The following is a 68,914-nucleotide window of genomic DNA, read 5'->3' on the forward strand; positions in this document are numbered from 1 at the left end:
TTTCTGCTCCTCTGACGCCAGCCGAGGCACCCACACTGTGTGAAAGCTGCCGGAGAGCCGCCACGCAGTGGGAAGCCACACACTTCTTCACAGCTATAAAATGACCCCACATGGCTCCTGGCTTTACAAGATGCAACCACCCTTCCTGACACCCACCCCTCCTTTCAACTTTCCCAGCCCTCCATTTTGCTCCAGTAACATATTGCTAATGCTGGTGTACACTTATTTTCTTTTCAGAAGTAATAAGCCAGAGCTGAGGCATTTCCTGCTGAGGGTCTTAGAGGGTAGTTGCAGGCTGCAGCCATGTGGTAGCTTTAAGCGTTCTGCCAGGGGCAGCTAAAAATATCAGTAGCATGTGGCAATGGCGTCCAGTGACTAGCTGACTCCAGTATATTCATATCAGTTTATTCTGCATTAACACCAACCTAACACTCAGTAATACCTGCTCTTACCCCTGGTACTGAACATCAGAAGGAAAGAGCGTAGGCAAGAAAATGAAAAGCATTAGACACTGTTTTAAAAATATATATAGTATTTATTTGAAAGTTGCAGTCACTTCAGCCTAGAGCAGCTCTTCAAATGCGCTTCTGCTATAGGCACTGCGTAGGTCTTGACGCATTTGCGGATACAGCTGCTTGTGCTGTCAGACAGAACCATTACCTGTCCCAGTTCAGAGGCAAGAAGGGCACAGCCCCCACCTCTGGAGATCGGCTGCTCCATCAGGCCCATGCTCAACAGCTGTGTAACAGCACTTCTCTCACTGGTGGTAGTTTCACATATGCCAGTAGGATACGATGCAAAGCCCTCTTCAAGACAACCATCTCTGTTTTTTTTTTTTTTTTGTTAAATCAGTAACTGAACTCTGTTTGCAGTGTCCTTGAAAGCAGAACGAAGCCTGTAATAGCTGACTTCAGATATGACAAGGTTGAGAAGAGCCAACCATTCAGGGACCGTGTCCCATTGTTACCATGCTGGGGAGCAGTCCATGACGTATCCCGCTCAGCAGCTTCAGAGCCATGAAACATGACCTTCTCAGCTTCCATTAATTCAGGCTCGTTTCTGTGCTCGCTCGTTCTGTTCAAAATTAAAATTGAGAAGGTGACTGAAAACGCCCATCTCAGAGTCACACAGAAGGGACTTCAGGGAGCAATGGGACAATTTAGTAATCCTTTCTGCCCCAGTTCTCAAACATTCCCAGTCTACAACTCAAAATCATCATTTTTCAAGGACAGATGTTTATCAGGAGTCCTCAAATCAGAGAGCAGAACACTTCCATAAATCATACAGCACATGGATCCCCAGTCTACTCATCCAGCAAGTTAAATGCTACCCTGATTTGTCTGAAAGCTCTCAACCTTCCCACTGGCGTACAAAGAGGGGGTCTGCAGAAGAGGCTCTCCTGGCTTGGAATACCCAACTTCTAGTCAGCATAGCTGTAAATTACAGCCTTACAAACTCTGTAATGACATACAGCTTAATCTCTGCATTTTGTTTGCCTTCCTCTTGAGTAGTTGCTAAAATCCCAGCTCTAGAGGTAAAGGGAAAGACAGAATAGAAAAGGAAATACCACAAATCATAGAATCATTTAGGTTGGAAAAGACCCTCAAGATCATAAGGTCTAACCATTAACCTAACAGCACCAAGCCCACCAATAAACCATGTCCCTAAGCACCACGCCTACACATCTTTTAAACACCTCCAGGGATGGTGCTTACCTTTCTTTTAACAGAAAACCTCCTTCTCCCCTCCCCACCCTTTCTGAGTATTTCACAATGGTACACCCACAAACGCTGCCTTCACACGGAAATGGAAATGTCTCAGTTAAAGGAAAGGATCCTGGACATCAATACTTGTGTGAGTCATGAGTTGCAATAAACTGTGCAAATTGTATTTTGATTTTTTTAATTATCTTCCCCCTTTCAATTACCTTGACTGTCTTCTCAAGCTTACACAGAGCTTCCTCATATTGCTGCACCAACGGCTTTAGTGAGTTGCCCTTCACTGGGTTCTTCTTTATGTCTTGGATGCCGGCATCCTTCAACATCCGCAGAAACCTACGTTCCTGCATAACAAAACAGACACAAGAGATGAGATGTCCCACAGCCTATCAGCTAGAAAATGAGCACATTTTGGAACACATTGCCCAGTCAGGAAATAACTGAAGTTTCCAAGCGCAAAACTCAGCTGACTGGAAGAGGTGGGAAGTAGTATGAACCTCATCTTCCTTATGTCCCTGCATGCATCCTTATGAAACGAAACCCACACCAACGACATACCTGAATTCTGAGGACCAAGCTGAAAGCGACGCCCACTTTTCCTGCACGAGCTGTTCTTCCAACTCTGAAAATGGAAAAAGTAGCGTCAAGTCAGTTTAGCCACATAGTCACTGCCATTATCAGCTCCATGAATCCGATTCTGAAATTCTCCAGATTTAAGAAAGTCTCATTCCAAGTTTTTTGAGGTTAGTACAGCAGGAACTAGCCGTATGTTACATGGGATTAACATTCCCAGGGCTCACTCACAGCTGCTGAACTGCTGCAGTTTTCTGAACTTCTAGAAACCCAACACTCGATGCTGTCCAGGACAGCATTTCTAGCTCCTGTAAAATACATTTTCTATCATACGGTGCTAGTTCTCTGTTTCAATACTGCATTACTCTGGTGATGCTACGGGCTTAATTTTGATTAGAAAGCTATTTGCCTACTAAAGTAAAAAAAATCCGAAGCTAAAAACCCTTTTAAGTGCACGTCCCCTTTGCGAAACATTTCAGAGCACACCAAGCTCAGACGTACTTGTTTCTGGTTGTCTTACCGGTGAACGTAAGTCCTGATGAACTGCGGTGCATCATAGTTTATTACATAATTCACTCCTTTAACATCAATCCCTCGTGCAGTGGCATCTGTGCTGATTAACCTGGTTTTAAATGTATATATAGTCATTTTCAGGTGCCATTTCTTGTACTACATGCACAAGTGAAACACAAGGGAACACAGCACAACTCTTGCTAATCTCTGTGCAAAGTGGGCAGCCACCTGGGACCTCTGAGAGTGACAGCAGCATCGTAGGTCACTCCTTATTGTCACTGGTATTATTAGGTGCCCACAGACCTCCAAGCGTCACTACAGGCTTGTCATCTACTCTGGTGCATGAAAAGTTACTGGGTGTTTCCCGGTTTTCCAAGCATGTCAGACTAAGCCAGATGGCTCCCACCACACTGGAGGTTACAAACCTGTAAGATATCTGAACATTCATAAAGGCGCTGAACGCAGACAGTGAGCTGCGAAATCCCAGTAGTCAAAGAGGAATTTAAATACTGAGTTTGGATAAAAAGAAAATACAGAAAATAAATATTTACCTTCTTCTCAGAGACAATCCACAGATGCAATCCCATACAGCTACCGAAACCACAAAGCAAATCAAACACATGGATAGAAGTAAACCCATATGCCAGTCTGATCAGGGATTTCTTTGGTAGGAAGCACTAATACTATCTATAGTTCTAGCACCAACATCCATTGTCTTCCAACAAGCGCCAGGCACCAAGCACATACATTAAACTTCAGATTTTCAGAACTGTATGTGTTTTGGGCAACTACATGAACAAGCAGTTACATTCAGTGCTTGTTACAAAATAACACACAGAAATTCGGATTACAGCTAGATTAGAACAGGCCAAGTTACATGCAGGGTAAATAAGCCTCACATCCATTCTACAAGTTGGTTCCTGCATGGTCTCTTTTACAGAGAATCCCATTTAACTGCTCTTGGTTCTACCTAGCTTTGCACACTGGAAATAGCCTACGTTGAAAGACATACAGGAAACTCATAAAAGATGCTCACAGTTGTATTTTTCCTTGTTCAAATTCCTTCATGGTTCTCTGTCTCTCACTTGGAGGTAACCGAGAAGAAAATTCAGCCACAGTGACTCCACCAAAGGCTTTAACCAGCAGGAACAATCTGTAGGTAAATGAGATAGAAACAGTCACTTCATTATCTCTGTAACATTACTTGACAGATACCTACTACAGCGATCCCATTATGTATTCACCTGTGAGAAGCTTCCCTGGAGTTGGTAAAGCACAACACGCGGGTAAATTTCATTGTCAGCATGAAATGCAAGAGGAGCAAAGGCTTGGAATTCAGGTCACAAGGCACGTAACATTGCTGCAATTGACAGGGACGAAGTTCAGAAAGAAAAATTAATTCTTGCCAAGCCTATCTTCTCTGAAACCCATTACCTGTCCATGACCTGCACAGGCTTGGATGTTTTACAGGTGATTAATAGCAGCAAAATCAGACCCACGACACCACCCCCTTTAGAATAAGTCATAGTTACAGGCCAAGAGGATACAAGGCAAGACGGAGACAGCATATCTGTGTTGTTCCAATGTTCTCACTTCTTCATGGCAAGTAACAACACGTACTGCCTTCTTGTCTACAGTGACCTGTATCTACACGCCTTGAAATGCATAAGTATGGACAGTTGATAAGCAGTACTGCATTATCATTACTTCATATCTCCACTCCCCATTGCTGGTAAGCTTAATTCTCCATGAAGAGAGTTTAATAAAAAAAAAAAAATAAAATCCAGTCTTAATCAAATGAACACCAAGTAATGAAAAAACAAATGTGTGAAGGTAGAGCTGTCTGGGTCATAAATACTCCCAAAGCCCCTTTCACCCAGCACCTCTGTAATGCAAGGAACTGCATTAAACATATTAAACCCCTATATTTCACCCTATTGTTTATAGGGTAAAACATAACTAGATACTCCAGAGCTAAACAAATCTTCGAGTATAATTCGTTCAAGATAATTAATGTCATACCGATAGCCCCTCGGGAAGCGTGTATTTCTTATTAGTATCTTGTTCATTCTCTGTTCCATCTCCGAGTGCTTTTTTCTCAGAATAGACAGATGTGAAGAGGCGAGGCTGGAATAAGTCCAGCTGCTGCAGTTTCTCAGGGTCCTGGGTCAGCGTGGCTGAAAACAGCAGTTTCTGTAATGGTATCTGAGGGTAGCAGGAGCTGGAATAAATAGCACATGGAAACTGAGCTTTGAGGATGGGGCAAAGGAGTTCCTCCACAAGGGCCTTCAGATGATGTTATGAGGGAAGCAATTAACTCTTTCTGATGCTTTTTCCCTGCCCTGGGCCTTTCCTGCAGGTTCTTTTCCACCCTTGTTTTACGGCTGTGCTCACAGGCAGAATGGATCGGCGCTCTCAACCAACTGCACGATCTGTGACTGTTACCCCTGCACCCTGGTTACCCGACTCCTCATTCTAGTTGCTTCCTTCCTTGGTCGCTGGTCTCAGTTTCTGACACATCTCTACCATGCTGTATGAAAACAGCAGCTGCAGATAGATAATTCCAAGAGTTTTCCTTCAAACTCATTACTCAGCTTGCCAGAGGGCATTACTATAGTTACTGTACAAATGAATCACAGACTTGCAACACTTGTCCCCTCTTTTGCTGTTCCTTTAGTCTAGTTAAGGAGAGTCTGGAGAATACAATACTTAGACTTCAGTCTAAAAGACATTCTCTAGCATCAGCTGTTCACTGCCTGCTGTTTCAAGCCTTGAAAAAGCAGCTGCCTTACCTTGGCAGACATTTCTCAGAGTAAGCAAGCTTTCAGAGTGCCTGTGAGACAGTACTGTGAAGCAGGGCAGTGACATCTAAGCGCGGGTGTTCATGCCACAAGTTCAAAGAAATGTGTTGTGCAAGTTACCTGGCTGCTGTTACAGGCCCTGGTTTGGTCCTCTGAAAAAGCATGTTGAAGCCAGAGTCATTTTCTACTTGGAATGCAGCTTTCACAACTTGGTTCAGACAGTTCTGGTGCATGTCATCAATCATACGGTCAGCTTCATCTACGATCTGAATTCACAAGGACAAAAACCATTACTTGTTAAATACTGTCTCGTACTAGGGAGCTTTTATTTTCCTTTTGTATCTGTGACAAGTGAGTCAGAACGTAAGACAATGGAAGCTTCTAGTCAATAGAATTTCTTTGCCCATCCTTCCTCAAATGCAGGCTGAAGTTTCTACCCCTAAATCGAATTTTGCTTCTGTTTCAGTGGCTCAGTAGCCAGTCTGACACTCAAATACGCACAACTTCATTTGCACATAAATCCAAGCCATGTGTCCAAGTAAGAGATAAAAATCTCCAGATCCTAAATAAGATTGCAGCTATGCCTCTGCACAGACTCTCATGCAGTGGAAGCTACTACAGTCTGATAATTTACCCTGACCTCGACCAGTAAGGCTTTACTCTGAGTTTGTGTTTGCAAGAGACTAAGAGAGAAGGGGAAGTGGGTTGATGCGTGGGTGTCACGAGTTGGAATAAAACATCTCATCTTGATACCTCTCCCTGAGTGATCTGGAGTGCAGACCAGGCCCATGCAACAGTTCCAACAGAGATGCATTTATGTAGCACGCAAGAACAAAGCAGGAAATACAGCTGTAATGGACCCTGCACCAGGATGGGAGACCTGTGGAGTTGACTCACCAGGAAGCGAAGATGCGTCAGGCTGAACCCCGGGGTCTGGCTAATGTGATCTGTGAGCCGCCCTGGTGTAGCCACAATAATATCAGCCAGGCTGCAGTAGCCTGTCACTCTGAAAGAACAAGCAGTCCATCAGTAAGTTTCTCCCTACATCATAAAGCATGTAACAAACCCCTCGTCAGCAGATCTTAAGATTTTACTACTACTCACTTCACCGAGAAATAATAAAACTCAAACATGCACTTTGGATAGCACACAAAGGCAGTGCTGAACACTAAACCCTCATCGTAAACAAAAAATGTCAGTCTTCATTGCTCTTAAAAAAGTCTTAGTTGTAGCAAAATCCTGTAGCAATCATTTGTACCTGCGGGTAGAAGGTAAATGTTTGCATTCTACTCAGCTGGTGAAGAACCCCAAAAATCTTGTGAAACATAACAATCACAAAAAAGGAGTAGTAGCAGGCACTTTGACAAAGACAGAACAACCAGTGTCTAGCACATAGACCCACTATCCAAAATCATTATTGCACAATGATGTGATGAAACAGTCTATATTTTAACCTCTGCTTACTGAGATTAAGTAGTTTACAACCTCTTTAAACCTTATCAAAAGACTTTTTAACGTACTTCTTCTGGACAAGCATCTCCTGCTCCTTTGCAAAAGATTTCTGGCCAGTAATCAAAACAACCTTCAGACCTGTCCCGTCGGTGTAAATGTTGAACACTTTACTCACCTGCAAAGAGACAGGCTTTGTTACCCAGAACGAAATGGGTTCAAACAATATCTTCCATTGTGCTAACAACATCAAATCCCCTGACAGCCTGCTGCACAGAACAGCCAAGCAAAGCATTGACTGCACCAGCCTTTGTCTTGGTCCAGTTCTGCTCAGAGAGAAGGTGCAGAGCCACATACCTGTTGTGCCAGTTCTTTGGTGGGCAGAACAACCAGAGCTCGTACTTGGCAAACTACTCGATCCAGCAAAACCTGCCAAAACAAAGGCCAAATGAGTTCCCAAAGGCAGTGGGGAGAGAAGGGCATTCCTGTATCTAACCTAGTGGGAAGAGGTGGGCTTGATACATCCTCATGGAAGTTTATGTTTCCGTTTGACTCCCCTCCACCCTCCCAACTCCTCACACTACACCTGCTGTCTGAGAAAAGCAGCAGGATGCTGAGATGAAAGGGACTCACACAGCTCCCTCAGACAGCTCTGAGCTAAAAATCTGCTGCTTTGCAGCCACAAATTCTTTAGATTTTGATCTACTTCTAAGTTCAGGTTTCTCTTGAACAAAAGCAACCCCAGCATTTTCCCTACAGATATTTCCCTGGGAGTAAACTCACCTGTACTATGGGTATGACAAAAGACAGGGTTTTGCCACTGCCAGTAGGTGCTGAGACGCAGATGTCTTTGGGGCGGTATCCTCCCTGCCCCATCAAATACCCATTGGATGCACTCTGCAGAATAGCAGGAATCACCTCTGCCTGGACTGAACAAAACCAGAAACAAATATTAGCTACAGAGTTAACTGGGCTAAAACCAGTGCATCCAGAAAAGCAGTTACATACAATGAATCTGTTTCCACATCTGAGCTGTTGTTGCTACAGTCCTAAGAGAGGAAGAAATCAAAACCAGTTGTAACAGAGATGCTATCTAGCTTCACCTGATTCTTGTTGACTCATGGGAGCTTAGCACGGAATACACAGATCTCCCTCTCCAAGAATGCAGCTATTTCTAGTGCTCAGCTAAGACTTTACTGTGTTAAATATTGTTTCCAACTCATATCTGTCTTCTCGTTCTCATGTTAGGATGGCGCTGGGCAGATTTAGGACCTATGAATATTTGTTTGGAAGCATTCTTTCTTTGAAGTACAAACTACTCTTATGTAAACACAGAATATGCAACAAGGCAACGCAGCCTTATCTGCCAAGAAGCAAAATGCACAACTCCTACAGGCTCTGGAGTAAGTCGAGTTTGCTGCAGGAGAGTACAGAGAACTGAAGCAAACAGTTCAGTACAGACAACGCCTTTGGCTGTCATGCGTGAACTCCCTCCTTCCCCTGCCCCAAGAGAAGCCCTGACAAACTGGCCAACTTCAGTTTACCTACGAGGCTTGGCAGCCAGGGGATCCAGCTCCATGACAAGACCATACTCAGTGACACATACGACGTACGACTTCAGTGGACGCCGTCTCTGCCAGAGTATGATACCGCTTGATTTATCTACTACCAAGTGCCATAAGCTGAACTTGATTTAGGAGAAAACACAAGAAGTTGCTATCAGCAACCTGTGAAGATCTCCCAGAAGAAGACAAGCAATAGCATTTACATTAAAACATTATGTAACAGCACACTTATAAAGAGAAGACGCATGCTGGCTTTTCAGTGTAACCTCGATGAGTCTCTGATATGGTGTACATCTCCAGGCTCAGCTGGACCTAGCAATTGGATGAAGGCCAGAGATCCCACCTTCTTCCCTTCTCTCCCTCTCCTTATCTCTACTTCCAGCTGTGCTTTCTACTTACTCAGGAGCTGGCATTTATTGTACTTGTCTGCAAAACTGGTAAAATTAAGAAAAAAAAACCTGTTGATTTTCCATTAAGTTTTCTACTGCCTTAATGAGTTGAATAGTTTCCCAGAGAGGTCTGATTAAAAGCAGAGATGGTAGAAGGTAAGGACCTACAGCACATGCCTGGGCATAAGGAAGGAAAATGGGAGGACACAAGTGACCTCCCTCTTTTGGCAGCTGTGAGCCGTTACTTCAAGCCACCATATGTTGTGGAACTGCATTTATGACTAGATAACAGAATTCAACTACTGAATAATTACTAGATAAAGCTTTGAAAGCGAAGGGTTAAAACTTGTACGACCACTTTAATGCATTAAACTTGGTTTTGTTCTGTATTTTACTTCACTGACTGCATAAAATATACAGCAAGAGACTGCAGGAACTACATAGGTCAGTTTAGAAAGACACAAAAGCACTATGAAGGTACCTGGAAAAAAGGACTCTATCCCATTCATTTGCAGCTTTTTCAACAGCCTGGGATGAATTCCTGGGACATCTCCGATTGGAACTAGGTTATCTTTGATACGCCTTTGCACTAGTTTGGGTTGAGCAAGCCACTGTGGTAAGAAGGGCTGAACCTGAGGTGAAGGAAAGGAGAATAAACAAAGCGTTTCTACCATCAAACAGGCAATGCCCTACATAAAATAAGTTGGTAAGATCTACGTTCATTCCTGACCATCATCAAAATTCAGTCAAGCCAGTTGGTTACCTTATGCAGTGGCTTCCTGTCGTAGTCTCCAAGAACCATCAAACTGGAAGGTGGAAGATTTGCCTCTTCCTCTGAGGCTGCTAAGGACAGCTCCTCCTTTGTGCTTTGATTTCCTTCTGCTCTTCCACTGCTCTCTTTCTTCCTTGTTTCAACTCCCTCTGTTTCCTCATCTCTATTCTTTGTTTTAGAAGACTTACTGTTACTTTTGCTTCTGTTCTCCTGCTGTTTGATGTCTTCTTCAGAATCTGGCATGTGGATAACAGCAATAAAGCTACAGATCAGAATGTGGTACAGAAAAGGGATGTAGGGAACATTTTACAAAGTAGGACTTAAAAAACAATTTGCAAGCTCTGCTTTCTTCCTAAATCCAAGTGCAAAAGTCAAACATTTATTTCTTGGTACAGAGGTAACTGAAGACTGAGGTGACGTGCTTCCCTCCTTCCCTTACACTAAACCAATCCTCAAAGCTTGCAATGTGGGGTTTTTCCCCTAAAAAATGAATTACTTTGGGAACACATCAAGCAGAAGAGAATAAAATTTACCATCAGGTAAATTTGGCAAGTTACTGAAAGGATAACTTGTACCTACTTCTCTGTTGAGAGCTGTGGACCACAATGAACCAAAATCCTACAGCCTCAGTTTATCGTTACCTGTTTCCGTCCTCTCTTGCGGCACTTTGGATTTTCTCCGATTTTCCTTCTTCTTCTTCGACGGAGTGCTACCATCTACCGCCTCCTCAGTATCCGCCCGTTCCTCAGGAGAGCTGCGAGACTGTCGTCTCTTCTCTAGCTCCTCCTGTCCTTGCGTACAGGTCCGCTCTCCACTCTTCCCCTTCCTCTTCCTTTTTCCTTCCCCGGGGCTCAGCCCCGCGCCCCCCGGGCCGGCTCCTCCGCCGACCTCGCCTTCCCCTCCCTGGGGCCGTGCCTCCTGCTGCCTCTTCAGCTGCCGGGCCCTCGCCTGCTGGCGCAGCCGCTCCAGCAGCGCCCGAGCCCGGGCCCGGGCCTCCGCCTCGGCCGCCGCCGCCTCCTGCTCCTCTTCCCCCGCGTACCTGAAACAGCGCCGTCAAAACCCCCTCAGGCACGGCACAGGCCGCCCGCCCCCGCCGCGCCGAGCACCCCCCGCCCGAGCCCGTGCCGCGGGGGGACGCCGGGGCCGGGCTTACCTCTGGATACAGAACAGCGCCATGATGGCTGCGCGCCGCCTGGGCGCACGGAGATGACGTCAGCCGAGCCCGCGTGGCGCGCGGCGGAAGGCTCCAGAAGCCGCGGGGGCGGGCGCGCGCCGCCTGCCGGCAGGGGAAAGACAACGCCGCGCGCGCCCTGAGGGGAACGACAGCGGAGGCGGGAGGGCGGCTGAGGAGAAAGGGCGGGAAAACGCTGAGGGGAAGAAGGGCACCTCAGCCGCACCCGCCCGGCGGGAGCCCGGTCCCACACCGCGGCCCAGGAGAGCACAGCACCACCGCGGGGACAGGCTGGCAGGCGGCACGGGGGCTTGCCAGACCCCGGCACAGCAGGCCACCCTGGCAGCCCGAGGGTAGCCAGCTTAAGCAGCATGGATAGCAGCATTCCAACTCAGTGAGCAAAAGCACTCCTTCCTTGGCCCCACATGGCTGGCACACTGCTAGAGGAAAACCTCCCTGAAGCAACAGGCACAGGGCTGGCCCAAGGACTGCTTCTGCTGTGGCAATGGAGGGGACAGCCACCAAAAACCTCAGCAACAGGAAGCCCTGAAGGCACCTACAGCAAGGTAAAAATCACCCTGGAGTTCTGTCAGGCACCTGCAGCTCAGTTTAACTGTACTGTGAAACACAATGTCTGAGAACTGGAAACAAACCCGAAGTGTTCCTTTCAGTTGCTTCAGAAATCAGAGTGAAACATGTTGCTGACTGCCCAACTCCATAGCCCACCTGCCAAAGCATACACCAGACTGCTTACTTCTAAATCTTTATTTGTTTTCTACATAGAGAAAACAGAGGAATGTTGAAGCAGCAATATTTAAGCACACTAGCAAGGAGCCATCAATCTGTGAGAGTGCACAAAATGCAACACAGGGCCATTTGTGCAGTGGTCTCTGCTAAGGGGTAGGATGAGGACAGGTCCAGGAGCAGCCTCTTCAGACAGACGGAGAGCTCTACGCAAAGGTGGAACCATTCCAGCCCACATTGGCAGCGTTCATGTCAAAGTAGTTGATGTACACCCTGCAGAAGAAGCACAAGAACATACAAACAATAACCTTATTACTCATTTTTATAAGTAATGAGTGAGATAGGACAGTGATTCTCATTCCCCAGAAGAAATTTCAAGCTTAATTTTTACTGAAATCTAGCTAACTTGTCTGGCAGAGCTTCCAACAATCAATATTCCTTGCAGTACCTGGAATTGAACTTCTTTCCTTTTTCAAAATACAAACTCTTCTTCAGTCAGGGTCTGTTCAGACACCAGACAGCTTTTGGTTAGCAGTCTGTCAAGAATTTCCGGAGATCAGAACCTTTTGTTTCCAAGCAAGTTTAGTTTGCAGTCCTTCACACATGTCTAACAGATAGGCAGCCTTACGAAAGCCAAGCAGGCCCTCAGGGCTGGCTCTGCACTTCTCCCTTCCAACCCCGGCACATCAGTGGCAGCAGGTTCTTCCCATCCTTCACTGCTGCACACAGACCCTCTCCCAAGGCTCCTCAGTCTGCGAGGGAGCTGTTCACACTGGCTGGTTTCTACTTTGTCTTTCAGCTTCAGCCTGTTTCTACTCTTCCCTTGTGCTTTCAGCCTCCCATCACCAGATGACATCACACCTCAGTGGCAAAACCCACACTGTACAACTTGTTAGCCCTCTGGGACTTGTACTTTTGCTCTGAGGACAGGAAGCCATTTAACAGAGGACTCTCAAAGGAAAGATGTAGGCATCAAACTCTTAACTGGACATGAAAACACTGCAAATGATCACTTTATATCTTCCTCAAACACACTGACTTACTCCTGGCTTTTATATTTTTAAATAAACTTTTCAAAGCAGTTTCAGAGAGCCAGATAAACAAGGTTAATATCATCTCCCAGCCTCACCTGTCTGCAGATACATGCAAGTGCTTAGAGATCAGATCACACAGGAGCTTGGTGTAAGTCTTGTTCTGCTGCCCTCCTATTTTGCCGATGCTGTAAAGGCTGCAGAGCGCACAGGGATCAGTGGAGCCCCCGAAGGACATCATCTGATCAGGTATGATGTGCACAGCGATGTACTGCAATAAGAGTGACAGTTACAGGATATCTCACCTTCCCTCTCCTGACACAAACTCGCTTTAGGCACCAACTTTACTGTGGCCTGGGCAGCTCAGCAGCGCTGCCCTCTGCCCCGTTCTGAGGCTCAGGCACCGCACCCCGCACGGGTGGCATTCCTGTGTGTGCTGCGGGGATGCCCCAGCTTGGCTCTCAGCTTCAGGAAGCTGGGCTGTGTTGATGCAAAGCCGCAGGTGGGGCGGGTTCTCCTGCCCCGCTACGGGGCAAAGAGCGGGCGGCCGGAAATCCAGGCCTTGAAACCGTATCCACTGCCAGAATTCACACCCTCAAATCACTGAGGGAGCCACCGCGCCTGTCTAAGAGCCTGTCTGCAACCCGGCCTTATCGGGCTTTGACTCCTCAGGCTGCAGCGGTCACGCCCCGACGGGCTGTCCCCGATCCCGGGATCCCCGGGAGCAGCCCGGCTCGGTGTCGCTTTGCCGCAGACTGCCTGGCCCGGCGGTAGCCACCCCTTCCCCGACACGTGCCGCTGGCACCGCTCCGCCGCTCAAATCCCGACTCTCGGGCACCAGCGCAGACAAACCTCCGGCGCTGGAGCTATTCGAGCAGCGAGCTTCCTACGGGCCGGCTCCCGCTCCGGGCGGACAGGCTGATGGCCTCCGGGACCCGCAGGGCCTAGGCGGCGGGAGGCCTGCCGCCGTGCCGCGGCTCTCCCGGAGGGCTGCCGGCGGCGGGAACGGGCACAACCCCCTTTCCGCTGGAGCAGCGGGGCCCGCAGCCTCTCCCCTCGGCGGCCGCGGACCCTCCGCCCCGGGTGGGCGGGAGAGCAAGCGCAGCCCCGCGGCCGGGGCCTCCCTCAGCGCCGGGCCCGCCGCCCCTCCGCCGGGCGCCGCGCACGTGCTCGCCCCGCCGCCGCCATCCCGGGCAGCCCCCGCCGCGCCCCGGCCCTCCGCCTCCAGCAGCACCGGGCTCGCCGCCCGCCCTCACCTGCGCGGGCTTGCCGGTGGCCTTGGCCAGCTGCTGGGTGAGGTCGCCCAGCAGGCTGTCGGGCACGGCGTCCTTGCAGACGTTGGTCTGGATGGCGAACATGGGCATGGTGGCGGCGGCGGGGGGGCAGCGGGGCCGACGGCGGGACCGGAGCGGTGCGGCAGGACCAGCAGCAGCGGCGGCACAGTGAGGCGGGGCGGCCGCGGCGACGGCGCTTTTAGTGCGCGCGGCCGCGCCGGCCTTAAAGGGGCCGCGCCCGGCGGGGCGGGGGAGGGAGCGGACTGGGGCGGGGGGGGGGGGGGGGGGCTGCCTCCCCAGTCTGCTGCCCTTGCTGCAGCTTAAGGCTTCTCTCCCCCCTTCCCGCCTATTCGTTTGCTTTATTACTATCGTTGAGTATTTTTCGAGGGTACGTTGTAGGCTCCTCCCTGGAGCTGAGCCTTGCCGCGCTGGGCAGTTCATACATAACCTGGTATCAGCGCATGTGGGACTACTGGCTGTTGCAGGAACGGGGCCAAAAAGGGCTAGCGGCCCTAGCTTGCCAGTTGCAAAAAGAGCCACTAGCCCTGTCTCTGAAGGGATTTTTTTTCTTTTGAAAAATAAAGGCACATCTGTACATTTTTTGTTTTAATTTCGTGCACAGCTTTATCGCAATGTAAGCTGAAATGCCTGGCTTGCTGTTGTGTTAATTATTCTCTTAACGTTTTTCAGTCAAATCGACACTGATCTTTTACTTCTCAGCATCCGCATTTTCATGTAATATTTTGCTACTGGAAAAAGGCAGAACTGATTTTTTTTTCCTTAGACACGAAATGGTGCGTGTCTACTCGGAGGTGAGAGGCAGCCTGAGAGATGAGCCTTCTGCAGGGCTGTGTGATGCGATGCACGTAGGCTGCGGAGGGCACGACTCCCCATCCTGCCTCTCTCGCTGCCGTGACTGCCGCGCAGCACCGAGTGACTCAGAGGAAGGTGGAAGAGCATCAGGCCCAGAGCTCTCTCCACACACATTTTACACACAGCAATCGAGCACATGTTAACTTTTAAAAAGTCCTAGCACTGCTGCTGCTAGAAAGCTTGACTCTACATGTGTGTTACACGTGTGAACACACATAGCCCTGAACAAAGAATAAGGGATGGGATGGGAATGCTTTGGAGTGGCACAGGCTATCATACTGAGTACTGGTAGGACTGGAGCACTTATTCTTTTAGCAATTAAAAGCTCTGTTAAGACCTAATATCACCAACTCCCTGCCATTGTGTAGTGGCACTTACTCCTCTCACCTTCCTGCCTCCCAGAGTTGTTGCATGGAGGTGGGGCGCCTCTGCAGGGAGGCAGTGCAGGGAGAAGAACTTTGAGAGCCATGTCACCACCATTGGTGCGCTTGCTCTGTGGCCTGCCAGGCCCAAGGCGACAGACCCTGGCCATGCTGCCACACATTGGAGAAACGTCCGCAATTTCATTCTCCGTTGCCCCCTTGACTGAGGAAGAAGCAGTGCATACATTTTCATAGCTTCTAAAGATGCATTTTTAGAATTTAACCAAATACAGGTGTACTTGTGCTCACTCCTCCCTGAAGTGATTGCTCCACACTCATGCATTCATAATACATTCTTTGGATGAAAAGCATCTGTTTTAAAAGGCAGTTGTCTGTGATTAAAATAAGAACAATAAAGAAATGTGTCCAAGAACAAAAACCTGAAAGGTAAAATGTTTTACAGAAATACACCAAAGAGGATTCTAATAATGTGCCAGAGACAGAGGCAAAGAAAGCTTTTATGTTGCTTATTAGAGAGTACAAGGATTGTAAGTAAGTGGAGGTGGTCTTAATTGTACTTGTGCCATGAAGTACCTTAGGAACACACATTTCAGGGTTTAGATGCTCTGAGAATAACTCTGAAAGCGTCTGGCACAGAAAGGCTGCAGAAGAGATGTGGGACAGGCTGAAGCCTCTCCTGAAGGCTGGCTGCAAATAGCAGGGCTGGGGCATTCACAGGCTGCAGTTGTACATACCCACCTGCATCGCAGTCAAAACCTGAGCACAGAGCATCTGGGCCAGGGAGGAGGAACCAGGAGAACCTCCGAGAACGCTGTAGCTCCAAGAACAGGCAGAGGCAGCATTCTTTGAGCAGGTGGCTCCATGAAGAAGGCAGATTGATTTCTGGAGAAGGAAACTGCCTCCCTATGGAAGGTCCTGCTGTGTTTAGGGGCTTCATAGCCATTCTCCATGAACAATTCTGCCAAAAGACTGCCTACCTCATGCCATGTCTTCCTTCCTTGGGCAGCTCTGCCAGAGAGTAAGTGGAATGAAAAATATTTAATAAGATGGACTGTATTTGATGCTAAGTAGCATGTTGCTTCATTGGCTGTGCTGCTTTGATTCACCACAGCAGCTTTGATTTGTTATCTCAACAAAGCATTTTGCATGTTGAGGCTCGTATTTAAAGACTGTGGCTGTAAAGCAAAGCTGTGATAGGGACAAAATGGGATGTTCACAATAGAGCTCAGAACAGGGATGAGGTGGGTTTGTTCTTCTAGAAAAAAAATACATCACAATACACCTAATTTCAGAGATTCATGAAGCAGATCTGTACTCAATCTTTCTATTTTGCTTTGGAAACAAATGCTTTTATTTGACCCAGGGCTTGAATAATAAATATTTATATGGAAATCTTCCTTTTGTAATTAATTCATTACTTTGGCCTCTGGGAATGGCTTGTTGTGCCTCTGCCTCGTTTTGAGCTATACTCTAATCTTCACTGTCACTGCAAATTGCTCAATGGATGAAAAGGGGAGGGCAGAACAGTGAGCAGTGGTTTTTTCCACTTACTCCCTCTGCCTGTCCCGAGTGCTGGGAGACTCCTGCAGCATGAGTTTTTCTGCTAAGCAGCCAGAGGTCCATGTCGTGTTAAGATCTAAGGAGGACCTGATCTGCGATCCATCCCTTTTAAGTAAGAGGCAATCATGTCTTTCCTCCTTTTGAAGAGAAGGCCGTATGCCGCATTGGTAGCCACATCTATTGGCTTAAAGTCTATTTTGAAGTCAGGTCAAGACGGCTGTATTTAAATTTGGCCAAGCTGTCCAGCATGAACAGGGCAAAGCACACCCAAGTGGAGTGTTCATCTGTGCACAGAAGACTAAATTGTTTTTTAAAAATATCTGCTATTAAGAGTATTTTGAGAAAGCGCCTTCCATCTCAACCACAGGCCTTTCCAGAATAACAAGACAGTCTCAACCATAGGGATCCTGCTGGATTTTTACTTTTACTTAAGCAGCAGACAAGATGTTAAATAGCAGTGGGTAGCAGCGACCAAGGTACCGCTGCCTTTTGTGTTTGTGCGGGATACCAGTAACATGACTAGAACGGCCATGCTCAAAAGCCACAGTGAGGGCTCAGGAATAAGCTGTCACCACCCGAGGGCACCTCAAGCAAATGTGTTGTTCCAGCCCACGTTTCCAGCACTGATGTCGAAGAAGCTGACATAGATTCTGAAAGGGAAGACAGACACCGTTAGCTGCTGAAAGCAGAGTGTCACAGGCTGGCAAGGGTGTTCCTGCAGCAGGACGCGCACAGTGACACTGTAGACTGTGCCACAGGGCTTTACACTTCTCAGGCTTGCACTGCACCTCAGCAAGTTACAATTTCTTTTTGCAAGTTTTGGCAGGCATGTTTGAGTGTTGCATGTCCTCCCTCCTTTTTAATGCCTTGTCTACTTGCATTCTGGAGTTCCTGATATTTTTCTGCTTGTTTTAAGGAGGTCTCAGGATGCCATGTTTTATTTACAGTTGTTTCTGGAGCAAGTTGGTGTACCTTCAGGAAAAGGAATAGAAATGCTTTTATGTGAGTGGAAGCTTTTGTAGTAGATCTCCATTTGTACCCCACAGGCAGCAGGGAAGTATTGGTACATGTTACTCAAGTTACCAATTTAATAAAATCAGGTTATTGTGTCTGTACCTGGGCTCTTGCACATACGAGATCTGTGGGTACGTGCAGTGCCTGAGCCTCCATCATTTTAACTGAAAGAAATTTTACAGCTTCTGGGCATTGGCTTTGCAGCTCATGCAAATGCTTCTTTCCTCTTTTTAATTGGAGAGGTGCTCTATTGACTTGGCATTTGGCCTCTGCAAGCAGAATGTTAGTAGAAGAACACCAAAGGACATGTCTAGGATTAATAGTTTTCACGATCTGTGGAAAGTCATGTCAGACAAGTTGCTGTATGAGCTCACCTCTCGGATGGTATTTTCAGCTGCTTGTTCAGCAGGTCACAAAGCAATTTGGAGTAGACCTTGTTCTCCTGTTTCCCTATCTTGCCAATGCTGTAGAGAAAGCACACAGCACAGGGGTCTGTGGAGCCACCAAAGGACATCAGCTGATCAGGAGAGATCTGTATTGCTAGATACTGTTGGAAGAAGAAAAGAATATTATTTTCCTTTGCCATGTTAGGAAAAGTTTTGAAAATCTAAGAAGGTATTTGCGTACCTAACCTGCAGTGAAAATAAGTGCATGCCTATCAGTTATGGTTTTGAAATTCTCCTGCATGTACTTCATTGCACTTCCAGACTTCCTAAATATTTTCTTGCAAGTCACAAAGATGGGAAGGTGTGAAATACAATCTCATTCCCATGACATACCGTTTGGGAAGAGGCACTGCAGTCGCAATTCTTTCATCTATCACAGAAGGGCTGTATTCTTAACTAAAGTGCTAGCAGCACATAAAATTAAAAAAGAAGAAAGAAAGAAAGAAAGAAAGAAAGAAAGAAAGAAAGAAAGAAAGAAAGAAAGAAAGAAAGAAAGAAAGAAAGAAAGAAAGAAAAGAAAGAAAGAAAGAAAGAAAGAAAGAAAGAAAGAAAGAAAGAAAGAAAGAAAGAAAGAAAGAAAGAAAGAAAGAAAGAAAGAAAGAAAGAAAAAAGAGCAGTCCCAGACACTCAGAGATACTTTTCACCACTTACTACCATGCAAATAGTTTCACTCTTGTTCTTAAGCTACCCTGTGGCAAAGATCCTTCCCTGCCTGCTGTCTTGCAACCTTCAACCTCAGTGTGCCCAGTTACCTACTAAAAGATGGGTTCTGAGTGCTTGGCCCAGATACACGGTTGGAAGGAGGACCCTGCAGTATCGTCTTTACCAACTTTGAATTTTGGGTGGAAAGTTCAGGTGCTCCAAGAGCTCAGTGACCTGCAGTACCTCCAGAACCTTCCCTGAGCCGCCGGACTCTCCCTGCCTGCACGGGAAGGCCGAGCGCGAGTGGGGCTGTGCAGTTGCTTTGCTGCTGCCCTACGTTCCAGAGAGATTTCGCACCTCACTGGCTCCTGCTGCAGTCTTCCCTGCCGAGGGAAATGTGAGCTGACACAGCGGAGTCTAAATCAACATCCCCGTCATTAGACAAAATACAGCCTAATCCGACTTTTGTTCTTGGTAGCAGGAAAAATAGAAGAAAGTATCTATGTTAATATTAATGGCCAGCCTGCAGTTTTCGCTGCTGCTGATACACAGCGTCAGATCCACACACTGGGGAATCCAGGGATCAGCTCCTTTGGCATCCATCTGGCTTCTGTTCTGTTCTTACCCACGTTTATTAGCAGCGCATCATTGGAACTCAGCAGCAATTAACCCCCTTGGTAAAACAAGCTAGCCTGAGTACCAGGAGTTGTCTGGGTAATTAGCCTTGGCCGTCATTTGCAGCTTGTTTGGGTGCAAGGTGCATCCGACCACAGCAGTACAGGATGAGACAAGGAGATCCTGCTGAGGTGCCGCTTGCTTGGCTCTCTTCTCCCCTGGCTGGACACTATGCTCTCAACTTTATGCCGAATATAGGTACATATATGCCTTTAACATCGACCCTGGAAGCAGATTATTGTTTAGAAAAAAAATGAAGCTGAAGTATTAATCAGCATTATTTTCTTCTTAGAGCAGTTTGGAAATGTTTGAAACAGCTCTTCCAGTAGAGAAAAAAACACTATTTGATTAAAAATAAAAATCAGTATTTTTTTCAAATGGTACCATTTCCTGCGAGAGGAAAGTTCTGCATTCCAGCCCACCCTAATCCTTTCCTTCTTTCTGTGTTATAACCAAGAGACTCTCCCTTTCCTATTGCCTCCTTGTCACGAAGAGCTTGCATGTCCTCTTCAAAGAAAATCTCTTTGTTGTTCCCTGTATATTTCTAAGTCCCATTACATATCCCTTCCACACTGCTGCGCAAACCTGTTCCAGCTGCATCCCAGCCCTGGCCTCTAGCTTTATATTCAGGAGCTGTTATGCAAGCACCACCAGCTGACATCCCCACCCCCCCAACAGCAAGTACTTGTTGGGTAGAATGATAAAAAATGTTTTTTGAAGAGGGATAGAATACATCAGTTTTACATAAGAATTTCATTATATTACTGCATGTGTTGGGGGGGGGGAAATCTTACTCCCATTTACAGTTTAGCCTGCTTTTTGTGGAGACAAGGCTTATACAAGCCTAAAACATGCTTTTATTCCCTGAGATAACTTTGGTCAAATTTGGCAGAGACGGATTTCCTGCATGTTTGATGAGACTGGTTGGTTGCATAGAGCTCCGTTACTGTCCCTAGAGAAAGAGGAGCCCCTTTATCAGACATCAAACAACTGCCTGGAGGAAACACAGCAGAACCAGGCTTCTCTAGATTGGTTGGCTTTTTTAACGCGGCATCAAATCAATTTTTATGAGATCATCCAACCACATAAAACTATCTTCTAAAGTCTACAGCCATATAACAACAAATAGAAATATTCTAATTATCAGTGCTGAACTGAGAATTTCTAATTGGTCAAAGAAATATTGGTACTATTAGCCATCCCACCACTGGTGGGATCCATGGCACCAGTCCAATGCAGAACCTGACTAGAAGTCACAGAAACTTTAAAAATATTCCTTCAAGAACTAGGTGAAGTCTTGCTGCAAGTTAAGCTGTCTGCTTCCTGCCTTATGCTGCTGAAAAAGGAAAAAAAAAATGTTCCTGTCTCTTCCGTAACAGCGTCCCTCTTCAGCCTTCTCTCCCAGAAGAACCGGAATATCTGTTGGTCCTTATAGTCTCTTATTTCTTTAGCATTTTTCATTTGATGCATCTCTAATCTGCCTTCCTCTTTCTCAAAGTAGAGGGTCTGAAGCTGGATGGAGAACTCCTGCTGAGGCTTACTTCCACCTTGTGCACAACAGAAGTGAAATTCCCCTGCTCCCAAGCATTGTCTTAACTCTTCTAAGTGTTGTAACCCATAATAGCTCCCCAAATGCTTTGCTTCGTAATTAATTATTCTCTTTTGTGCAGTTTGACATGTTAATCAGCTATTGAAAGTTTCTTGACTTGAGAAGATATCTCCTACTTGCTATCTTCTTGAATTCTTACTCTGTCTCCTGTGCATACAAGCTATTGTCATCTGCACACCTTGGTCCACCGAGTCGTTAATGGATGCATTGACTAGATCTAAGCATAAGACACTACCATGAGACTGCTTAAAACATTCCTGATTTTGAGAAAACCCTGCCAGCTGCTCATGATTTTCCTCATCATTTTTAAGATGTTCAGAAGTTTCTTCTAATATTCCTGGTTATCTCACTTGTGTTTTGAGTTTGGGTCCATTTTTCCTCCTCTTTCCTTCTGAGGACAATTCCATGTGTGACAGTTATCAAACAATTTAAGGGGTTCAGAGACCTCTATTTTGTCTTTAGTAGCCTGGGGTGACTACCTTTTTGGAACACTGTTTCCATGAAGAGCAAAGATCTGCTCAAGAATTTCAGGTGTCCCAGTGCGTAGAGAAAGGTTCGCTGGGGAGCCCTCAAAATCTTTTCGGTAGGCACCAGAACTTCATTCTCTCTAGGGTTTCAGAGCATCACTCCCAAAGTAAAATAAAAAACATTTTCTGGAAGCACTCTTTGCTAGTGAATACTTAGAAAAGGTACTTCACCAAGCTGCTGATTCACTGAAGTTACTGCTGCTACAGCAGGAGTGGCTCACGTTACACAGATTACAGCACTATAGAGGAGCTTTCACTTTGTTTTTCGTATTCATTGAAGTTGTTTACTTCAGTAAACAACTAGTGACCTTTCAGGATTAATTAAGAAAGTAAAAGTCGTATAAGACCCTTAACAATAGTTGGTTTAAACTGGTATTTCAGTACTTCACCTCAGTAGCACATTGCCATGGGTTTTAATAGGTAAAAATCCCTCAGGGTGGTAATGACACCAGCAGACAGATTTTACTCTACTGTTTTGACTACAAGAAGCAGGATGTCACATGGGTATTTTTGCTAGATGTCCAAGCAAGCTGAATACATTATTCTTTTATCTTCACATGTCACCACTGGGCCACAGGCAATTTGGTAGCAGGTAACAAGCATGTATTCAGCAGGACTCAGCAAGGAAGTTAGAGGGTGAGGCCTCTTTCAGTCAGCTAGAGTCTTGAGAGGTACTCAAGGAGATACCCGGCTGTACATACCCACACATCCAGTGTCTTGACCTACATGGAGGCCTACATGGAATACCATTGTACACACAGCCAGTTTAAATACTTCAGGTGCTTTGAGACGTCAACAGAGCTAAGTTGCAGCAAACAAGTTTGATATTTGTACAGAGAGAAGACTCTAAATACTGGTGAGTCATTAGTTACGTTGGTTTAGAGAGGCTATCACTGAGAAATAGCTTGTTGCATAGGCACAGCTGACTAAATAAGGAAAACATTTGAGCATCTGGACTTATCTGTGCTGGTTTTCCCATTGCCTTTGACAACTGCTGGGTGAGCTGCCCTGTGAAAGACTCTGGAACTTTGTCCTTGCTTATATTTGTGTTAACAATGAACTTGGGCGTCTTTGTATCACAAGAAGGTTTTCTTTCAGCTCACCTTGTTCACAGCTTTGTTCCTGACTCACCTGCGAGGTGGCTTACCCCACTGTGCTAGTAAGCATCTCAGGAGCCTTTAAATAGCCAGTGGTACCTTCCACAGGTGCACCTGGAGGAGCAGGAGGGCCTCAGGAGAGGAGAGGCTGCATGTGCCACCTGTGTGTGGGCTGCTGGCTGCCACTGCAGTCAGTCCGTGTACAACTTGCCTAGGAGGAAGCTCTGGAAGTCAAAGCATCCAAAATGACACTTCATGTTTGAGTGCAGCCTGATCATGAAAAGCAGTGAAAAAGCAAGTGTTTCAGGGAGTGTTTGAAAGCGGGACAGTCATAATGTGCCTCTTTATGCAAGTCTTATAATTATTTAAAAAAATTAGATGGACACCTCAGTTGTGAGGTCTGGAACTCTTTCTGTGGAACAGACCATAGCAGAAAAACCGCAGTAGCACATGTTGTAGAGACCTTCCCTGACCTGTGACTAGGCATGACAAAGATGCCTTAAAATCAGAGTCTTGATTTTCCACTGTGGTGAGCACTGGATTCTACGTACTCAGAGGAGGCTTGTTTTCACCTTGCTCCTTTGTTGCGCAAATAGTCCCATAACAGTTAACAGGATCTCTGGACAGAGAGGAAATCCACAGGTTTTCTAAAATGGGTGGGTTTTATCCGGAGTGGAGAATGTGGCAGAGCTGGGATGGGTTCTCTTTGCTACAGGAGAGAAGCGATTCAGAGGGGATGTACGCTTGGTAGGAGGTGTTCACGATGAGATGTGTAGGGGAAAGCAAAGGCTGAAAATGTTGATGGGGATGAAATAAACAGTTTGTTAATCTCTCCGTGTTGAAGGTCATGGGTGCCTATGCCTGGCAGTTTCTGTGAGTTAAGAGCTTTTCTATTCACTCCATTCCCCGGCCTGCGGAAGAGAGGGAGAGCTTTCCATAGCTTGTGCTAAATGCTTGTACTGCAACGGTGTAATTTAAACAAATACTTTTAAACGGTGAAAACCCCCGTATGAACATGCTTAAGTTGATTGTGTGGTGTCACTTCCTTCCCTGTAGCACCCTTGCTGTAAAAAGCCAGGAGATAAATTACTATGTGCCAGTGTTCATCTACAGCCCGTGTTACTGGATTGCAACTCCTGTACCCAAAGCATTCTGAAAATGATGAAAGTCCTGAAAAAAATCCACAAATAAAATCTGTTTGTACAAACACAATTTCCAGGGCATGATTCCTATGTCAAAGCATTAAAACCAAACTCACGTGACAGCTCCATCTGTAAGGAGGGAACTGCTGTTTGTAATATTGATGAGTCTTTTCTTCAGTGAGTAGCTGAAAGCAGGTGGCATGATCCAAAGCATTTAGTCACAAATCATACTACAGTTGTTAGTGGTCCCTTGGAAAAACCTAGGCTGTATTTCCAATGAACTTCACAACCTGTTTTTTCTGCTGGGCACAATAATCACTAGTTATTCACAGGTTGCTTGCATAACAAGAAAAACATTTCCAAAACAAACTCTCCTTGGAAAACATCTGGTGTAATTCCCAGAAGCTTATGTACCAGCTTGGAAAACAGATCCTTAGACACCACAGATGCTCTTGGGAACGTGCTTTATTTTATAGGAGCCATTTTAGTTCTTTTGTGTACAATAACAGCGCTGCTTGGCAGGTCCTTCTCCTTGCCTAGAATTACTAGGGTGTTCTCCACTGAGATGTCCATTACATCTCCAGAAGGATTGTTGCACAGTACAATTTCACTTTCAGTATTTTTTTCTGTTATCATGGCTGGAACCTGTTTTCCTAATCTGCTGTACTAAGTTCTGAATCCATATCTGCTCGAGTTGCCCTAAACCACGTATCTAGCTTTTCCTCTGTCAGCCTGCTCGTCAAACATTGTATTTCCCCAGCCCCATGACCGATGACCGTTTAGCCTTCTTAATCCTTCCTTCCCTTGGTTTGTCTTCTTAAATGATTTCACTTGTTCCTTCGTATTTCTGATACTCTTCTCCGAGCTATTTGTCAGCCATTTCCTGATTATGAGGTGCTTAGAGCGAGTGAGGTCTTGTTTAGGAAAGCTCAAACCAAACTGTTCAGGTATCTGTGGCGTTAGGCAGGACTCCTGGGAACAAGGCAGACGAGGCCCAGGGCTGCAGGTCCAAGTCTGTGATTAGAGCTTCTATGTATGTTCTTCTAGCAGGATTTGGGCCCTAAGGACTGTTAACAAAATGTTTTCAAACTTTGTAATGTAGACTATCATAAAAGTTTTTTTTAATAGAAAAAAATCTCTTTATATCCAGTAGATCTTAAAACTGAGTGATGAAATTTCCTGTGAAAATATTTAGATACTGTCAAGAAATAAAACTCTAGCATAATGAATTTCTTATCTATATTAAAAAAAAAAACGAATCCAAACAAACCAAGTAAGACACAGAAGAGCTTTCAGTCTGTTTTTAATGTTTCCCTTTTAGTTCTATTGCAACATTGTTTCCTGTCTTTTCTAAGAGATGGAAATTTCTCCTCTGAACATTCAGAGTTTGGTGCAGAACAACTGTTCCTTAGGAAAGTTATTTTCAGTGACTGAGTTTTTTTTTCCCCCAAAGTTCAGCTTGTTGAACTCTGCTTTTATTTCCATGATTGACTTTCCCTTGGTCTCAGGGAGATATAGGTAGATGAAAATTGCTGATAAAGCAAGGATTCCCAGGAAGATCAGGAAGCAGAAGGGTCCAAGGTTATCCTGCAGGCAGAAATGGGAGACATTGTAAGGAAAATAAGAACCTCATTTCTATTTCCCTGCCCTTGGGTGCAAGTCTGTGTCTTAGTAATTAAAATTAAATTCAAATTATTAAAATTATCCACTTGAATAATTCATTCAAATTATTAAAATTGAATTGAAATTCAAACCAGGAAAGGTATCAAACCAGGAGTTTCCACTGGCCACGTTTGACCTGAGCCCAGTTGCTGTTCCTCTGACAGGCCTGGGGGATTCCTGAGCAAGTTTGGTATTTGGACAGAGCTCTAAGCTTTGCGTGTTGTTGCAATTTATTATTATTATTTTACTCCCTTTTAGTATTCAGAAGTGGATTATCCTGGAGGGGAGGATCCAGTTAGAGTCACTTACAACAATCAATGGAAAAATCATCCCAAGTACAAACAGTCCCATCCAGTTGATGCAGCCAACAATCAAAAAGGCTGATGGTCTAAATGACTGGCTGAAGATTTCAACCATGATAGATATAGTGGCTCCAGCTGGAAAAGAAAAGCAAAACAGAAACCAGGAATACTTGTTTCCTTGCTCCTGCTGAAGATCCTCACAATGGGAGTGGCAGAAAATGACTGACAGACAGAACAGGAGACCTGTTGGCAGGTGGTCTCTGCTATGAGAGTGAGAGACCTTAGTTCTAGAAAGGGACTTCATCTGTTAATTTAGGACTTCGGCTGTTAATTTAGGTTTCTCTCGTGCATACTGGAATCCTTTTTTGGTGCTGGTGGATCTGTGAAGTTCTGTATTGCACTAGTAGCCAGTATTAGCGCAGTAGTTTATAAAACCAGCTCCCCTTTGGCTCCTGTGGTCAGTTCCACCTGAAGCATGTTGGTAGGCATGAAGCTTAACTTCCTAAGTTAATGAAGGTGGTTACTATAACATACCTGGCAATGCCTAAAATCCTGGTTTTAGCTGAGTATTTTAAAAATTGTTCTGAAATTTCTGTCTCAAACCCTCTGGAGAGGGTTTGATGATACTGTATTTTAAATTATTTAGATCTTGTGATCAGCAATAAAATTCAAGGCGTCTGTATACTTTTCCTGTCTCCCACTTGTACCTATCTGCCCTTCCCTCCTTAATTTCCAGAACTTTTTACTGTGAGACTAGTCTGTTCTTCCTCTGCCAGTTGTGTCACCAACCAATATGACGCAAAATTTCCTCCCAGCGTTACCATTGATGTACTCACATGGTCCACTTCCATAGAAGATAACAAACAGGAAGATCAAGATAACGCTGAAGTAATGCATCCAGAAAAACTGATGCTAAAAGTGAGAAAGCAGTGATATGAAACCGTTAGAGACATGACAGAATAGCAGAGCTCTGTATCTTCGGCCACTGACTCAAATTTTCTTGCTTATCGTGTGAAGCAAGACCGGAAAGGTGGGCTGATGCTGAGTAAGTAGCCAGAAGGCTGCTGCCTCTTTACCTGCAGTGACAGGGTCATGGTAAGGAGTGCTAGCACAGAACACATCAGCGTGTATCCTCCCCATAGCAGCACCTTCCTCCCAAATCGGTCTATAAGGGTGCTCTGAAAAGCAGAAAACACGGGTCATGAATCCCAGTTCTCAAACGAATTAATTCCTCCCCTCTGCACATGTTCTTTGCAGAAGACTTATCTGAGTAATAGACAGAAATCACTGTCGTTTGAGAGTCTCTTAATTCCTAATGGATTTGATTAGCTTCTTCAAAGTTAACTGATTTTTAATTGCTCTGTGTTTATTAGTCAACCCTGGGCTGTTGTTAGACACTTCCCTTTCTTGGGGGTCAGTATCTAGTGAATTGTGCACACATGCATACACACATCTAATCCAGAACATCAGAAAATTATTTTACAGAATAAAAACTAGTCTAAAGACATACAGTCATGCAAATAATTTGGGAAAAGAGCTGCCTTTTATCCTGCATGTGGTTTTGCAGAAGCAGGAAGATGTGTCTTAGATTATGCAAATCTTCCCCGAGCCCAGTTATAAGTAAGGAAAAGTACAACTGCTGACCAGATTAAATTTTTCCTTCAAACTCAAGTCTGAAAGGACTTACACACAGTATAGAGGATAAGCATTCACACAATCCAACTCCCAGGGACACGTATGGGATAAGGTATTCTTCAAACTTGGCTGTATGGAATACTTCGAAAGAATAGAAGTATATCTGAAAAATGCAGAGAGGAAATACACCTGTGAAAAAAGTGTTGCAATTGTGACACAATTTTAAGCTGGTTTGACTTTGAGGGGTTTGTAACGCTGCCTAGTGTTGTCTCTTGTTCTGAGGATAAACAGAGCACTCAACTGCATTGATTCCACAGAGCTGCAAGGTGGTCATGACAGTCATCAAAATGTAAAGTTGCCAGCGCAAAGATCTCTCTTTTATTACTTCGAGGACACGCAAGGTTTTCATGCTTGTCATTGCAACCTTCTCCTTCACCATATCATCAATTTCTGCTTGATGGTCTCCTTCCCCCCAGAGCTTCTTGATGGCTGTTGGGGAGAAAGAAGAGAGTGGATTATTCTACCAGTACAGCTCCATCACAAGTGGTTACGTTATTCCCTTTAGTCTGCCTGTCCGTTGGAGTAGGTGTTGGTGTTGGTGCTGTCTGCTTCTGCCATCTGGTTGCTTCTGGGCCAGGAGGCAAATGGAACAATTTTGTCTCTCTGGTTGTCAGTATAGCATATCTTTCTAATGTTGAGTTGACTTAATGGTAAATAATGTAAACATTTAATTACTTTTTATTTAACAAAAAAAAGTTGCCTAAACCATTTCCTTTAAAAAATAATGTCCACCAAAGTGGGAAATGTTAGACATGCAAATATCTATCTATCTTTCTTGTCTTAACTGGTTAAACCAGACTGAGTGAGGCCCTAGGTTAGTGCAGATGTATGGCTGTGGTACCTCGACTGTTTCATTTAGAACTGCCTCTGCTGCTCCTCCTTGGCATCGCACTGCACTGTACAGCTCTGCCCCACTTTCTTGTCTCCCGCAGAGGCGGTCGCTCTAACGTTTCAAATGAAGTGAAATAAGTGAGGGAAGTAGGCACTCTACCTTTCCTGCAGGCTTCCTCATTACCCTTCTGTATCAGGAGGTAGGATGGTGAATCGGGGAAAAATGGGAGGGTAACCAGTTGAACCAATGCTGAAAGTCCACTAGATGCTAACAACCATGGCCACAAAGCTTCGCTTCCTAAAATCTCCCTGGAAAGTGTATGTGAAACAAAATTATACTGAAATAACGGAAGGGATGTTCAGGAAGTTTTTCTGAGGGATGAAGATTGTTCAAATTCCATTAAAGGGTGCAATGGAGCAAAAACTTGAACTGATAATTTGGTAAATTTCACAAATTTGGCTATTTTTATTTATGACAATTTTAAAGGAATTATTTGGCATTTTTAAAAGCTTTCTAAATATCATTAGGATCCAATATAATGTCTAGAGAGCTGATGAGACTCGTTTGACCACTGTTTGACCACAGAACCAAAACATCTTGCTAAGATTTCTCGTGGCAAGTATAGTGAATTTTGAAGGGGAAGTCCCCTAGTAGAAAGGGTGTGGAAATAACAAGAAACTAGATTATGAGTCATTAATTTTCTGTCTCCTATATTTAAAATTATATATTTGTCTCAAATACGATCAAAACTTTTCTTCTGGCATAAGCTAAGGCCTGTTTTGGGGAAGATAAGAGGGTTTCTCAGTCACTAACTAGGTGAGAGGGTAAGGTTATAGAAAGATTTCTACTGCTTTTAGTGTAACCTGATGGAAAGATTGGAGAATTTACCGTAGTCCAATAACCTGTCCTGTGAGTTTTCCCAGCGTCAGAAAAACAGCAACTGTGGAGTTGGTAAATCCGCGCAGCTTCTTGGGTGAAATCTCTCCTACATACTGAGGATGTATATTGAGAGAAAAACCTTTAACATAGAAGAAGATAAATGACTGTTAAAATATTTAGGAAAGCTTAACTTTCTGACTTCATCCTCTTACATTGTTTCCATTCTCTCTAGTATTTGGATTAAAATTTCTTGCAAAAGGGATCATGTCTTTCACTTTTATGAAGTGCTTAGTATATTTGCTTTAAAAATCATTCTCCAAGAATGGCAATGCCTGTAGAGACAATCCTGGGATAGCAAGGGTGCTTGCGCTCCACAGCGGCATGAGCACATACCTGTACCAATGCCATAGAGAAAGCGTCCGGCCAGAATCATCTCGAAGGATTTGGCTGTTTTACTGAAAGCCATAAAAAGTGCAGCTACCAGCATGATCAGGTTGGTGCACATTTGGCATTTTTTCCTAAAAAAAAGAAGCCCACGAGAATTTAGTATGAAATGAGAACCTCTTACACTCTTTTGACTAATCTTGCTGTGACAGGAAGGGTACAGCCATTCCTCCTGTTTTGAGGAATGACTGACATAATTTTTACTTTGGATAGTCGAAGTGATTCTTTAAAATTTCAAGATCCTTTAGATTTGAATTCATTAATATTTCTTAGCTTAGAATTTCAAAAGTTGGAACACTTCATCAGCCTTTACACAGTACAAGTGGGGAAAGAGACCAAAGAACTGGCCCAGCTCGTTACCAAGATTTTTAAATGGCCAGAACTCCTCATAAAATGTCAAGTTGCTCCCCAGAAATAATCTGAGTCCATGATTCCCACTCTGGAATATTAAAGACACTCTTGGCTAAAAGGATGTGATCTGAGATGGCAGAAAGCGTTTTTAGAAGCATATTTCAAAAGACACTCTGTGTGAATCGTGAGCTGGTGTGTTCACAACCATGATGCCTCAGACTCAAAGTCTTTTGCACTCAGTTTTGCTGTGATGCTTGCTCGACAAGAGTCCTCTTGCATACATTAAGGATTCACAGAGATGTTCTGTTCAGAAGACTATGATCCAACAGTTGTCCTGTGTTAAATAACCCATGCGAGAAGTGCACAATCTTGTTTTCAGTCTTGGGAGACCCTCTGAGTGTGGGATGAGGCAGTGTCCCACAAGAAATTTCTTGGGGGCACTTACCTGAGAGGAAAGAACACAATTGCAGGCAGGCTAAGATGGTTTGTTGAGACCCATGTGAGGGGCCTCTGGATCAGTGGGTTGTGGAGCAGATCTGTAAGTGAGTCACACCAAGTAGATATGTTTGCCAATTTCTCTGCAAATGAAATTAGTGGTGTTAGGAATCCTTTCTCCATCCAGTGGCAAAGATAGTTTGGAAGTGATTTTCAGTAAAATGGGTTGCCAAGAACAGAGATATCTCTTGGGTAATTTGTTTTGGCACTGCTTGTATCTTAACAGCGTAGTTACAGGCAATTCATTTTTTTCTATTCTGTTCACATTATCACTTGAGCAGATATGAATATTTAATATAATGTCATCACCCTAGAATGAGTGTATTTAGGTGGAAATCTGGCTCTTCTGTGATACTTAAGGATATCTTCCACACAGTGGTTTCCAGTTGGTTAGAGAAACTGCATGTAAAATGTTACAACACAAGACACACAGCTCCTTTTTGGGGGTTTATAGAGCTTGGGAGACCTTTATGAGAGTCACAGGGGATCTTGAAGAGAACACGAGGCAGTTTCACTGCCCTGCTGCTCCCAGAGGCACTGATCGGTGATGTGTTGATGAATGCGCCCTTTACAGAAATATAGTTCACTGCGGGGGAAGACAAACAAGCTGAAAGACCGCTTGCCACTTGAAAGAGGTAGATGCATGAGCAAACCAAATCTGTTTAGTCTTCAATCAGACTGCTTCGGCCTAGAAGCACCTGGGCATTTCCTTGTACTTTCTGACTATTAAGCTGTTACAAAAACCACTTACTTCCTGTATTTTGTAGTCAGGTAGCCACAGCAGAGGCTCCCCAGGAATCCTCCTATCCCATACACAGACACAATGAAGGACCACAACAGCATGATTGTCTCAGGATGGAGGGGAGAGCCATGTCGCTCTATCCAGGTTTCATTAATAAACTTCCTGATGTGCTGAAAATAAGAGGACATTTGGCTAGACAATGGATGTAAGATCCCTCCACATTATTTGGCTGTTGTACTTCAGATCTAGCCTGTGCTTCTAATATTAGGCTTCTTTTGAGACTTTCTTAATAAAACGAGTTAACTGAGATCACATTGCAGAATCTTCAAGTTTGTACAAGTCAGCAGGCCAAAAGCACAGTTTCTGCCTTCCTTTGGAAGCTTGTATACTATGTGATAACAATTTATTTAAAACAGGAGGTGCCATCCTGTTCTTTAAAGGAGAAAAAGTTCTCTACACATTTTATGTTACTGTTAGCCAAAGAAAAGACATGGATATATCAGCTGAATGCTCACTACATTTGAGATCTGTGGGAGAACGAATTGTTCAGGCTCTCTATTTTCTGTTTCAACCTCAGAGAGATGGCTGCTTACCACAGAAGGATAGTTGATGACAGAAATGTGGAATCCATATGGGAAACTACCACCAATTCCCAGCACTAAGATCATTTGAAATAATCCCTGGAACTGAACCTGCAAAGCAAGAATAAAACACGCCTTCAGTTTCTCATTAGTCTAGATTTGTGCAAGGCCAGAGGTTTGTAGACACGCTTTCCCTTCCCCTCTGGAAACCTGCATTGTCCACTTCAGATCCTATAAGATTTAAACGTTTTTCCAAAATCCCTCTAACTTACTGCCGAAGTGTGATCATCAGGCTGCAATGCCATAGCAAGACTAAGTGCTAGTGTAAGGGTGAAAATCCACCACTTTGCTTGCGAAGGATAAAGAGTTTTAAAAGATATTCCTGATAGTACAGCTTTCACTGTATGCCTGCAATATTTGACAGGTTGTCAGTCCTGAACGTGGGAAAAAGGGAATCAGTTTCCTTGTCTGCAATCTGTAGTAACCTATGTATATCAAACCATAATGTTATACCACAAAACTACATTAAAAATTAACAACATTTTATTGTACTCTCTGCTTTCCTTTCTGACTGTGTCATATCTTTAAGCATGATAAAGAAAAGATCCTTTTAACATTCAACTTTTTCAGGGAGGCTTGGATTACAAAGAGAATAATTTGGAATAACCTCTGTAATTGCATTAAAAAAAAATCTTCCTGACAGACTTGGGATTTCATTTCTCCTTTCTCAATATTTTATTTTTTCTACTTATTTAACCATGAAAGTATGTGCTTGCATATCGAAGGACTTGGCATCTTCCAGGCTAGGGAAATACTGTCTGTCTAAAATTTTCTCGATCAAGGATTAGGGACTGGGATACCCTGGCTGCTTTGATGAATGAAACAATATTAACCATAAATAAGAAAAAATGTACCATGTAACTACATAGATGTTTTTGAGGTATTTGATACCACTGGTCATCCATTCTGTTCTCAAGTGCCTGCAGGGCTAGATGAAGTCACCCTCAAGCAGCTCAGACTGTACCTTGCAGACAAAACCTAGAAGAATTGTGGTTTTAGCCCCACTAGGGTCTGTTCAGATTCCTTCGGGGTTTAACTGCCTCCCCCTTTTTATTCACAGACCAGGACAGTAACTGTATAGAGGACACTGTACTCTGTGTTCTTTTCATGTTAAATATGAACCTCATGAGCTCATAGCTTTTTGAAGATCAGTGCCAGGATGAAGAGAATCTGGTAGAAAATGCAATCAGGCAGGAACAAAGTAATGCAAGTGCGAATAATGCTGGGCTGGGAGATACTTAGAAGAACACTCCTTTTCACGGTTCTTAGGTCCATCTTTCAAGACCTTGTTACTTAATTAGTCCACAGCTGGATTTCCCAAATTATCACATGACAAGAATCAAGAAGCTATGGACTAGAAGACTCTAAATTTCCTTAAAAATTTTGTCTCAGATTCAGTGGATTTGCTAACTGGCAAAAGCATTCTAACAAATTAAGAACTCGCCTTCTCACTCAAAAAAGAAGGCAAAATAGTTTCTTGCTGGCAGTTGAGAAACAGAGCAAGAAATAGTCATCACTTCTTCCCTGTTTAAGACTATGGAAATTCTTGATAGATGATATTAATTATCTTTGGAGGAAATGAGCAAAGCTTATATAATGAATTTCTTTGCCTTTTGCAGTACAGTTAATCTATTCATTACTTTGGGAATGTGCTTAATAATTAGCATTATTTTCAGTAATTCAGAAGACAAAAGTACAGTAGCATTGTCAGCAGTGTAACTGACAGGACTTTTGTTATTTTTTTCATTTATTTTATTTTATTTTATTGCATGGAAAAGACCATGCAACATGATTTTCATGGCCCCAGGCCCCATTGTTCTTGGTGATGTTTAAATGCAGAAAAGAAAGATAGTCTTTGTCCCAGAAGAGCTTACAATCTTTAAGAATCTGGATGGTTAGTATTATGTTAGCTTTGACTTTTATAAATCAGATCCCGGAGAAAAAGTGACGATATACTCACCAGGTCAGAGAAGAAGGGAGCCATCTTCTGCGAAAGAGCCGATTCCTGTTGCTTACTGGCTAGTACGTGCCTAAAGAAGCAAATGCTCACATTATGCAATAGCAGTGGCAGTGAATGACTCCCATGTTATAGAAGTTAAATTTTACTTCAAAGGTTTTTGAGTTAATTACACATATTTCAGCTGTTGTACAAAGTTTAGAATTGTTGGATTAAATATTTCAACCAATGGTTGTGTCTAGCCCAAGTAAACAAGATGGTCTCCTTTGCAGGGAACCTATATACTTCATGAACTCCCTCTTGTGCTAGGGGCACAGGGAACTGAGACATCAATTTTAAACAGGATTCCAACAGTTGTAACTAACTCATTTTTCAGTATAGGCTGAGAAGCATAAAGACAAAGTTTTCTGTTGGGAATCTTAGATGGGGCTTGGACAGTGAACTGTAGGACTTTGACATATAATAGGAAAGAGCAATTCTGTCGTCATGTGACAGCAACTGGAGCACATCGTAACTTAATCATTACTTAAAGGAATTTAAATGCTCCATCATTTTGGAGTGGGGTGCAAACTTAAAAATTCTACAGTGGCACACCAGGCTTGACCAGCTAAATGTTTAATAGTAGCTGATTTGCCTTTGCTGGGAGAGGAAAATTCAACATCCTGACCAGTTTTGTCTGGCGTTTCCCTTAATCAGTATATTTATTTCTATGTCTGTGATGAAAAAAAGATTGTTTTGAAACTGTTCTGTAACCTCCATAGGTGGGCTGATGTCTCTTTCTTCAGACAGAAAATTCTCAGGCTTTAACTTCATTTATTTCATAATTAAGAGGGATTTGTATGTATTAAGTTGCTATTTACCTTCCAGTTGAAGATAAGGATGAAGAAATCATTAAGGGCTTATTGGATGCAAGAAGTTGTATTTACTCGAAAATATGTCACATGCAAAGAATATTCAGAGATTCTCCAGCTAATGTCTGAAATGTAGCACGTAGCACTACCCGGCAATTTCTCCTGTTGTTATGCGGTCCTCATCATGAAGCTGACTTTCTTGTTGACTTTCTTGTTGATTGGTGCTGAGAGTCCACGGCAGATTTCTTTTCCAGGTAATGTTCTCCAGCAAATGAGCTGATGTTAGAGCACAAATGAGATTGTCCCTTTGATGCTAAGAATTAATTTCCTTTTCTGTAAAGTCACACAAAGTGGAAACAACATAATACGCATCTGACAAAGGAAAGAAATGCCATGTTAGCAGCGAGCATCTGCCTTGCTTAGATGATGTTGGGGGAATAATATGTAGCTACCAGCGTGGGGCATTCCTGTTGCCCATATTTTCTCATGTTCTATTTCACCCACTTCTGCTTGGTATACTTTATACATATTGTAACTTTTACGCTTTGCTCGTATACTTTGCGATTCCTCCTTTTGGTAGGTTAAGAGTCTTCCTGCCGTAATGCCCTTAATGCATAGTATCTTTCGCATTTATGTTGATTAGTTACTATACTGCTTCTGTGCTCTTATTACTTACACTGAGCTGAGCATCTCTTTATTAGATGTGCAGTTTCATAATTAGTGCTAACAAGTAGTTAGCAGATATCTTACAGATATTCTTTAGTCATAATTGTGATCAGGACAGTGAGTCTCACGACATCAGATCATTTAGTCATTTATCTTTCAATTTTACAGTCATACATGACACGTATATGCAAAGCTGTGCTAAGCCTTCCTTAATACAGGCCAGCTAGACCAGATCTATGTTTTTTGTGTCTAGCTGATCCATTTTTTAAGTGTTTATATCTGCCTCAGTTAGAGTCACTATTTGAGATGTATCTTACCTATCAGCTGATATCTCTGGAGGAAAATGTACATATAGTGTTCCTGAAACTTCTGAATGACTGTCGTCTTTGTCATCTCCCCTGTATATTTGAATGTATGTACCCTTTTGCTGTTTCATCCCTTGACTAGGCTGTAACCAGAACACGTCTCTTCCTCCACTGAGCACAAGGTTGACTTGTGCTCCAAATAGCTGTTCCGCTTCGTTGTCACAGTAATGTCCCATAGGGCACCTGCTCGCTTCCTAGTGAGGATCTTATGGGGAAGGCTTTCCTGGCAACATCTAATGAATAACTGAGATCAGAGAAGTGGCTCTCTAGAGGGTCACTCAAGCAATGCTACACCATGTCACTGCTTACGTTTCCAGAGAGTTCAGGTATTGTTGCAATGGAATGAAGGATGTTTTCTGAATGACTAGTTAGGAAAAGAATTTTGAGATTTCCTTTCTATATTGGTAGTTGTCTCCAGATGACTGGTAGTTTTAAATCATGCTGTTAAACGCGCATGGAACACTACAAGATTATTGAGCTTTTCTGGCTTCAAGGACTCTTCATGTTTCATAGATTATCTTTTAGTGAGAAGTCTGAAGTATCCCTCAATGCTAAAGACAGGAATAATGAAAAGCCCCAATCATGGAAGGGTATGCACACTGATAACTTTTTTTCTAGTCAGCTGTCCCTAAGGGAGATCCTGATGTTGAGAGAGAAACATTTGTGGAGGCCAGAAGTTTTATTACAAGTCAACCTGCCATTTTTATTATGTTTAAAATTTCCAATTAAAAATAAGCAGCAGTTAAGATGAACAATTGAATTCATATTTTGAATAGCCTTATGTGAGTTGAAGTAAATATGTCAGTCAAAGCAATATCAGAGATAAAAACACATACTTTATTGTGCAAGTCTAGAGTTTGGATTTTAATTTGTGCAGTGTGCTCCACTGTGAGCCTTAGCTTTTTTCATGTTCTTGCTGATAGTATTGCTTTGCTACTAGAACTTTGTAAGCCTCTCATTAATAGAGGGAAAAGTGCAGGAAATTAGACACTTTCTAAAAAAAGTCCCATGAGTTTGCATATTTCAAAAAAAGTTTCTGATGAAATTAATCCCAGTGGTACTTTGCAAGATCATGCTATGCTATAATGCTCACAAACTTTTTTTACTGTTTATAGCTGAAAGAAGAATTAGGAACTCAGTACCAGATTGCCTTGAAGATCATTCATAGTTTGAGAATCTGCAGTATGTGAACTCAAGCACCGATGTTGATCATAGATCAGTGAAGAAAATTATATTGCATCCATTCCTACAACAAAAATCATTGGAAATGGTGCATCACACCAAATCTGAAAGTTAGAAAACATGCATATGATATATTTGACATATTCTCTCACTTTGTTTCCTCATCTTTGTGTGCATTACCTTCTTGTAAAAGCTGGCAAAACTCCTGACAGACTGTCAATTAAACCATAAATTGTTGGTGGAAATGCTTAAATGAACATCTTAGGAGTTCCTTATGTTGGAGTTACATTTCTCACTTTTACTGCATTATCTAGCTGTATGAGTCTGACAAAATATTTAAGGCATAAAATATTTACAGTCATCTCTACAGCTTTCAATCAGTATCTACACTTGCAGTGAACAAGAACTGAAGAGTCTGTACCGATTGCACACCCCTGAAATATAAGTATATGTGATTACTATAAGTATATGTGATTACTTCTTAGTCATGATGGAGAAATTCACTGTAGGCAGGAGCCCAGCATGTATCCGAGAGCTGGAGGACCTGACTGAGCTTCTGCTGACAGTTTGCTGTATGTACAGCAAGATACTGTGCACATGTCTGTAAGAGAAACTGTAAAGCAACAGGTATCCTGTCACAGCCAGGAGTTCCAGTCTGGGGCAGTTCTGGGGTAAACTGGGTCCAGGTAGAGTTGAAGTCTGTCAAACTAGCTGCAACACAAGGACAGCATGGCGTTATGCATGGGAACCTGGCGAGGTTTGATTATTCAGTTCAGCCTAGAAAAAATAAAGAATTTCTCTCCTATTCCACTAAATGTTTTCTTTAATCTGTTACGGATTGAACCCTAGCCAGAGATAGCAAGCCAAGAACTTCACTATTGCCATTTCAGCGTTGTAAAAACACACTCAGAAATCAGAGAGAGGAGATCACAGGTCTTCCCTTTCTCTGTGGTCAGCAGAGTGTTTCTAAATTCTACGCGTAGTTTCAGTGTGTTAGTTGCTCTGTTATAGAAGAGATTTACACATCAGCAAGTGAAGCCAAAATGCTCATGATTCACATGAGTTCCTCCTGTTAATATCAGTCATCATCCCTCTTCTAAGCTGCCCAGAGCGGAGTGCTTGAGAAAGGTGCTGGTTTGGCAAAATAGGAACATTGTAAGTGACAGACAGGAAAGATGGCAGTCCCTTTGGACCAACTTGCTAGTCAGAAGACAACAGTCTTTTTTTTCTTCCTTTTAAGAAAGCCTGACTCCCTCTAATGGCCGGTCAAAGCCTAGTGCAGAAGATGTAATCCTCCATGACATGATTTGGAGTTGTTGGAATATGCTTCTTTTTAAAGTTCAGCTTATTGAATTCTTCTGAGATTTCCACAATTGATTTTCCTTTTGTTTCTGGAAGGAACAGGTGGACAATTATCCCTGAGGTGAAAAGTACCCCCATGAAGATGAGGAAGCAGAAGTGCTTGAGGTTTTCCTACAGGAAAGAGGAAAGTGAGAAATAGAGCAAGATAAGCATATCTTCTGTCACTCTCTTTGCACAGTTTTTGTATTTGGGTCCCAAAGTACTTTGAATTCGATAAGGAGTTATTTGCATTTTGACTTTTGGCAAATGTTTCAGTCTGAATAAGTATCGTGGGTAAATCAGGGCCCTTCAGTTGCAAAAGCGGACTGGGGAGAGCAGGTGGCAAGGCCGCTCTAGATTGACATGGCATTGTCATCTCCTGCTGCTCTTCTTCCTGCTGGTGTGGCCAACTTGATATTAGTGCCCCTGGGGAGTGTCCCAGGGAAATTGACTCACCACAATGAACGGGAAGGTTGTTCCGATGACAAAGACGCCGAACCAGTTGAGAACTGCGCTGATTGCAAAGGCGGACGGTCTGCACGAGAGCTTGAAAATTTCAACCCTAACAGAAGCTGTGGCACCAGCTGAAAGAAAAGAAGAAGAATTACTACTTGGTGATGTGTTTGATTTGAACATTTGGATTGTGCATTACCATTGCACAGCCAGCAAACAGATGCTGCTATCATGGACTGGCATTCAAAAGACTTGAGTGTGTCACTGGTTTTTAGAAAAGAAAATGTTTGTGGCATCTTATAAACTCCTAGACAATCAGCTTATTAAAATGGTTAATTATTTCAATACATTTATTGTGAGATTCAAGAATTAAGCAGTTGACACTTAAGAAAGTCTGACATCTCATGGAAGAAGCTGTTTAAGGATGGAATAACAATTATTAACAAGAATTCCCAGCATGATACTGCTAGATCACCAACGACTGATCTTCCCAGATTCGCTTCCTGAACATTTCAGTTATGTTTTGAAGTCATAAGACTTCAGTAGCTTTGAGTTAAGAAAATAGTTCAGCCCTGCCATATGGGAAGGCAAATATTTAAAAAAAAATGAGTAGGCTTTAAAAAAGTTTAAAGAGGAGCAAGCAGTATATAGAAAACAATTACTCCAAAGTAGGTCTGTGCTGCTGTCTGTGTGGGATAAGATCTCACATTATACAACACTGAATTTAAAAGAACTCCTGCTTTTCTTTTTCTCTTTCTGTTTCTTAGTATTTTTAAGAAAATTTATTCCCCATCTGCTTTTGCTCTATTTTGCTGTATTTTTCCAGTGAGTACTTTTTGCTGACTTCCTTTCCTCTTGTTAGCAAAACCCAAACCCGATGCCATTGAAGTTTATGGACAATGATTGGATCCACAATGTTTAAATGACTACAAAATTGGGTTAAATGAAATTACTTATGCTAAATGTTATGCAATATTATGCAGTATTTTCCTAGCCATAATGATAAACTCACATGACTCGATTCCTTTACTTCTTTTGAATGACTACTTACCTGGCCCAGCTCCAAAGACAAGAGCAAACAAGATAATCAGACAAAGGCTGCAGTATGGCATCCAAAAATACCAGTCCTGGAAAAAAAAACCAAACCATAACAAACTTCTGGGTGAAATCTGTTAATAAATGTAGGTGAGAAATGCTGCTTGTTTTCCAACACTATCACCTCAAGAAAAAATATACAGTGTGGGGAAACTGGCAGAGAAATGTGAGTGCTTTTTTGTGTGGATGGAGCAGTGAGTTTTTTATTAGGTGAGCAGAGAAGCAGGTTTGCTAGTGTAGAGCGGCGGTCAAGCTTGGAAGCCTTCAATTAAAGGAAGCCTGAATAGTATTTTTCCACCTTGTCTTCCTTTTTTCTTGACCTCACAGTGCTTCTCCCAACCCTGAGAGATATGGGAAGGCTAAATCATATCTTTCTTCACTTTTGTTAAGTGCTAGGTTCAATAACTGGTACTGAAAAGGAGCTTTCCTTGGTCTTAGTCAAGATATAAGACGATGATTTAGGAAGAAAGATTTCTCTCTCCTAAGTTTGAGATCTTTCATGAATGAAAAAACCACAGAAATCTGCTGCCACCTTGCTTCAAGGCTAATTTTACTGTAGTACCTACAGAGTAGTTCTTGGATGAGTACTGGTAACCCAGGAGACTTGCTTCTGAAGAAGCTACAGCAATGACACAGTGTTATAGAGGTGAACTGGTCTCCAGCCTGTGAATAGATGTGTGCGTTCCCAGTAACTTCTGCAGCAAAGTTAAATTTCAAATGAACTGATGCAAAGGTCTGGGTTTTTGTTGTTACTTGTTAAAAACTGCATGATTAGAAAGGGCCATTTTCCTAGGCTGTCTTTTAATCCATGCTGGCCAGTGCTTGGTGCTTGCAGTCTGATGCAATCAGGAATCAGTGACAGTCTCCCAGTGTTTTATGTGTTCCTTGCTGAGCTCATGGGATCACATTAAAAGGAAGGCAGGAGTACAAAAGAGCACCTGTTGAGAGAGGGTTTAATCCTAGGTATAGACAAGCCTTATCATCAGGATATTCCCCTCTCAGAGGGTAAGCTGTTAACATAGAAGTTATTGCTTCTAAGCCTCATTTTCCTTTCTCAGTAGCATAGTCCTGCCTGTGAGCAGAGGTTGGAACTAGAATAGACAGAGAAATCTGTCATGAGAAGAGTTTCCTTACCTGTAGAGAGAGAGTCACGGTGATTCCAGCTAGCAGTGAACCCATGATCCAATAGCCTTCTCTTAGGAGCACTTTCCTGCCCACTCGCTCAATGATGGAGGTCTGAAGGATAGAAATCACACTGGTGTCAGTGCCAGAAGAGCAAATTGTGCCCCATCCCCGTAGTAATGTGACTTACACAGATTACAGTAGCTATGAGTTCAGAGAGTCCAACAGAGAGGGTCATATAGGAGATCATTCTTTCTTCAAAGCCAGCTGTCTGGAGGACTTCAAAAGTATAAAAATAAATCTGTAAAAAAAACCCCACAACATAAAACAGTAAGAGAAGAATTGGTTTCTTACCCATACCTGTGTGACACTGCCCTAGATAGGAGCTGCTAACCAAGGAGCACGCAGCTCAGCTTTGGAGTGGGCTAGAATTCTGCACTCTTTTTGGTAGTATTCACTTTATTGGCAGAGAAAAACACTGTAAAATGTAATTAATTAATTGATTACTTTGATAAAAGATAAAATGCTGGGATAAAAGGACCTCCAGCTGCCGCAATGCAATTAGGTTTGCTGAGTTCTGATTTAGGTGCTTTCAGAAACAGCCAGGTATATTGTGTCTTCTGGAGCCCATCCCAAAACATCATTGTAGGAGATTCTCAAGAAAGAAGAGCATGGGTTATGGAGTCATGAGTGGGTAAAACAAGCATCTTTTCTTTTCAGATATCTCTGCTACTGTTTGGAGATATGCTGAGCTGATAAAGATTCCAGTTTAAGCTATGTTAGACTAAACTATGTATTTCCTTTACAGATGTTGCTGATGTTAGAAGTAGAAGAATCATGCAGGCAATTGCAAAGCTGCAGCTTCAAAATGATCCCAGAAAAGTGCTGCTGTGAGGAAGAGAGGGAGAACTACGGAAGCTGCCAGAACAGTAACCATGCTTGTTAATTAGCTTTAAAGGTAGAGTGAGCGTACTGCCATCCCAACATCTTAAGTTGACAAGAGCTGGGGGCCCAATAGCAGCAGCTGTAGGGAGCAGTAACATAAAACTACATTGTGGATTTTGCCAATATAGGGTGGGCTCATTTGTAAGGCTGGGTTATGGACCCTTACAACGGCTTCCAAAAATGGCTGTTAATTGGTAACTCCAGCAAGGACCAAGGTCTGGGCAAAGGGATGTCACATGAAAATCCCAGCCGAGCTTTGGAGACTGCTGCTGCTGCCCTGTACCAGGGCTGGCAGACAGCAAGTTGCAGTCTGAGAATCCTGAGAAAAATGGAGGGAACTCCTGGTAGCCATTATGTCTCCTTTAAGGTTGTCAATAAGTGCTTGAGACATTAAGGGGGAAATACACTCAACTGCATTGATGCCACACAGCTGAACTGTGACGGTCAGAATAACTATTATGTACAGCTGCCAACGGGAAGCTGGTTCTTTCATTAGCTCCAGGACACTCAAGATCTTGATGTTTTTCATTGTTGCCTTCTCTTTCATGATGTCATCAATCTCTGCTTGGTGATGGCCTTCACCCCAAAGCTGCCTTATGGCTGTGGAGGAGAAGGAGAGTGAGACCTACCATGTTAATTCATCTTTGTTGTTTGTTGCCTGAGGAGTTTGTTGAGTAGGTGACGCGCGTGTCTGGCTGTGCAACATGCATGGGCTGAGCTGTGGTGTGAGGTAGAGATATCCTATAGTGTGTTCAAGAGCCCTGGTCCTCTCCTGCACAGAGGGACCTGTTCTGACAGAGGGGCCTAGTGGGGTGCACAATGGCTCCCTCCCTGCCCATGGGTCCCCTTTTTCTCCCTTCCTTCTTCCCTCAGAGTATGAGCAGGGTACACAGCCAACAACCAGAGCTGTTCCCTGTGGAGCCCTGCCGTGCAAACAGCTATTTATAATTTATCATTTCTTTTATCATTTATCATCATTTATCATTGATCGTCAGATTGACCATGCAGGTGGCGTCAGCCAAATGCGAAAGTTTTTGTAATACAGAAGAGTAGAGAGAAGTAATTTCATGTTCTGTGAGGGAACTAAAACAAAAATACTCTTAGTAGGTATTCACTGAGTCATCTTAGAAATGAGCAAGGAGAAACTTTGCCCTGTTTATTTTTTTTCCATATGTGGAGAGCAAACATCACAAAATACTTGAAAGTCAAGTGAGGAACTGACTGTGACTCCAGTGCATGTATTTGATTACCTTTTTTGAAGCCTTCCTGGTCTCCTTTATGCATGAGGAGATATGGTGGGGACTCCGGGAAGAAGGGCAGAGTGACCAGCTGAACTAGTGCTGGAAGTCCACAGGAGGCCATCAGCATGGGCCACAGGGACCGGCTGCCCAGCAGCTCCCTGGCAGGGATAAAATGAGTGTGTAGAATAAAAGCTCATTGCATTGGTTTTGAGGAGAGAAAGGAAAGGATAGAAAAGCAGAGGAAGAAGCAAAAGGTAGAGGGGATCCAGAAATGAATCAGGTGGGAAATCAATTGTATTATACCTTTGCCCTGAAATTTGCCCTACGGCTTTTCCCAGTGACCAAAAGCAAGAGGAAGTAGAGTTTACAAATCCACGTAGCTTCCTAGGGGAAATTTCTCCAACATATTGATGATGTAGAGGAATGCAAAGACCTTGAGGTGAGGAGAGAATTATGGGAGAGAAGAAGGAAAACATTCATAACCATTGGAAATCAAATTGCATGTAAATAACAAAGCATTACAGAATATAGCTGCCTCATGCACCAAATTTTTTCTCATACCTCAACCCATGTATGAGATTTTTCAGTACTAGATTTTCTAACCTTTTCTACAAAAGTGTTTGGTTCCTGTCCTTTTTGCACAGTGCAGTTTCCTGATCGTAAGAAATGCAGTTTTGCCTTTGGGGTGTAAGTGTAGCCTCATGATTGTATCTCTTGTGAGCTTTAGCATATTTTAAAGGAAACAGAGTATGCAAGTGCCGAATAACTAAACACTCTGTGGTAATATTTAATTTACTTGTAGTTAACCCACATAATCTTCACCTTTTTTGACATGATGCTATAGAAGAACTGTATGGTAGATCCATAGTAGATTAAAATACCCAGTGCTATATTCAATATTGATTTGTATGTGATTTGAGGGGAGACACGACTCTTTCTTTTCCACCGTCAAGCAAGAATTTTGATTATTTCATGCAGGGTTAATGTTTCCAGCTGTTGGTGAAGGACCTAGTAACTCAGACATTCTGAAAACTAGTCTGAGAACAAGGGCTTTTTCCTGACATGGTGGTCACAGCCCCTTTTATCTGTTTTGAAAGCAACATATTCTTCTCCTGGCTTTACGTGATGGCAAAGCAACGGAGATATGCAATCACTTTAACAAAAATTAGATCTTTGCATGAGGTATGATATAGGTTCTAGATCATAGCAGGGCCCCAGTGGGTAAGTAGTTCTCAAAATGCAACTGTAGTTCTTCAATACATCTCTATGTCAGAGAAGCAATGCATAAAATCTGATTATTTGAAAAATTGACATGAATTTCTAATGAAATAAGTTAAAACAGGCATCCCTGTGAATATCCAAACTGAATGGAAAAGCAACTTTTTGTGTAGGAGACAAATACAATGCGTACTGATACCAGCACAGGATGTTTTCACTGCATGTGGTCTATCTGCCAGGAGTGATTTTGCTTGATTATGCCCAGCTCTTTGTACTAACCCCACAGACTTACTGCTTTGAAGCTGGTCGAATACCCTCATAGAACATTCCTGAAATATGTTCACAGTCAAAATTAAATGGCCGTGGCCTTGACCAGCCTGGTTCTCTGGAGCCTTATGACAAAAGTAGCTTTAAAAAATATACCATATCATTTCCAGTGTCATTAACCCAAATTTAGATAATATTATACATATTTTTCCATAAGAAAAAAAACTCTTTTCATATTGTATCAAAACATTCCTGACAGCTCTGAACATTTATACACTTGACAAAGCTGAATTTAATGTGGTTCCAGTGAAATTAGTAGCAATTATGTACTTCATTTCTGGCTGTTATAGAAGATCTAATAAGGGATCACTGACATTAATATTTTCTTTCTTTAGTGGAAAGTTATTATTTACTTTGAACAAAGATGTAAAATTTTTGGAGAGCCCGCTGACCTATGGGAGAAGTCACTTACCTGCACTTACTCCACACATGAAGCGTCCAATTAGAATCATCTCAAAGGACCGGGCTATTTTACTGCAGCCCATGACAGATGCTGCCACTATCATGAGCAGATTGTTACACAGGAGACATTTCTTTCTGTAAGTGCAAGAAAGTAAAAATAATTTTTGTAAATCAGAAGGGAAATTTCACTTAAGCTCCTGGCATGTAGGATGTCTTGGGTGAAATTGTCTCGAAGTTTTGTGAAATTATACATATGTGGTCCAGGACAAAACAAGTAAATTTCACACCATTGGCACTGGATATTCTGGACTCGTGGTGTTCCTTGGCACACGGCTAGACCTGGGAGTTTGAGAACACTTCTAGTTTTTGTAGCACAGAAAAGTCTTAAAGCTTTTCTGCACTTGAAAATCTGTCATGAAACACATTGATGCTCCACTTAGGAGCATCTCAGTGCTGCTTTATTTTCAGTGTCACCTCCAAGAAACACATTCTGTCTTGAGCCGGGGGGCTACCTTTCCTCCTTGCCGAGGCTAACACAACCTGAGTAACGGTGTCTGGTGTGACAGGCTGGCAGCACAGTTGATTGATTAGGCCATTGCACAGGACAAGGGCAAGAAGCAGCAAAATCTATTGACGCCACTGCTAAGCTGGCTGCATTACAGCATGACAGCCTTAAAGTCTGTCTCACATTCAAAACCTCAACTGGCATTTTCTTAAGCTAAGATTCAATTGGCAAATTATCTTTAAATATACGTACTTGCCATACTTGACAGTTAGGTATCTACTTCCTGAAGAACCCAAGAGACCTCCTATACCAAAGATGGACACGGTGATAGACCATAGGAACAAGAGGTTATCCTGATGGATGGGGTAGCCATATCTCTCCAGCCAAGTTTCATTAATGAAAGCCTTAACATGCTGAGACAAAAAGAAGGATTTTCATTAACAATGACTGTGACTCCAGTGCATGTATTTTATTACATTTAGAACACAATTTTGTTGCTTCAGCTAAAGTCACTATTTCATATAGACTCCAAAAGTGTGCATTAGCTAATAGATATAGTGTAATAGAGTATAGAGTGTTCATTTTGCCATTAAAAGGAGTTCATTCTTTGTTTTTTTGTCTTTGAAATCTGAGGAACTGAGTGAAGAATAGTGTCAAATGACACCACTGAAGTAGACTGTGTGTGTCTTCTGAGGAACAGTTCTATTAACAACAGCTTGCAGGTCTCTCTCTTTTCTTCTGTTTTCAACACTTTGACATGTTCTGCTTTACATGATAGCATAGTAATAAGGAAGAATTGTGAGAGGAGAATACTGTGATTAAACCCTTGCTAACTGCCAGAAGGGAGCATCCTCAAGTAGGAATGTAGATTGAGTGCTGCTGTTAACCAGTGTGCCATATGCATCTTTGCCTACCTGAGACATGTAGGTGACTGAAGAAACCTGAAAGCCCATTTGGAATGTTCCACCAATCCCCAGGACAGAGATCATTTGAAAGAGCCCTCGGTACTGTACCTGCAGAGGTAGAACAAAATCTTAAGCTTGTAGCCATATCAGGCTGTTTGTTGAATGTGTCTTTCATTCTCCAGAAATGTCTCATTTGCTCATGAGATTTGAAGATAAGCACATTCCCTCCTCTTGCCCTGGTGTGCAGTGTACATCCGCCTGTGATTTCCCTACCTCCAACTCAAGGAAACGCAGCCTTTAGCTATGGAAACCATTACGTTTCCCTCCTCGATAACTAGTCAGCAGAGTAGCAAGCTGAAGGTCATTCCACACTCCAAGGCTAAAACATGTGAGAGCAGTTTTGAGGAGGGGAATCTTACTTTGCTATCTGAGCAGTGGCCAGGCTACCTGCAGCTCAGACCTGTGCCCACAGTTGTGACCAGGCCCTCTGTACCCAGACCTTTTCTATCTTATCTGAGAGAGCAGCTGCTGTGCTAGGCACTCTTCAGGCCCTTCAGTGGGTAGTGATCCCTCAACTCAAGTTTTGTGGCAAAGCCTTCTGAAATCACCCACAGCAGCTAAAAATTTAGAAAAGAAGTCTGAAATGGGAAAAAAAAAAAAAAAACCACAACAAACTGGTGATGCTTGTAGCATGTTTTTCCACCTTGAGTCCTGTCAGTGTGGCAGCCCTTGGAAATCCATGGTTTTTTACCTAGATGGAGAGGAGGAAACAGCAAGGAAAGGTTTTGGAACAGAAGTTCTCTTCTGCAGTGGTTGTGCTCAAGATGTGCTGTAAGAAGAAAGTGTGGTTTCTAGCTCTCATTACCATCATCAGTTCTGAACTCTTGCCCCACCTGCCTGTCTCAAGCAGCACAGTCATTTTAATCTTTTCGGAGCTTTGAGAACAGGCATCCTGCTTTGATATTTTTTCTGATTTTTTTTCTAGTTGATTACAGATCTGAAAATACACAACCAGCACTGCACTTAGGTTTACTCTACAGCAGCCTTTGCAGCAGGAGACAGTGAATACGCTGTGAATGAATGAAAAATCGACAGCCTTTCAGAGGTGCCCTGCCATATTTCTCTTTCCTGGACAAGAGGTTAAGTGTGCCCAGCAGAGGCCAAGAGCTTTTCCTCAAAGAGGCTTTGTCCTCATTGGAGGTGCCTCACTGATGTGTGAGGCAGCAGCTCTGGGTTCAAGACTCAGCCATAGCCAGGATAGAAATGCTGCAGGCTCCCACAGACATCCCTCTCAAGATGCCACAGCTGCCAGCATCCAGCCCTGCTCCTTGCCTTTCAAAACCTCTGCCTGCCATCTCTTGCACTAAATAATTAGTGATGTATTTAACAAAACTTTTTTTCAGCATATAAGCAAAGCAAATTATGTTTGAATGTAAGCAAATATTTTTCAGTAAATTAAAGCATTTAAGAAACATAACATATTGACAAAAATATGATGACAAAGACGGATGGCAGACCATATGAAGTGCAGACATCTATAATATCTCAAAATGGAGGGCAGAACCACTTCTGAGATGCTTTCAGTGAATAGGAGCCCTGTTTGTTTTACTGAGATACTGATTTTGTGTTCTTCGAAACACTAGTAGCATACAAAAAGGTCACAGATGTAAATACCCCACCAAGTACTTACCAGGTCTGATAGAAAGCCGGTCATCTCTGGCTGGGGGCTGGTCATCCAGTGCGTGATGTGTCTTTGTCATCACAGCCTTCTGTGTCTCTGTCTCCTGCCTGCTGGTGTGGCAGTGGGCATTTTCAGGGACCAGAGTTAAATTTTTACTATTTCGTCTTCGCTCGCTTATATTTACTTCGACTGGCCAAAGTTAACGCTGCTGGATTAAATATTTCAGGAAATAATTGCATCTAGTCCAGTCCGCAGGGGAAAAGTTTCAAAGCAGAGGAAGTTTGCATCTAAGGGCTAGTGAGGGCTTTGGAAAGGGAAAGGAGAACAGTTCAGGAAAAACTAAATAATTTTCCAGGAACAGTAAAATACTTTTTACTTCTATGATACAGATCGAGGAGTATCTCTGCCATAATCTGCACAAAGCAAAAAGTGACTGGTGTGAGGTTTAGATACTGTTATTTATTATTAAGTAAAGTATGTAATGTTCTGTTTCAGGTTCATTGGTATAGTAAGTATCATTTATTAGATGAAAAATAGGCAAATTTCAAAGCCTAATTCTGCTGTTCTGGCTTTATGTATCAGTTAGACTGTACTGAGGAAGGGTATTTCTTGTCTGGTGGGATGGGGAGATGTTTGTCAGCCAGGAGTGTTGCAAAGGCAGTGAGAGATGTAGTGTCCTGCCAGAGGCTTTTGGAGTAGAGCATCTGGTCCTGAAGGCTTTGATTGAAATAGCCAGTAACTGTAAGACCCACTTACTCATAAGAGTAATCAAAGATGGTAAATATTCCCTAATGAGTTGGGATGGGACAACTGGGATCATAATCCCTCAGGTTTCAGCTATGACACGGAACAACTCCAAAATCAGTGTTGCAGCAATTGAAAAGTCACCTTTGGCTCCCAGAGGCTCCTCTCTTCTGAGATTAAGCTCAAACTCTACATGGCTTCTGCTAGAGACAGCACTTGTAAGAAAGAGGTTTGCCTGGGGCTTTCATGTGTGGTTGATGCCTGTGCTGTTCCTGCTTTCAAACTTTTCTGCTTGCTCTTACTCATGCTGGGGGACTTTCTTCCACCTCCAAGGCTTGAGGTGGGGGCAGATGGGGCAATGGTGGTGTACTGAAGCCCTCAGTAAATGCCCAAGCTCACTCGAGGGACTTGTACTTTCCGTCCATAAAACACAGAATGCAATTATTTACAGAGGGCTTTACTGCAAATACTGTGAGTCTAAAGAAATGAGAAAAAATACATGTTAATAATAAAACCTCAGCTCTTGTGCCATTCCAACTGTTGCCTATATATAACTGCATAGCAAGTGCTGTTTACTCTGGCTCACAATAGCATTTAGGATGATTTGGCATTTTTGTAAGTATTTTCTCTTGAACATCAACAATTGTAACATTTTGATTGTACAGAACAGCAAGTTGCATAGATATTGACTATTTATTGTTTCAAAATATCAATGTTTCCTTTTTATTACATATTTTTTCTCGAATCTACCAAAGCATAAGGGGGATTGTCATAAGTATTCCAATACTCCTTGAAAATAATTACTCAGGATCTCAAAGAGCAGCCAGTTCCACCAGCTCACAGTGAAATTTGTCTTACATTTTTTGGGATTTCTGGTGATTCTGAGAGGCACGTGACTGTACAGCATGGTACTGTTTCACCTTCTCAGCAATTTTAGGAGGATTTTATCCTAGGAGTTTACCTCTTGTTTTTTTTCCAAGTCAATGGAATTGACAGTTTCTGTTAAAATTTTCACCTCTATTCTAGAAAAAGCTCTGTTGCACGACGAAAGTTGTGCATGGTTTCATGTTCAAGGAATTATTACAGAGTAAAAGGAGATCTTTTAATTTGTTCGTAAGAAATTCTTGCTGTGAGATGGACAAACACATGAAACTCACTTTCATGATGTGTCATAAACTTGTCTAAAGATCTGAAAGCTGGGCTTGGTTCTAAGCCAGCTTGATCTAGACTATATTGCACATTGTGGGTGACTGAAGCCATCTGCAGTTTAATTTCACGCTGAGAAGAACTCAGTGGTTTCTTCCAGGTTTTACTTGAGACTTTGGGTTTGTTATAATCCAAAACTCAAAATGAAATTATGAATAACAACACTACAGAGACTGGAACTAAAGAAAACATCTAAGGCACAAAACATTTCCCAAGGGAAATCTGTAGGTTTAGTGTAGCACATATTCTATATTATGATGACTTATTATTGACAGCTGTCAGGTTTTTAAGGTGGTATAAGAATGAACTTCATTCACAAAGATTCCACTTGTATCTATGAAGGAATATTCTTATCTTTTCCAATAATGGAAAACAAGTAATTTCCCTTTGTTTTGTTTTGCGGTCTGCAAGCATCAAGGTCGTTTATGACCTTACTTGATATATAGTCCTTCTGCTGACCACCTAGAAGCTAGTGTAGGTCATATGTTCCTCAAGAGAAATATTTCCTGTAAAGGAATGAGGTCTCTTCCTAAAATGTAAGGTGCGAAATTCTTCGGTTATTTCCATAATCGACTTCCCCTTTGTCTCTGGAAAGAAGAGGTAGATGAAGGTGTCCGAGCTGATGAGGATGCCAGTAAAGATAAGGAAGCAGAAAGAGATGAGGTTTTCCCAGAAATAAACCAGAGAAACACAGTTGTTTTTTTTCTTTGCCTTTTACAGTACCTTGAACATGATGAAAAAATTATGACAATGATGGCAAAGTTCCACTTTGCAGCTGTCTGCATCTACTTTGTTTTGTTGCTGTGAAAAGAAACGTGCCAGCATTCAGGAGTGAAGCAACAATGGGAATAAAATAGCTAAAGATATTTTCCTTACCTGAAGGGAGAGAGTAACTGTGAGGACAGACAGCATCAAGGCTGTGAAAGCATAGCCCTTCCACAGCAGCGTCTTCCTGCCAAACTGCTCAGTGGTAAAGGTCTGGAAGCACAGACCACACTCACTTCACTGTAAGCACAGCTAAGGCCTGAGCAACACCCTGACCCAGTGCACCTCACGCACAGCAGAGTGGGAAGGAGCACACAGAGACCAATCCCTAGTGATACATATGGAATAAGGTTTTCTTCAAACCCAGCTGTGTGGAGCAACTCAAAAGTGCAAAAGTAAACCTAGAAAACACAACGGAAGAAAAAACCTGAATTGGGAACAATGGATTGCGTGTGAGGTATCACCTATAATGTCAGGACTAGTAAGCAAGAAAATGGGGTACATTTCCACCTGTGACTTGTCATTTTTGCTGATTGTTGAAAAAATCCTTCTTTTCAAGAATTGTTCAGAAGTAGAAAGTGTCTTTTTAAAAGCTTTTCAGATGCTTTTCACAGAAAGAAACTGCTATCATTTTAGTTTCAATCCTGGTCATCATGTGATGCAAGTCAGCTGTGGTCCAGAAAACAGGAGATACAACTACCATCCTCATTTAATGTTGGGCCTACAGAAATGAAAATAGAGTTGTTAATGATGGGTGAATTTCCTGAGGAAGAAGAGGGAATCCACGTGAAGCTTCTTCCTTTCTCTTTTCACTATTGCTACAGCTGTTCTAGCCCCACTGTGTCAAGGCAGGTCCAAGAAAAGAGACAAAAATATGGGATGAGAAGGCTGTAGCAGGCAGTAGCTTGAAGAGGCGGTGCTCTGCCTTCTAGCCGGTTTTATTAGCTCTCCTGACAATAGCAGCAGCAACAGCTACCAAAGCCGTAATAGTTCCAGAACATAACCTCCTTCAAACAGACACAGCAAACTCTGACACACTAACGGTGATGTTGCTGCTTGTATTCAGTTCGGTTGGACGCAGCTGCAGCCTCATAACAGAGATTTTGGTCCTGATACATAGGCTTGTCCCAAAATAAATAACGCTGGATGGCATCTAAATTTCCAACATCTTCTTGAAGGTGTCAGTCACAGCAATGACACTGAAGCAGTAGTACAACGATGAGAAAGCTAAAAGAAAAAAGCCTAGCTTACTTGCTTTATTTCTCGTTTTGAGTGAAAGATAGGCAGGGTGAGTAGTGGAGATACTTTGAGATGTTGCTTGCAGAAGCATGAGAAAGAGAGGCCTTGGCATGGGGTTAAAACAACTCACAAACATTAATATTGGTGGGTTAATCATATACTGTTTGGTTCGTCAGTAACTGCAAGAGACGCAGCAACAGGAAGCGTTTGGGAGAACAGGCCTCCTGAGGTTTGGCACATTAGATTTGAGCAGCCTGGGAGGATGAATGCTTGTGATGGAAAGGTTCCTTAAGCCATGAAGTCATGAAGGTGTCCAGCAAGACTATCCATGAAAGACTGACTTCTAGCAGGAGACACTGGAGCTACGTCAGAGTGAACATGGCTGGACTTCATAAGAGAGGGACAGAGGGATCCAAGGCTCATGCTTTTAAACCTGACATGGTGCTGTGTGACAGGGATGCAGAGTCCCTCTGCGATGTTCGAGCTGCGCTTCTGCTGAGACCTGTTCCTGCAAAAGGACGAGCAAAAACAAAGTGACACTGACCGAGATTACAACAGAAAATTCTCTCTTCTGTATGTGCAGAAAGGTTGGGACACCTGAAAAGAAGATATTAAAAAAAAAAGAAGAGAGTAAAACCAGACAGAAGGAGCTGACAAACGAAAGTGGAAGTTACCACAGCAGAATACACTACTGATCTGGTACAGTGCCGACAGCGAACACTGATCCTGACCTGTGTTTTCCCATGTGTCTATGCAGTTAGTTACCCCATGGCTTTAATGTCTGTTCAGCACCGTTCGGAATTCCCACCCCCTGCAATTGTACCACATCATGAAATCTGTGCAAACTGGGAAAGAACAGCAAGGAAGCAGATAAATGTTAAATTGTGTTCCGTCTGGTCTCATGTTGTTCTTATTTTCAAACAGGTGACTCAGGCATTAGAAATTCCACTTTACAACATTGGTAGGGAAGCTGCAAGCTGTATGGAAGCACTGCCACAGAGGGAATAGGGGAAGAGGGCATGGTGACAAAAAGAAGCATGAGATTTCATCGTGGATGCAGGCAGCACCTTGTTAGTCTTTTTGGAATCAGTGAAGTGTAGGGGCACAGGAGCTGTTGTGGGCAGATTAACGTACACAAGCCAGTTGCCTCCCAGCATTACTGCAGAATAAATGTCCGTAATTCAAAACTTCTCCTCTTAAATAACATGGTGCATTTACATAGCACGTTGCCAGCTCAGTGAAGCTCTCTGTTTTTCTGTTAGGTCGATGGTGAATGCCCATTTTCCAAATAAAAAGTGGTAGGTGGGTGGGCAAAAACATACAAAGCCAAATCAGCAGCCAGTTGATGTCCAGGAGTAAATCTTATGACAGCTTGACTCTCACCCAGGTACAACTTCTTTTATAGTATCTGCAAGCTGAAACTGCAGAATTTTCTTATGGACATGAAGAGTTTTCTTAGTGTGTGGGGAGAGGAAGATACCCAACTGCATTAATGACAGAGAATTGCAGCTGTTACCACAATAATCAAAATGCACGGCGGCCAGTGCTGAGTTTGGTCTTCCAGCACTTTCATCACACTCAGGTTTTTGATGTTTTCCATTGCTGCCTTCTGTTTTTGCAGATTGTCTGCAACAGCCTAGCTCTTGTTCTTTTCTTCTGCAGAGAAAGGGAGGTGGAAAGGGCTGGGAATGGAAAGTCAATGGAAACCATTTACAATTTATTTTGGTAAGCATCCTTTACAATTTAACTCCACTACCAAGGACTCCTGAAGAGGCTGTATCTGCTTAAAGCTTTTCTTACCATGACTGAGGAGTTGTTCACAGAGATTTGAAAGCCCATTCTGAGGAATCCACCAATTCCCAACACAAAGAGCAGTACAAACAACCACTGGTACTGAACCTGCAAATAATAGTACAGGCTCATCACAAAAGAAACTGGTATCCTAGTCCCTGCGTTTCTAAGGTAGCAAAAAGGGTAATGGCTTTAAACTGAAAGAGGGTAGATGTAGATTAGATCTAAGGAAAAATTCTTCACAATGAGGGTGATGAGGCACTGAATAGGTTGCCCAGAGATCCCTGGAAGTGTTCAAGGCCAAGTTGGATGAGGCTTTGAGCAACATGATGTAGGGGAAGTTGTCCCTGCCCATGGCAGGGGAGTTGGAACTAGATGATCTTTAAGATTCCTTCCAAATCAAACTGTTCTATGATTCTATGATGTTTAAATGGTCTTAGCAGAAGATTCAAAGCATCAATGCAAAAAAAGATCCGCCAGATAAAGGTTCTGGATTATCAGTTTTGTTGTTCTTCTTCACATTAATTAATTAACCAATCCACAAGAACTTTATTTTCAAATGCACGATTTCATACCACTATCAGGCTACTAGCTAGGAAAGCTTACCAGTATCACAGTTGTACATGGGAAGGTGTGGGAGCAGGTGGGAAGAGTATAGAAATGTCTCACCATTTAAGTGCTAGAGGACTTTTAAACATTCGGGGTTTTTTTAAATCAGTTTCTCTACCCAACTTCCTTCAAAGCTTCTGTGATGATTTAGTCCAGAAAGTTAATTCTGTGTCTTTGAATTTTTTTATTTCAAACAGTAGCTCTAACTTTCACAGTAACAAAGTTAGAAAGATTATCCACTGTCCACTCTATTATTTTGAAAATAGTTCGGTACATATGTGTTGCATTTTCTTTAGGAATGATAATTGCAACAGACAACCTCTCAATTCTTCTGACAGCTCAATATTAACAGCCGATACTGCCAGCTGTAGTACTTACCACTTCTGAAAGGAGCTTTTCAAGCTGATATTGCAAGGGTGGCTGATCCCAGGCAGACAGAACTCTGTTAGACTGAGGAAGTGTTTCCTGTCATGTCTTTTCTGCACCTTCTGCTTAAGTAATTGCCAGACTCTGAGACTGAGGTTAATGTTTACTTCAAATTATTTCTGTTGACTGATGTATTTTGCAGCAATTGGACAGTGCTTAGAACGGATGGATTAAATATTTCAAGGACTCAACAGAAGAGGTCCCTCTAAATGGGAATATTTTGTAGCATAACTGTTCCCTGCTTTGATACAGGGAATGAAACGAGATCAAATATAAAATCTAACCCAGGTTTCAGTTGCTGGAACACATACTGGCACTTTAATATTAGAGTTTCTTCTGTGGCTATTTCTTTAGAAGTAGCAAGCACATTATCTGAAATTTTTAGGTAGAAAACTCCCTGAAACTCAACACTGATCCAGTGCTCCAGTGCAGCAATAATCAATGTGAATGATTAACCTGTAGAAAGATAGGACATGTGGTCCTACTAAACAGGAGGCATGGTACACCATTTGTAGCTGTGACAGAAAATGGAAAAATAATTGATCATCCTATACAAAGGTAGAATCATCCTACAAAGGTAGGTGTTCTTTCTGTTATTCTGCCTGATATTTGTTCATGTGCAGTTTCATCACCAATACTAGATTCTTTACAGTGTGATACTATAAAGACACGACATGAAAATTGTCTGCAAGGACTATGTTTATGTTTCATCCTCTCTTCATCCTGCTCTTAAGCCCGAGCAGAGCTTTCTTATGAAATAACAAACAAATCCTTCTTCTTTAAAATGATAGCAAAGGAGAAAGACTTGAAATAAAATGGATATGTTATGCCTGAAAATGTTTTCCATGTGCCAGCTGAGGAGTGTCTGTAATTACTAACGTCTTCCTGCTATAGAGCTGTTCTAGGAAGGAGCCATTGTCTCTCACCATGAAAAGCAAAGATAAATAGAAAATAGGGCTACTTGGATTAATGACAAGATATCTGTGGTTTACTTTTTGGATTACATTTTATTGAGAAAAGTCCATGTTGAGGTTTAGGTTTCAGTTTGATTTTGATGGAGGTTGCTTATGGTGGCCTATCAGAGCTTGGTGCAGAATGTCTTTTCTTCAGTAGCATTCCTCTCCACAGCCTGATGACGCTTCTTCTTAAATTGGTGTGTTTTGAATTCTTCTGTGATTTCGGATATTGACTTCCCTTTTGTTTCTGGGAGGAACAAATAGATGAGAATCGCTGAAATGACCAGGACACCAATAAAGATGAGGAAGCAAAAAGGACCAAGAAGCATCTGGAGATAAAAACAGAATAAAATGAGTGATTTTCCTGATGACACTTGCCCTTATAGATTCTTGAAAATTGTTGATTTGTTCCTGTGAAATAAGTTGATTTTACAGAGGAATCTTTATTTATCTTTTCAATCTATTCTTGAGACAGCAGAGGATGTCTGAAGTCTAGGGAAGTGTTTTACATAAACGACCTCCACATGCCAGTAGCAATAATAGATTCACAGCTTTGATCATCTACAAGGCATTTCGTCCTACTTCCTGCCCAGATCAGCATAGAAAACCAGTTTAAATTGACAGTCAAAGAGAAGATTTGAATCAAATTACATACAACAGCAAAGGGGAAGATCATTCCAGTGAAAGTGAGGCCTAGCCAAATGACGATTCCACCAATTACAAAAGCGGAGGACCTTGTTGAGAGGGTGAAGATTTCATTCATGACAGATGCAACGGCTCCAGCTGAGGAAAAAAACATTAAAAAGCAATAAAACATTGTTGTAGTTAACCATATTCCTCAATGTAAGTGAACTGATGTCGCTGGTCAAACACAGCCCAGTAAGTCAAGCTAATGTGAGATCATCTCAATTTGTGCAGCACAGCCATCTCTATCTGAATTCCCTTATGAACTTCTCTTATGGTCCATGGAGAGAGATGGAAACTCTGAAGTGTAGTTTCAATCCACCTAAGATGTATAAAATAGGGAGATGAAATTCCCTAATGGCCTATTTCTCTTCCTTGCCCATAGGAGACACCTGCTTCTGTGGGAATTATTAGGTTTTCAAAACATTCCTTGTCCTCATATGCAGCCCTTACAATAATAAAGGCTGCCATTTGAATTTGGAGACTGTAATAACTAAAAGTAGTGTTCAGTTGGGGAACTTCCAGAGTAAATATTGGTCTTACCTAAGTGAGGTCCTAATAGAGTGCCAGTTCTGGCATTACCAAGGAAGGTGATTCTGAGAGACATTAAGAGAGGATGAGAAAGGACAGAGCAATGCTAAGAGACACACTATGTGTGTTATCAGGTATCATTCTTCAATAGGGTAGGATTTTACAGGTGAGTTGAGAAAACTCTGCTATTTTAGAAGCAGCTACCTCTGCCCTTAGGCAAAGACAGAGATGGACCAGTTGAGCCTGTAAGCACTGAACAGCATTCCCACCCTCGAAAACAAGGCTTAGTGAAGTGATTAACAAGTATTTTTTTGGCTTGAATCTATAATCCAGGGAGAAGAAACAGGGTCCTGATTCATCAGGGTCTGAATAATTTCAAATAATTTGTTAAATAGATTGTTTCTTGGGTCATTAATTCATCAAAAATTTGGACTCCCTCAATTTCAGTCCAAACTAAGCTGTTGATTTGCAAAGATATATTCAAACAGTCCAATTCTACTTCTGTACATCCATGGCTTGTGCTTCTCCATGTGGTCCAAAGCTTCCTGCTGCTGCTTTTATTGTTGTACTCACCTGGTCCTGTTCCATAGGCAATGATGAATAAAAAGATGAGAATAACATTGCAGTAACGCATCCAGAGGAACTGATCCTAGACAAAGGCAAAAGGAGGGAAGAGAATGCAAATTGATTTTACAGCTGTAGCACTGCTGATCCAAACATATAGGAGAAGCAATGTTTACGAAAAAGCCCATGATGCTGAGCTCTGCAATAGGTGCTCACTAGAACTACTTATCTCTCTGTACTGAACACAGTGGAGAGCCCAAAGTAGCCTGCAGCATCATATCTACGGAGGTGAGCTGAACTGCACCCTGGTCTGAAAAATAGATAACGAATTCCAAGCTAATTATAGTATGGGGAAAATTGTTACTGATTTAACGTAATTATATTATTGAATTAGACAACTTCAGAGAAATGTTTAAATCTCTTGTGCACCAGGAGATACCTGAGAAACAGAAAGAAGCTGAAAGTTTATGGGCTGAGACCAAGATTGCAAGGCAGTGCAAAACACTGGCACTACTGAAGCCATGACACTGATTCCTCACTACCTTTCACCATCCCGACTGGAAGTACCTAGAGAGCTGCACTATGTAGCTGGATCAGTTGTGTCAGGGGTGGAAACTGGTGGCTGTTGGAAGGGTCAGTACACACTGCTTCTGCTGCAGGAGGCATGGGATAGCAAATGGGAAAGGTGACAGCAGGGATGCTCAGCTAGGGATTTAAAGGACAACAGAACAAGACAAAGGTGAGGTTTGGAGAGGTCAGGCAGGCGGAGAGCTGCAGGAAAGCTATGCCAGGCCAATGGTTTTACAAAATGTTTTTCACTGACTGTTCAAAAGCCTGATTAAAACAGATGAACTACAAGGCAGGACAAACAAAGCCTTGCAGAGGGGCTATGAGTTTGTATGCAGAAGATATTCTGACCTGCTATTTTGGACATGAAAGCTAAGGCTGACTGCTGTCCTGCACAAAGAATTCTGATGCAGGTCCACTCCCACAGAGACATTTGCTTACGCTCAGTAGAAGACTTGTTTCAAGCAACACCAATATCAGTGCCATCAGCAAATAACCACGCCACAGGAGCACCCGACGTCCAAAATGATCAATAACGGAGCTCTGAAGAGTAGAAAGAGAATGCATATCACTGGAAGCATGGCAAACTCCAGCTGTCAGCAGTCCAACAAATAAAGCATTCTTCTGAGTTTGTTTTACTTTAGAGAACACAAATCTCAGTCATTCCAAGTTTGTTATTTTATTGAGTTCTTTGTAGCCTCTCGAATACTACGAATCACCATCGCCGACCAGCGTGACAGCTACTTTTTCATAAACGCTCTTATCAACGGAAGCATGTTATGACTCCATTTGAATTTATAGATATACACAAATATATGGAAATAAGTATACATATTTATGTTTGAATGACACTTCATTTATATGTGTATGAATAAGGGATTTTTATAAGAAATTATGGAGAATGAAGATGGGAAGAAAGATGTAAAAGGTAGGACAAAATTTGGAGGGGACGGTAACGAGCACTTTACAGATTTATGCAGTACCACAGAAAAATTCTGTAGTTCATAAGGAGAATATTCATTTTCTTTAAGGAAGAATACACTCAATTCACATGTACTTTAACTCTTAAAGCCCCAGAAAGGTCTGACTTACACAGAAGATGACAGAGATGAGCTCAGAGATTGCAACTCCTAGAGATACATATGGGATTATGCTTTCCTGCAGGTTGGCTGTCTGAAAAATTTCTGAGGTGTAAAAGGTGATCTGGGAAATAAGAAATGTTTTCAAAATGAAGCATAGTCAATAGATGTGATATGTGCTGATCAAGCATCACTTAGAGCTAGATTTGTCATTGACAGAACATTGTTGGCTCTTTGTGGAGCTGACATACCTGCATGAGACATGAAAAATCAAAAGGTTAGTGGAGATGAAGAAAAGGGATTTGAAAGTCCAGGGGAAAAAAAGGAGCATACTGCCTGTAAGACATGGGAAAAAGAGAAAAAGATGTTCTTTTGGCAAAGAGGAAGTGGAAAGGGACAAGACAGGGGGTGAATAAAAAGAAAAGCAGATCTTAGTCTTAGCAGACCATACATTGCCCTACAAACAGTTGATTCTGTTGCCCTTTTCCAGTTGCTGAGCAGAAGCTGCACATCTGCAAAGTCCCCGATGGACTGGGCACCATTTGCCTGTCAGCAGAGTGCAGAGGTGTCTCCTCTGCCCACATTGCTGGCAACTGTAACGAACAAGCTCCAGCAGAGTGCACAGGCTTAAGCAAGTCTTAGGGAGAGAGACTCACAGGCAAGCAATAAAAATGTCATCCAGGAGAATCACTATTCACTCGGGCTGTTTTTGGCTCATCCACCTTTATGTGGAAACGACTGAAAGGAAATTACTTAATGAATAAATCTCCCTTATCAAATGGAATGAAAGTTGGATGGCAATAGCTGGCCATCTGCTACTGCAGAAGTCAAAGAAAGTGGAGCTGGAAGTCTAGATAAATAGACCTCTGGGTTGTAGCAAGCCTTGGGGTATTTATAAGCCTTTCTCCTACAGAATCTTTGGTAATACCATCAGGCGAATGAAGGCAACAGTGCCCTTGCAGGAACTTATGCTGAGTTCAATCTCTTGTATTCCCACCTGAAAAGCTCCCTTAAAGGTATGCAGAACACAGGTGATGATACCACAGATCTTCACAGGCAGTGGGCTTTGTGCGAGGAGGAATAATGTAGATCCAGAGGAAAGTGACAAGTTGGAACTGTAGTGCTTTGGTTACTTAATAGCAGATTTAAGCACCGAAATAGGATGTACTCAACTGCACTCAGGCCACAGAGCTGTAGACTCAGTAAAAGGACGAGCATGATACTCAGCTGCGGATACACGGATTGTTCTTTCAGCACCTCCAGGACATTCATGATTTTGGTGCCTTTTGTTAGAGCCTTTTCCTTCATCATGTCATCAAATTCTGTGTGATAATTCCCTTCTCCCCAGAGTTGCTTCATGGCTACAGAAAAGACAGAATGAAGTGTACTCCTCCATCTCTGATCCACTCAGAGTTTTGTGGTTTTCAACTTTTAATGACATTCAGCATTTGCAGTTCAGTTCATACTTTGATTCATCAATCACTGAGCAAAGAACTAGAACATTGCTTACTGGAACATGCTGAGACTTCCCTGGAAAATGGCTTTCAACTTGCTGTAGTATTTAGGGGTAGATCTTAAGTATTTCTTTAATCATGTAATTATCAAGAAATCTGTAGTTGGCTAATAGAAAAGCTGATTCCTTCTATTAGGTTTATTTTCCCAAGAGTTACGGTTTAAGAAATTAATGATCTAAAGTTTTATTTTACCTTTCAAGCAACCAGCCTTGTCTCCTTTTTGCAGCAAGAGATAGGGAGGGGACTCAGGAAAGAATGGCAAAAAGAGCAGTTGTATCAGTGCCACCAACCCAGAGAAGGACAATAGCACATTCCACATGTCTTCAGTTCCTAAAAGATCTCTATGAAAGCATGTTAGAGTGTATTTATAGTCTCGTACAATTACAGTCTATAACTAGTTTGGTATTTTCTAGATCCTAGCCAAGCTAAAGAGACACAATACACATGCAGACCTTGGAAAGATAAATTGAAATAGAAGATGTTTAGGCTAGAGAAAGGAAAATAGACCAATATTTTATTTCTACTGCAAGATTGAGATTTTTCTTATAATTTGACTATTTTCTAAAGATCAGTGGGGTTTGAATATTCCCACAACAGCTCTATGAACCAATACTGCAATTCTGTATGAGGTTATCAAGAAATTAGCAGAGATTTCACATCTCAAAAGTTTACTAACTGTTTACACACAATCTTTTCATATTAACTTCAGCAGAGAGACTGCACCTCCAGAGATGCATTCATCCTTTCTCAAGAGAAGAGTCCTTTTCTCCCCGGTGAATGACATGGAAACCTCAGTGACTGGTATGGGGTAGATGCTTCCTTTTGACAGCTGCAGTTAAGCAAAGTAAAACCCCATCCTTAGCATATGTCTGTTTCTAGGATGGGGAGAACAACATTTTCCTGCCATACAGAAGACAAATAAATAGAAAATAGGATGAGAAGGTGTAGCACAAGTACCGTAATCCAAGAACTCTTGCTACAGCTTTTCCTAGTGAAAGAAACACAGAGGTGGTCACGTTTACAAATCCACGCAACTTCTTAGGTGAGATCTCTCCAGCATACTGAACATGGGCATTCAAATGTATTCCTAAAGTGAAGAAGACACAAGAGAGCTAAAGCTATAACTATTTGCTATATATCCTCCACAACCCCCATTCCCAGTCCCCCTGTACCGCTGCAGGGAGGAGGCAGAGAAAATCAGGAGTAAAGTGAAGCCTGTTAGGAAGGGAAGGGTGGGGATAAGGTGCTTTAAGATTTGGTTTTATTTCTCATTATCCTACTCTGATTTGATTCGTAATAAATTAAACTAATTTCCCCAACTCAAGGCTGTTTTGCCCATGACAGTAATTGGTGAGTGATCTCTCCCCGCCCTTATCTCAACCTACGAGCCTTCCATCATATTTTCTCTCCTCTGTGCAGCTGAGGAGGGGGAGTGATAGAGTGGCTTTGGTGAGCATCTGGTGTCCAGCCAGGGTCAATCCACCACAATCCCAAAGAAATCACGTTAATATGGAGTAGTGGGGAGTCCTACCAGCACCAATGCCCTCCAGGAAGCGCCCGATCAGGATCATCTCAAAAGACCTGGCTCTCCTACTGAAGCCAGTATGCAGCGTGGCTATTATTAGGATCACGTCATTGAACAGCAGACACTTCTTCCTGCAACAGCAAACAACATGGGGGTATGATCCATGTTTTACTTTTTCCTCTTTGACTAATGTCTGCCTGTTCTCCTCTGGATTTGCAGACCAAGCCATGGCCATGTTTAAATCCATTGCTTGTAGGACAACCATACTTGATTATGAAAAGGCATAATGTCTTAGCAGGGGAGTGGAAAGAGAGAAGCTAGATTCCTTGTTTCCATGCTAACACTATGTGAGCATACCACGAGGCTGAAGGAAAGTCCTGCAGGATAAATACTGATAAGGAATGCTCTTTTTCACTTCTTTCCTGTGGGCAAAGCTTCCATCTCAAACACTGCATGTGTTCCCAGAACAAGGCAAATCCAGCTTCCCTGACAACTTGCTTCACTGTCCACCTCGAGCTAGAGAGTTCTGGCTTTGTCCTTTATGGTCACTCTCAAAGAGAAGGTTTTGAATATGGCTTGAGGGACTTCTGCTTATCTTTGCTGAAAATATGATTATTCTTACAGAGGAATAAATCTGCACATTTTTTTAAAAGGCTGCAATCAAATAAAAAAAAAAAGCTAAAAAAACCCCACCTTTTGCCTACAGAATACCCACCCCCTTCTGCACTCCTGCAGCATTGTTGGGCTCCCTAGGGCATTATTGCCCAATAAAGAAATTTCAGAGATTTATTTTTTATTAAAATTTCAGGAAAAATACAGGAATTTTATGGCATCAAAAACCATGAAAAGGGAATCAGAAATAGTTGGATATTCTTGTCTCTCTGATGTAGGTAGGTGTAGTTAGACATGCTGAGTAGAGTCAATTCTGCACCAGAAGGGGGCAGTGGGAATTCTGACACCCATTGTATCAGGGGAGTAATATTTAATTGCTTCCCTTGTTGCAGCCCTGATTAAGGAGCTGTTGGGAAATATACTTACTTTCCATATTTTGCAGTCAGGAACCCACTGCAAAGACATCCTATCACTCCACCTACACAGTACATAGACACGATGATGGACCACAATAACGTGAGCGTTTCCTGATGCAGTGCAGAACCGTATCGCTCCAACCAGGTTTCGTTGATAAACTTCTGAATGTACTGAGGCAGAAAAAGAGATTTTCATTCTGCTGAGGTACTAATGACAATAGATCTTCATTAGGTTTACAACTTAAAAAAAATAGATTAATAGTCATTACTAAAAGCATGGATATGGGTCTGTTTTTAGCAAATTAGGATTTGCCTCTCATACAGCCTGACAGTGTAAAAGTATCTTTCAAAACTTCATTATTCTCTTTAATCTGTTGAATCCTGGCGTTCCTACACCAAAATATTGGCACCTTTCATTGATTCTAGTGAAGTGCAAATGTTCTTGTTGCAGGTAGTGGATATAAAGAGAAAAGGACTGAACTGAAGGTTAAGACTCAATCAGCTAGTTTTTAAATTTTTTTCTCCATGGCATGGTCTTTAAGGAGGGTGTTTCAACATACTGTTTCCACATAGTTCTGTGGGAAGTCGTCTTCGTAGTGCAGCTCCTATCAATCATGCAAACTCATTTTATCCTTTGACGGTGGACAGCATGGCACTGGAGAGAGCTGGGAATAAACTCACATAGCAACACCTAACAGATCTTTTAGAGCATCTTCAAAGTGTAAGGCCTAGTCCCATGAAGTGCAGATTTTATGAAGTCTTTGCTTACCGGAGAAGTATAATTGATCACAGACATTTGAAAACCAGATAGGTGGGTTCCACCGATTCCTAGCAGCGTAATCATTAGCAATACCTTCCGGTACTGAACCTGCCAAAGATGAGGAAACACATCCTAAGTTCCTGATACCAGCATGGCTTTCAGACCATGAAATAATTCATGAGATTTTATATCTTCACATTTCTATAATTAAGAAGCCTTTAAAATGCAAAAACTTACTTTGAATTTTTCAATAATCAAGCAAAATTGCTGGGAAATTGTTAAGATGCAAATCTGCACATTCCTTTATGTTCCTCTCCTGGTTATTAGCAGCCTGAAAAGATGCAGTCTCTAATTCTGTTAGTTCTGCTAGCCACAGAAATAAAAGAAATCATAAAAGCCTTGTTCGGATAGTTTTGGTTTGATTTTGCGTAGTAAGAAGCTATAGCTTTCTTGAATCCCTTTTTTCCTTCAACTTTGCCTCCTCAGAGACATTGCTCACCAGTTTCCAGAGATTAATCAAGTCTGTCCTGTTAAAACGTTTTTTTTTTTTTTACATTTCACTTTTACTATCTCCATAGGAAACTCCATTTTTGGAGTCCCTACTTGAGCGACTCCTATTTGAAATGCTGCGTTTCCATGATGTACACTGGATTTTAGAGCACTCTTCACAAGCACATATGTTTTCAGGCATTTAGTCAACAACACTCTAAACAGATGACTGTCCTCAAATATCCTTCAAAGTGCAGGGCAGTAGAGTGGGAAGTTTTTTTCTGTTTTGTCTTTTCTCATTGATGCTATTTCTCTATCTTCTTTAAAATGCCTATTCTTTCTGGGTTTCCCAGGTCCTCTTTTAAACCTCTCACTTTTTGGTATTTCTAATATATTTTCTGGAGATGCTGTGTAGTCAGTCTTATTGCTCAATCAGTGTTGTCCCAAGCATGTGCTCTGTTGCTCATTTTTGTTACAAGAAAGACTGTTTGATTCCCTTTGCTGTAATCTCTAAAGATCATGCTGCTGTTAATGACTAGGGCTAGAAGACAAGAAGTTGGATACTCACCAGGTCTGAGAGGAAACCAGCCATTTCCCCTTGAAAACCTGCCTGCTCTGAGAGCCCTTGTCAACTTTGTCAGATGAGAGACAGGTTTTCTACGCTTAGATTATAAAACGTTGCGATGATAGCACAAAAGTTAAATTCTAACTATGTAGCTTTTAGTGAATTGTGTACTCTTCCCAGTTTTGGAAGAGGCCTCTTCTTGCTGGTTTAATTATTCTAAGACCCACATATGCCAAGCTGATTACAACATTGGTAAATGTTTATCCTTCTTGTATTGGGAGCGCTCCTCCTTACTCACACTGCTAAAAACTGCATGTTCCTGTTGTGTGAGGAGTCAGACGGTGCTACCATCTTTCCTTCAGGGCAGCAGAGCCCTTCTTCACCTCTCTGACAAGCAGCTCAGGCAGAGTGTGTCTTCCTCCTCCCCAGCGTACCGCAGAGATAAGTCCCTTTCAGTATTGCAGCTGAGCCATAATGCCTCTTGCATGCTGTAAGATTTTCAATGGCTTGAAGTGATGTGAGCAATTTCTCAGTTGCAGGACGTGAAGCACCTGAGTATTGGCATACAGGGTCCTTGCTAACACCCAGTTCTTTACAGAGGGTTACGCTGTTTCCAGAACCATTCAGAAGCCTCGCTCTTACCTCCCTGTAACAACAGAGAGGGCCTACTGTGTGCCAGAGCTGGATACTCATTCTGTTCTGACTTGAGAATTGATTTCCAGAAGTACATTTCATGTTAAAAAAATAGCTTTCGAATCTGACTTGTCTGTTTACAAAGGGTGTAAGTTAATTCTTGCTTCCTTCAGGCCTCTGCGTATTGCATGGAACATTTTGTACTACACTGAGTACAACATAGTTCACTCTGTACTAGAGATTTAACTGTCTATGGTTAGTGCTGAAAGAGGAGGCGGGAAGGTGGGTTACAGGTCTGAAGGCAACAGAAGCTTTGCTCAGGAGCACAACGGAAGCACCGATATTCCTCCTACAATTTCTTTTTCAGGCTTCATTGACTGCCAACAGCCCCACACTGTCCCCTGGCCATGTGCCCTGCAGCACAGGGTGCGCTTGCTGAGTCACGCCTTGACCTTTCTCCTGCTGGGTGTCCCAGTAAAGTTCCCTCCAAACCCTCTGCCCGGATGTCTTGATGCACATCAGTACAGTGAAATGATTCAAGCTGAACTCTTCTTTCCACTCATTCCATTTTCATCATTCCTGAAGTCTTCATCACCTCCACATTAGCTGTGGTCGGGTATTTCATTCCTTCCCCTCTCAGCACAGACTCCTCAAATGTTATAACTTCCTCTTCTAAAATACCCCAGAATCCACCTGTCTCTTCAATTACTACTGCAAAAATCCCTGTCTTCATTTAGGTTTTATCTTGCTGCTTACAAATCCCTCCTCTCAATCTCCAGACACTTCAACACTGACCACTGCCCTCCCCTCAGCCAAAGATTTTGCTGTCAGAGAGAAGACTGCAGCCAGATTGCACAGCTGTCCCCCGTCCTATCTTACCACCCCCCCCCACCTTATCTTCTAGGATCAGATCAGGACAGTGTCCAGCAGAGTATCCCAGAGGTGTCAGTTACAAATAGTGGTTGTAGGCAAAAGCATAAGAACTCAGCAGAAGAACACTTTCCCTGTGCATCTTCCAGGGCCCAGTGATGTGCAACCCTGGGACTTTATCAGTCAGGATGGTGTCTTTATATTTGCCCCTTCCATAGAATCATTAAGGTTGGAAAGAACCTCTAAGATCATCAAGTCCAACCATTTGGTTGCATTCCATGCATTTACAGACATCCTCCTTGAACTCTTGTAAACTTTTGTTATTCCCAACTCCAGCAGCAGAACGTCTAACGAAATACTTGAAAAATCCCATGTTACTTCTTGCTCTCTGTCAGGACACACTAAAAGCTACTTTTGAAATAATTATCCCTCTATTTTACTGTTTCTCTCATTTTATCTTTACTTTCTTTTAAATCCTTCTGTTTCCTGTATCAAATTTGAATGTCATATTGAATTTGTCACATTGAATATCAAGGTTTCTAGACCTTTTCATGCTCTGTTGTCTCTTGCAAGTCCGTTTTTATTTTTCTTTTCCCTCTCAAATCTGTTCTGTCAGACTAACGGCAAACCATTTTGCTAGACTCGGACAGCAGGGTTCAGGCACCTCCGAGTGGGGCCATGGGCAGGGAGCAGGTGAGCCTGAATGAACCAGAGGGGAAAGGACAATTTGTTTTATGAGCTGAGGACAGGAAGCTTGGCTGCTGAAAGGAAGGAAACACATGGCAGCTCTTTCTGCCAGGGTCCTTCTAGAGGGGTTTTTAAACACTCTGTGGCCAGATCAAACAGATCTGACTGGTTGATCGAACAGTCCCAGCAGAGCCCTATTCCTCTTCCTCCTGTTGTCTCTGTTTCTCCCAGAATACTCATACTGCTGTCTCATTTCTATCTGGCCTCACACTTTTGTTCAGGAGAAAGCAAGACATAAATGCCTAGTATAGTTCTTATTTATTTTCCTAAAGAAGAGGTCAGGACGAGTCTTTCCACCTAGGATTTGAACACTACAAGAAATGTGCATATTCCAGACCCAGTACTTAGTGCACCCAACACCCTTGGATGCTTGGAGGCATTTTGTTTGCAAAGATGCCATGTGTTGCACTTGTGTGATCCTGGAAATCAAATAGATGATACACTGCAGATTCACAAGTACTTCTTTAACCTTTATTCCCAATCCATGCTAGTTTATGGCAGAGTTAATGATTTACCACACTTTCCCTCTTGCAGACAGTATTTACTAGTGAAGAAGTCAGGCGTGCTGGACAAGATCACACTGTAGAAAGACACGTATAAGTAAATGAGTTTTTAGTGTCTTGTAAGACACTAAAAACTTCCTCGCTGGGAACCAGTTAGGTTGAGAAAGACCAGATCAAATAAAGACTTTTAAAATAATCAAGGTCTTACCTAATCATTCCTTTTCAAAATACTTTAAATGTTTCTTCTTTTTTTCTCCTGCATTTTTGACCAGAAACAAGGAATGTATGTTGATTCTTACTGTGGTATTGTGCAATTCATGACCTCCGGTCTTGCAACTATAAATTTTGTCTAGCTTTTTTCATAATATGATAATTGTCATAGGAAGGAAGGCTGTGTTGGGGAAGTCCACTGCTCTTGGTACTAGCTCTTGGCACTGCTACAAATATTGTCAGAGGATGGTGTGAAGATAAAATAGCAGGAGCCTTAGGGCTGTGAAAGAAACTGCCGTTAAATATTCAGGTCCTTTGGCAAATTTTATTGTGCAGCATCTGCAAGTCAGTAGTGAAGATCACATTTCCACAACAAGACAGACACAATATCCTTGACCCCAAAAACACACTCCCAAAAGACGGGCTCTCTCTCTGTCACTGACCCTTCAACCAATGAAAACCAAACGCAGGCATGGTCAGTAGGATGTGTTTTCCTAGTCACTGCTTTTTTATTTCCTTGTCAGTAAACTGCGAAACATGAAGAAGAGCAAGAGTGTGTCACATCGTATAGCAACAAATACAAAAAGTGAAGCCCTTTTTACCATGTTTCTTAATGAAAATGTGGAGTATGCAGAGATCGGG

General features: G+C 42.6%; 6 protein-coding genes across 6 annotated transcripts; all 6 read right to left on the minus strand.

Annotated features, from left to right (window-relative positions):
* Nucleotides 1-520: 520 nt before the first annotated feature.
* On the minus strand, nt 521-10,956 carry DDX51 (DEAD-box helicase 51). The gene is made up of 16 exons (XM_086623510.1): nt 10,934-10,956; nt 10,422-10,819; nt 9,772-10,016; nt 9,490-9,640; nt 7,838-7,983; nt 7,412-7,483; nt 7,126-7,232; nt 6,503-6,611; nt 5,726-5,871; nt 4,827-5,025; nt 4,049-4,164; nt 3,841-3,957; nt 2,812-2,913; nt 2,277-2,340; nt 1,928-2,062; nt 521-1,074 (listed from the first exon to the last, which is right to left on the minus strand). Exons 1-16 carry the CDS (start codon nt 10,954-10,956, stop codon nt 1,048-1,050), a joined length of 2,157 nt encoding a protein of 718 aa, XP_086479636.1. The 3' UTR covers nt 521-1,047.
* An 806-nt stretch (nt 10,957-11,762) lies between these two features.
* Nucleotides 11,763-14,090, minus strand: LOC104369943 (macrophage migration inhibitory factor). Its single transcript, XM_086623590.1, has 3 exons — nt 13,983-14,090; nt 12,825-12,997; nt 11,763-11,968 (listed from the first exon to the last, which is right to left on the minus strand). Exons 1-3 carry the CDS (start codon nt 14,088-14,090, stop codon nt 11,902-11,904), a joined length of 348 nt encoding a protein of 115 aa, XP_086479716.1. The 3' UTR covers nt 11,763-11,901.
* Nucleotides 14,091-17,402: 3,312 nt separating this feature from the next.
* LOC147527416 (macrophage migration inhibitory factor-like) lies at nt 17,403-23,278 on the minus strand. The gene is made up of 4 exons (XM_086623729.1): nt 23,252-23,278; nt 22,679-22,798; nt 18,205-18,377; nt 17,403-17,466 (listed from the first exon to the last, which is right to left on the minus strand). The coding sequence occupies exons 1-4, from the start codon at nt 23,276-23,278 to the stop codon at nt 17,403-17,405; spliced, it is 384 nt and encodes a 127-aa protein (XP_086479855.1).
* A 2,070-nt stretch (nt 23,279-25,348) lies between these two features.
* LOC104380149 (solute carrier family 2, facilitated glucose transporter member 11-like) lies at nt 25,349-33,995 on the minus strand. Its single transcript, XM_009987588.2, has 12 exons — nt 33,972-33,995; nt 31,964-32,062; nt 31,380-31,540; nt 29,732-29,856; nt 29,348-29,477; nt 28,619-28,767; nt 27,869-28,056; nt 27,620-27,730; nt 27,009-27,110; nt 26,769-26,844; nt 25,940-26,067; nt 25,349-25,555 (listed from the first exon to the last, which is right to left on the minus strand). The coding sequence occupies exons 1-12, from the start codon at nt 33,993-33,995 to the stop codon at nt 25,349-25,351; spliced, it is 1,500 nt and encodes a 499-aa protein (XP_009985890.2).
* Nucleotides 33,996-38,298: 4,303 nt separating this feature from the next.
* Nucleotides 38,299-48,300, minus strand: LOC104380159 (solute carrier family 2, facilitated glucose transporter member 11-like). Its single transcript, XM_009987599.2, has 12 exons — nt 48,277-48,300; nt 46,596-46,694; nt 45,934-46,094; nt 45,187-45,311; nt 43,533-43,662; nt 43,239-43,387; nt 42,401-42,588; nt 41,234-41,344; nt 41,056-41,157; nt 39,878-39,953; nt 38,830-38,957; nt 38,299-38,505 (listed from the first exon to the last, which is right to left on the minus strand). The coding sequence occupies exons 1-12, from the start codon at nt 48,298-48,300 to the stop codon at nt 38,299-38,301; spliced, it is 1,500 nt and encodes a 499-aa protein (XP_009985901.1).
* Nucleotides 48,301-56,125: 7,825 nt separating this feature from the next.
* Nucleotides 56,126-65,336, minus strand: LOC104380169 (solute carrier family 2, facilitated glucose transporter member 11-like). Its single transcript, XM_009987610.2, has 12 exons — nt 65,313-65,336; nt 64,265-64,363; nt 63,506-63,666; nt 62,474-62,598; nt 61,900-62,029; nt 61,135-61,283; nt 60,602-60,789; nt 59,442-59,552; nt 58,791-58,892; nt 57,792-57,867; nt 56,659-56,786; nt 56,126-56,332 (listed from the first exon to the last, which is right to left on the minus strand). The coding sequence occupies exons 1-12, from the start codon at nt 65,334-65,336 to the stop codon at nt 56,126-56,128; spliced, it is 1,500 nt and encodes a 499-aa protein (XP_009985912.1).
* Nucleotides 65,337-68,914: the final 3,578 nt, after the last annotated feature.

The sequence above is a fragment of the Tauraco erythrolophus genome, chromosome 19, assembly GCF_009769465.1.
Source record: "Tauraco erythrolophus isolate bTauEry1 chromosome 19, bTauEry1.pri, whole genome shotgun sequence".
Lineage (NCBI taxonomy): Eukaryota > Metazoa > Chordata > Aves > Musophagiformes > Musophagidae > Tauraco > Tauraco erythrolophus.

Bases quoted from the DNA above. Each gene is read 5' to 3' on its own strand.
- LOC104380159 (XM_009987599.2), bottom strand. From the start codon at position 48,300: ATGACCGGCTTTCTATCAGACCTG. The intron at 46,095-46,595 runs GTAGGCAAAGAT...TTTTTGTCTCAG, and splicing joins CAGTCACCTACATGTCTCAG to CATGTTAAGGCTTTCATTAA. The intron at 38,506-38,829 runs GTGAGTCAATTT...TCTTTCCTGTAG, and splicing joins CAACCTTCCCGTTCATTGTG to GAAAACCTCAAGCACTTCTG.
- LOC104369943 (XM_086623590.1), bottom strand. From the start codon at position 14,090: ATGCCCATGTTCGCCATCCAGACCAACGTCTGCAAGGACGCCGTGCCC. The intron at 12,998-13,982 runs GTGAGGGCGGGC...CTCTTATTGCAG, and splicing joins CCACCGGCAAGCCCGCGCAG to TACATCGCTGTGCACATCAT. The intron at 11,969-12,824 runs GTGAGGCTGGGA...CTTCTTCTGCAG, and splicing joins TTGCATGTATCTGCAGACAG to GGTGTACATCAACTACTTTG.
- LOC104380149 (XM_009987588.2), bottom strand. From the start codon at position 33,995: ATGGCTCCCTTCTTCTCTGACCTG. The intron at 29,478-29,731 runs GTATGTGCTCAT...TCTATGTTAAAG, and splicing joins TCTCTATGGCATTGGTACAG to GTTTTTCTCTCAATATACAT. The intron at 25,556-25,939 runs GTAAGTGACTCT...TTCTGCCTGCAG, and splicing joins TGATTTTTCCATTGATTGTT to GATAACCTTGGACCCTTCTG.
- LOC104380169 (XM_009987610.2), bottom strand. From the start codon at position 65,336: ATGGCTGGTTTCCTCTCAGACCTG. The intron at 63,667-64,264 runs GTAAGCAAAGAC...TTTCTGCCTCAG, and splicing joins TGATCAATTATACTTCTCCG to TACATTCAGAAGTTTATCAA. The intron at 57,868-58,790 runs GTAAGCAAATGT...GCCTTTGTCTAG, and splicing joins AAACAAGTCTTCTACTGAGC to GATCAGTTCCTCTGGATGCG.
- LOC147527416 (XM_086623729.1), bottom strand. From the start codon at position 23,278: ATGTGCTACTGCGGTTTTTCTGCTATG. The intron at 18,378-22,678 runs GCTCAAATGTTT...TTCTTCCAACAG, and splicing joins CAGCACAGATAAGTCCAGAT to TATCTAGCAATACAGATCTC. The intron at 17,467-18,204 runs GTGAGCTCATAC...CTTCCCTTTCAG, and splicing joins CTGAAAATACCATCCGAGAG to AATCTATGTCAGCTTCTTCG.
- DDX51 (XM_086623510.1), bottom strand. From the start codon at position 10,956: ATGGCGCTGTTCTGTATCCAGAG. The intron at 7,984-9,489 runs GTACCTTCATAG...GGTTTTGTTCAG, and splicing joins GATAGAGTCCTTTTTTCCAG to TCCAGGCAGAGGTGATTCCT. The intron at 2,341-2,811 runs GTAAGACAACCA...TTCCATTTTCAG, and splicing joins ATCAGGACTTACGTTCACCG to AGTTGGAAGAACAGCTCGTG.